This window comes from Chinchilla lanigera, unplaced genomic scaffold (genome assembly GCF_000276665.1).
Source record: "Chinchilla lanigera isolate Chin_1 unplaced genomic scaffold, ChiLan1.0 scaffold00014, whole genome shotgun sequence".
NCBI classification, from domain to species: domain Eukaryota; kingdom Metazoa; phylum Chordata; class Mammalia; order Rodentia; family Chinchillidae; genus Chinchilla; species Chinchilla lanigera.
In genome coordinates, this window is record NW_004955415.1 from 11,633,975 (window position 1) to 11,692,831 (window position 58,857).

Consider the following 58,857-nt stretch of genomic DNA (forward strand, 5'->3'; position numbering starts at 1 on the left):
CTAATGACAGCCCTGAGGAAGAAGGAATGAAGACAGGCGGGGTTTAAGAAAGCTACGCGGTCCTGAGAAGGAAATGAATGCCCTGGGTTTGAATGACTGGTTCAGGCTTTTAACGTCCTACCCTTGGATTAATGCTGTAGCTGGCTGGGGAGCTGCAAAACTATCCTCTATATGCCAGGGATTTTTACCTACATCACCCGAATAAGAACTACAAACAGCCCCATGAGAAAATATTCTGGCACACAAACTGGAAAACTAAAGCCTGGACGCGGCAGTGAATGCTCCAAGATGCCACCCCTAGGAAGTTAAGAGGTGAAGGGTCAAGGCCTCGCAGGTTCCTGTTTACATCTTCCCTTGGCAGCTGGCTGTCAGGTCTCAGCCTCATTTCCCTGAGATGTTCCCTTTCTGTCCCTCTAGCCCTTTCAGGGTGGCAGTAATCTGTCTGTCTCTCTGTCTCTGTCTCTCTCGGCAGTGCTGGGGATTGAACCCAGGGCCTTTGTACTCAGCCACATTTCCAAACCCTTATTACAATTTTTTGAGACAGCGTCTCACCAAGTGGCTACTTTGCCCAGGCTTGACTCAAAACTTCTGATCCAATTTGTGGTCTTCCGCCACAGCACCCCAGTCTTATAATTACAAGTGCATACTACCACACCAGCTAACCTCCCCCACTTTTGAGAGTGTAAGTAAGATTTTATGAAGCTCTTTAGGCAAAAGCTAAATTAACAGCAGGTAATCATAGCTTGAAAAGTGTTAAAAACTTCTATTACTATGCAAATAAGGCAGAGAAACACACATTAGGCATTAAGATTCCCAGACAGGAAACTACCTTACGTTCCGCCCAACGCCCTCCCCAGACTAGACCCTCCGGCAGCCTGTGGCTGTCTTGTACCAACCTTTGTGCACGCTGTATTATCCCTCATAGGTCACTCATATCCTAATCAGCTAATCAAATGGAGGCCCCGAGTAACGATATTTAAGAAGCCAGAGCACAATTATTTATGATACAGAAGTCTGTTTTTCAAGAGTAGAGCACAATCACTGCTAATGCAAGTGACAATCCAAGGTTCGCCTAAAATTCTGTCTGAGGGGAACAAGACAGCACAGACAGAGGTGAAGCCACCGCCACGTGGATTTGAAAATGTAGGGAACATTTCTTGGCCTCTCTTCAGCAGTCTGATGTCACCAAAGGAGTTTCCTAGAGGGCCAGCTTGAGTAAACGCATGACCTCTGGTTAGCCCTGGGTTCCTAAAAATTTTTATGGGAAGGTCACCAATAAACCTAGTGTGTAAATGCTCCATCATCTAGTTAAAAAAATAGTAATTGCTACTGGTGGCTTACACTACATATTTTCTGCAAAACACATTTATTTATCTTTCCTTCTAATAAAACACACCCAGCAATAAATAAAAAGCAGTAAAAATATCCACGGCTTGCTATTAAACTTGAAATATTTTTAATGCAAGTTTTAGAATACCATTTTTGGACGGATCAGGTACTATCTGGAAACAAGCACCTAACATGGACATGACTGAGATTAGCACCAAGGTACAAACACAATGATTAGTCCCAAATGCAGTGTCTACACTGAGAATTTAAATGTTTCCTCCTGAAAGATCAGACTGCACATTAAAATGGCCAATATACTTCCAGCAATGAGTCACTTGTATAAAAATGCCACCATAAAACACATTAATCTTTTGGACCTTGTTTTGGTTTTTAAGTTTAAACTGCAGTCTGGTAAATTTAGTTCATCATGCTTTCACGTAAGAGCTGCAGTGGCAGAGAAACAGTCTTTGGAATTTCAAAGACACCTTTTTTCCTTCTTTTTTTGTAAAGAAAACTGCTCAACCACTGCTCAAGAACTGGATATCCAAACACTTGTTGGAAACATACGCATATACTTAAAAACGTGACCTGAATAAAGAATTTTTTAAAAATCCTTAGTCACTCGCCAATTGATGCTGATTCTCTTTATAGAGGGCCCAGTCAGCCGGCTGGCAATCTCAGCCTGGGAGTCTGAAGGATTAAAGCAGGAACACAGAAGAAACCACAGTGCTGCCCTCCCCATCAGCCCTTGCGACCTCCTCTTCCCCACCCCTCCAATCTCTTAGGGAAAGGATTTTGGGGGAGGGGGGAGTGGTCTTTTTGAGACAGGGTCTCACTATGCAGTTCAGGCTGACCTCGAACTCATTTTGTAGCCCAGGCTGGCCTCAAAGTCTCAGCAATCCTCCTGCCTCAGCCTCCTGAGTGCTGGGATTACAGGCATGCACTACCATGTCCAGCGGGAAAAGAGTCTAAAGATAACACTGGGGAAAGCAAAATTGCTGAAATCTCTTCAGAATCAACAAAGGTTTGAAAATGGCTTCAGAAATTAGAGTGGTTGTTGATGTATATTTCTTCACAGAATTCTAGGTTCAGCACAACTCTTGGATTACTGTATCTTTAAAAATAAAGCAGCAGTAGGTAATAAGCCGCCCAAACTGGGTTTACCAGAATCTTAGATCTACTTTTTTCCCTCTTGCAGACAATTTGGGACAATGCTCGCAGAAGGTCACCATAGTAAAGGAAGCACGGCCTGGGAACAGCAATGACATCTGCTGACCTTACTGTTCTATCTGTCACTGACATGCGCCACATACAAACCTCTAGAGCTCTTAGGGAACTTTAAGGGGCCTGTTAACCCATTCCTTCTCCTTTCCTCTTAAAACATTCCACACACACGTGATCTGAGATTGACCCTGTTCTTAAAGACCTCCAAGGAAGAGTCCACAATTGCTTTTCGCCAAATATTTAGAAATTATTTCTCCATGGCTTTCCCCATTGCTCTGGATACACATTCCTTCCCATAGTCCAGCCATAAGAGGGGAAAAATATTGTGACCAGAAGCTTGGCAAGACCTATATAAAGACAATGGTTTTTTTGAAAGACAAAATTTATTTTTAAATTGTTTTTTTTTTTTGGTGGTGGTGCTGGGGATTAAACCCGGAGCCTGAGCTTTGCCCACAGCCTCCAAACAAAATAATGCTTAACTTTACCCAACAATCAATGCCATAAAAATATCCTAATGAAAAATTAACTCACAAGGGTAGGTATACATGTTCTCAGGCTTGTTCTATTCAGCATTCTCCTGAGGGGAGTGAAGATTAAAGATGAGTGCTGACCTATCATCCTTATCCTTATTTGGAGGTGCCATGGACCTACTGATGAACCAGTGTCTGACCATCTGCAATTCAATGGGATGCACGCCGAAAAAACAATTTTTTTTTTTTTTTGGTCTTTTTGACACAAGGTCTTGCTATGCAGTTCAGGCTGGCCTTGAGCTCACTTTGTAGTCCAGGCCAGTCTCAAACTCACAATGATCCTCCTGCCTCAGCCTCCCAAGTGCTGGGATTACAGGCACACACCACCACACCTGGTTGGAAAAACAAATTTAATCTGAATACCTAAATATAGGAAATGCCAAATTACACAAAAAACTTTAGACCTATAGTCTCAAGAGATGAAATATAATGACTAATACAAACAATGAATAAGATTTCTGTGACATACTTTACCAGGGGTACACAGATGTAGGGCTTGAGAGTGCAAGTCAAACCTAGAAAAGAATGCACTGCTAATTTTGCATCTTTAGGCCACCAGTGCTACCAGTAACTAAGCACACATATTCCATTATACACAGCACATTCTAAACCATACAGCACCAAGTCATATAGCTAGTAATAAAAGGTTTGGTGAAAATGCAGACCTTTCTGTAATTTGTCTGCAATTCCAGTTAAAATATAAACTGGAAATAAGTCCTATATGTAAAAATCCTTAATGTGGGTAATCAGAGAAAAAACCCAACATACTAAAATGACCACAGTGACATCTAAACACAGTGCCTACCAAATATGGACTGTAAAATGTTCTGTGAAAATAAAGATGTGCAGTCAGGAAGCAGATGGGAAAATTCTTGCTAAAACCCCGCTTAAAGAACATTTCAGGCACGGCTGACTGTTCCGCAAATGTAGAACAAGGGTAACACTAGCTGATTTATGTTAATAGGTTGCTTCAACCCTCTGTGCTTGGCTTGGAAAGTAAAAGACTTACAAGGGGGAAGTAGCTCTCAGCAGGGAACACGAATGCAAACCCTAACTATGCAAGGTGAAAATCGTGGCAGCTCCCCTGCATTCTGGATCAATTTCACAAGGGCCATGCAGGGTTTCACTGTTAGAAGGCAGTGCACACCCTTGGTTCTACCTTTATAATAAAGCTCTGTCAAGGAATCGCTGTCTGTCACTCTCATTCCCGAGACGAAATACCCAGCACTTGCAACTTACAAGAGGTTTATTTTGGCTCCCAGGTTCAGCCCATGGTTGGCAGCGCCAAGGGAGAAACGGATGGCAGATGGACACGGCAGCCTGTACACAGATAGAAGGGAGCGGCCCGGGACGAGAATACAGCCTTCCAGGCCATGCCCTGGGGAACGCACCTATCAGACCCTCCCGACTGCACACTCAGCTATGGAACTCACCAGGGGACGAATCCACTGATGAGTACCGTGCCCCATCATCCAATCACCTTCCCCAGGAGGATTCTAGGGGAACATTTTTGATCGAAACCGTAACACCATCCGTGGAGATTTCTTGTTTCCTACGCTGTATATACCACTTTTAAACCTTGAAGGCAACTGAAGTATAACAATGTATCCTGCTTTCTTCCCAGACCTCTGGCACTAATCTTTTTACCATTTTCCTTAGTTTTGGCATCTGTAAACCTGCTGTAGATGGGAAAAGGTTGTGAAACATTTCATTTCCCACATAAATGATTGGTGTTTGTTGACGTTTCTGTGGTGCTGGAGGTGGATTCCACCCAGGCCTTATACAGGCTAGGCCAGTGCTCTACCACTGAGCTACACAGTACTCCAGCCCTGTTATCATTTTTGCTGTGTTGAGGACTGAACTTGGGGCCTTGTGTCTTCTACACCAAGCTACATCCCTACTCCATATATTACTTCATGCTTTTAGAGCAGGATGAACAGGGTACGCAGTAGGTCAGGTGGTGTGTATCTCACACATCTGCAGTCTCAATTTCTGACCTGGGTAAAATTCTGCATGAATGCAAAAGAATCCTCTACAATTTATAAATTCTGTTGTCAATTCTAAGAGCTATGCATTTAAATCTGAATTTTACTAATCTGTCACTTAAGGAATTTACAGTTAAAACCAAAAGACTGCTTTTTGGTAAAGAAAAAAAAATTGGATTTTTAAGTAAAAAGTATCAACTTAAACCAAAATGTACTCTGAGTAATACAGACATTCTACAAGTGGCAAATTCTGAGGACAACTGCATGTGTGAGGGGACTAAAACACTGTGCAGTAAATGGACTATTTCAGACTTTATAGACAGGGAAACTGGACGTGGGACAACAGCTCTCCAGTCACGCATTTTTCATAAAAGCTGTTCATTCTATAGGCCGTAAAGCTGTAGGCGATACAATGACTGGGCTATAAAATAGCTTCTTCTGGGCTGGGGATGTAGCTCAGCGGCATAAAATAGCTTCTTCTTAGAATGTGACTGATATAAAACCAATTTCTGTGAGGCAGGAGGATCATTGCAAGTTCAAGACCAGCCTGAGCTACAAAGTGAGCTCAAGGCCAGCTTAAACTGCATAGTGACACCCTGTCTCAAAAAGAACAAAAAATAAGTAAATTTTAAAAACCAATTTCTGTAGCCACCTTTTCATCATAAGAACCACTTTTACTCTCAATTTACACTTAACTCTCCCCCTTTGGAACCTCCTGGTGTATTTATTTGTGATGTCTTCCACGTAAGAGTACACATAACCAATATTCATAGGCCACTTGTTGAAGGGCACTTTTTGTGGGTGATATAAAGGTGTATGATTATACATATACGCAGAAGTATACAGGTCTATGCCACCAAAGGCAAAGTTAAACCAAGAGTACTTTAATATTGACTTAATAAATGCTCTCATTCAATTCACCTCATCTACCTTATAAACTACAAATACTATTTAGGCTTAAGAATATGCAAAACAGGTTTTTAAAAATATGCAAACCGTCTATGCAACTATTTTTGCATCATTATACCCCCATTTCCTCAAATCTTCACAAAGTCTGAAAGGTGAAAGTCTTTCAACTAGATGAAAAATAAGGACCTCCAAACATTGATAGACCCTACAAATTATTAAACTACATTTTGCAGCTGACTTATCTAGAGTCACCTCTAACATTTAACCAAGAATCACAGTGGGTAAACAGTAGTGGCCAAATTACTTTTTTGGTAAAATATACTCTGCTAATTTATGTAAATGTACAGTTCTATGCCAATTTCTGGAGTGCTTTAAGATTTGATTACTGGTGTTTTTTAAGAATCAGGGCAAGTATTTTTCCATTTTCTGTCAACATCTACTGTGCCAGCCCTCGAAAAGGTCAGGTCAGTGGGAAGAGAATGGAGTGCTGGAGCTGAGGCGAGGGCTGCATTCCTGGGTCTGTTTTTGCTGATTCCCACCCCAGAACCTTCGCACATCAAGCAACCACTCAAACTGAGTTGTCACTTCTGTTGGCCCTGATATTCCACGTCAGTAGTTATTTCTTCACTCATTTCAGTCACAAATGTAAACAACGTCTAACCAAGTGTATTTTCAGTTAAGACTACAGTGAAGACGAAAGAAATTTCATTTGTGCAGCTGACTCGTGATGAGCCAGAGCTCAAATCATATACTTATTCTTAACAAGAAGGTGAAGGAAGGAGGGAAGGAAGGAATGAAGGTAATATTTATTTCACTAAAAATTCTGTTTATAAACAAAATTTCTGGGTTGGGATGTAGCTCAGTGGTAAAGCGGTTGCCTAGCATATGCAAGGCCCCTAGGTCTAATCCCCAGCACTCAAAAGAAAGTAAGTATCTTGCCATTTCTTTTGCTAAACTCCAAATAACATAGTAAAGATATTTATTCTTATTTTTTTCTTGTTCCCCAGTGTCAACTATTGAACTCTGGGTTTTGCACATGCTAGGCAAGTGTTCTACTCCCAGCCTTATTCTAAGTTGTTTTTTTTTGCTTTTTGAGACAGGGTCTTGCTGTGTAGCCCAGGCTGGCTTCCAATTTGTGGCACTTCTCCTGCCTCAGCCTCTCAAGTGCTAGGATCACAGGTGTGTACCATACCATGCCTGCTTCTTACTAGTTTTTAATAAGCAACCCCCCACCCCAGATTGAATCCAAGGCCTTCACACTGAGCTACATCTCCAGTCCTTAAAAAAATTTTTTTTGAGACAGGGTCTTACTAAAATGTCCAGGCTATGCTTGAACTTTCCATCCTCTTATCTCAGCCTCCCAGAGGGCTGATGTGGGCCACCACACTCAGCAATAAGTAAACTTTAATAATAATGCCTTTTATTTCTACACAAACCAATCTCGAGCTTTCTAGATGGAAGGGGTGTGTGTGGCTACATAAAACCCTTTAAACACAATATAAATGACAAGAGACACAGTGACTTCTTTCATCGTGGGTAAATCCTAACTATCCTGTAGCTCAGCATTCAACCCAGTTTATTCCAAAATGTTAGGCAAGTAAGAGAAGTTCCTTTGTATCTTCTTCCAAAGTAATTTATAATAAAGACCCACCTTTCATTTGAAAGGGTGCGCTATGAACTATTCCAAATGCAGTGTGCACCCACAGTCCCAGGTACTCAGAAGACTTGAGCCCAGGACTTCAAGACCAGCCTAAGCAACACAGTGAAACCCCCATCTCAATAATAACAAGAAGAACCTATCAAGGAAAGAAAGAAAATGAAGAGAAAAATGAGAACTAACAGTGCAGCATATTCTCACTCTGAATAGCGAACCGTCTAGGTAATATACAGTACCAACTTTACATACCTCGTAAGACTTGAAACCATCTTATCGATCGCTTGCGCAGGCCCTCTCCTTCTCCTGCTTCTCTTGTCTATTTTTGGAGACAGTATTTTGCTATCTAGTTCAGGCTAGCCTTGAGCTCATTATGTAGTTCAGGCTGGCTTGGATCTCACGCAGATCTTCCTGCCTCAGCCAGCTGAGTGCTGGGATTATAGCATGTGCCATCTCTGTCTCTCTGTCTCTGTCTCTGTCTCTCTCTCTTTCTTTCTTTCTTTCTTTTTCTGGTACTGGGTATTGAACTCACGACCTTGCGCTTGCCGGGCAGGTGCTGTGCTGCTGACCTAAATCCCCAGCTCATGATCGCTTTAAAAGTATATCATACTATAGGTTCATGTTTAATAGATCTTATGGATCACCAAATGTGTACAAATAGTAATTCCACACATTTCAGTTCACTGATTATACAAAACCAAATAAGGGACAAGGATCAAAAGAATAAGCAAAGTGATGGTTTACAATGTTAGAATGAATTTGGGACCCTTCTTCTATTTTGTTCTGCAAGATAACTTATTATTATTATTTTTGTTTCTTTGAGACAGGGTCTTGCTATGCAGTTCAGGCCAGCCTTGAGCTCACTTGCAGCCCAGGCTGGTCTCGAACTCACAACGATCCTCTTGCCTCAGCCTCTGGAGTGCTGGGATTACAGGCGTGCGGCCACCACGCTCAGACCTCTGCAAGATAATTTAAGTAGTTCTCTCTGCTCTATGCATGCACATTTTTCAGATTGCTAGAGATCTTTCCATTCTGGAACTTGACATTATAAGCTATGAAAACTTCCAAACTCTACAGTAGGTATAATCTAATTCAAAATTTAAAGAAAAATCTTCAGAGGCTTTCAGAAAACCCCATCCTGCCTTGTGCAGTGGTGCATACCTGTAATCCTACCTGCTTGGGAAATTAAGGCACAAGTATCACAAGTTCAAGCCCAGCCTGGGCAATTTAGCAAGATCCTGTCTCAACATCTGAAAGTAAGAGAAAAAGGGCTGGGAATGTGGCCTACTCTGATGGTTCTAGGGTCACCCTTTGGGGGATTTTCTATTACAAATAACATTTAAACGAGAATATACTACGTTATTACTTCTAACAATCAACTAGTCGAACTGGTCACTGAAGTATCAGTCCAGGGGGTTTTGATTTCCCTGTCTGGCTTTCAAACAGCCTTTTCTGTGCATCCCATACTAATACCCCAAAATACTTTCTTTGCTGACTCTGGGTGGTCATGTGATTCCAGATACTCATGGGCAGCAGGTTAATGAACATCTACAGCTATCATACCAAGCTAGTGTTGGTTAGTATACGCAGTTTGATTATCTTGCTCCATTTTTTTCTTTATATATAATTTAAATGGAATATGGTCCACATTTTAAGAACTACTGGTCTCTACATTTAATACAAACAAGAATAGAGATCAAAGTGAAGAGAATCTTTAGCCTCAATTGGGTACACACGGGACTCAAACCACAAGCTACTTGCTCACTTTCTTCTTTTTTGTTTTGTTTTGTTCTTTGAGACAGGGTCTTACTATGTAGTCCAGGTTGGCCTCAAACTCATGGTGATCCTGTTGCTTTAGCCACCCAAGTGCTGGGATCATAGGTGTACACTGCCACCACTGCTGGCCCACGGGCTACTTTCAACAGAGAAAAGGGATAAATGTAGAGTACATGTGGAAAACACTGCAAATTAGGATCATGTCTACAGAGTAAAGCACTATCAAGAATTCCAGAATGATTTAAAGTCTGTACAATTCCTCCCTATTTTCCTCCCTATCTTTGGCAGAACCAGTGTTCACATACATTTTTAGGAATCTATGGCGTAGGACATGCAAGAAGAGAAAATAAAGGAAAAACTGACCCAAGATCAGTTTTTTTAATATTCACCAAATGATTCTGTAAGATTAGGAAGACTGTTTCAGCAATCAATAAATGCAAACCAAAAAAAATTAAACACTAATCTACAGTAAAAGGTGCTACACAAGAGACATTTATTAATGTTCTGTTGTATTTACAGTTTTAATATAGCAAACCAAGGTGAACTGCTACTTGGGCAGAAAGCACATCATTCTACACTTCTAATTCATCGGCTTCTGCTAACACATTGTAAAAGCAAGTAGTACAGTATGTTAGGGATCATCTCAAAAGTTCCAACCTAATTCTTTCTTTGCTCCTAGTTACCTCATCTTTTGGGACTCTAATTATACAGAGTATCAAGAATTATACACTGTCAAGAATTACATTTTAGTAATGAAGCTGTATTTGTCTTTGTTCCTTCTGTTTATGCAGTAACAACACTTTCTGAATTCCTTAGGTACACACCACAGAACAATAAGGTACTGTAAAATTTTCAATATAGACTATAAAAAATTAACGCTTATTTACCAATTAAGAATGTATGTTTTGACCACACTTTTAATGTATTTCATACCATGATTTTGCTTCTAGGTGTTCACACATAGTACAACAGAATTAATTTCTAGATTAATTTTAACAGCAAGTATGGATTATGAGCAGAACTGCAATCATAACGAAAGTATTAACTTTTGAGAAAACCCCTTTAAAATAACCAGCTTTATATCTTATACTAAAGTCTTTAATTCCAAATTCATTTTTTTTGAGATGGAGGATGAATAAAGCAAGGTTGCCCCCTACTGACTACAGGGACATGGCTCATGCTATTTAAAATGACTACAAACAATACATAAAGCATTATTACTACATCACAGACTTGACTGCAAGTGTTTTCAAACATTAACCACTAATGATTCAATGATTACAGAATTCTGCATTAACTATTAAAATTTTACACCTAGGAACAAATAGAGAGAAATGATCTTTTTCCACAGTACTTTATTTTTTAAAGCAGGTGATTACTTCTCTGTTCTGCATCTTGATTCATTTCCTGCAGGTGTTCTCTTGCTTCTTGAGAGGGAATTCATAAATGCAGGAAGGCGTCTGCCAGAAAACATCTGCCAGAGAAGGATATTGAATAGTGAAATCCTAGTTAGCTTGTTATTTTGGCTAAGAGAAGGATGTAGTCACAAAAGAAGGCAGGATGTTTGGAGACATGAGAGGTGCATTTTAGCATAGTTTTAAGATTACTATATACCGACATCAAAGTATTCAATAAACATTAACAGTTTAGTTCTTTACAGTACCAAGGCCTCCAGAATTAGAAAGAACTGGTATTCTTTTTCTAAAAATCTATGAGGTCAGCAGTTTCTCCCCACTCTCTTTTCTGTTTTAGCAAAAGAACAAAATGGAAGCAGCAATTTTTCATTCTACATTTAACCCTAACGGCAATAACTAAAAATTGGGACAGAATTCAAGTGCACAGGTAATTTCCCTAACACAACTCAAACTATGGTTTCCCCTGACAACTCTGCCAGGTCTCACACAGGGAGCTTTCCATTGAGGATGTCAATGATGTCATGCTACCAGCAAAATTTTAAAAACTATAAAATCACAGACTCCACAAAATACTTTAAAAATAAATTTTCTTTTAAAAGCCAGTGTATTTGGGGGCATGCTTCTCTGAAAACAGTAAATAATGTACTCCCAATTTTAAGAAAGGAATCTACATGACATACATATATATGGTCTCAAAGTAATTATTTTTTCATGGTGCTGGGATTGTGCTGATAGCCTTGTGGATGTTAGCCAAAATTGTCTGCCACTGAGCCACATCCCTAGCTTTGTCCATACCCTTTATTAAATTTAGTTTTCTTTGAGGTATTTTGGGACTGGCATAGTAAGTTGTTTTGGTGGGTTTTTTCTTTTGGTTTTTTTTTTTTTGTCTTTTTGAGATAGAGTTTCACTGCAATTCAGGTTGGCCTTGATCTCACTTTGTAGCCCAGGCCGGCTTTGAACTCACCAACAATCCTCCTGCCTTAGCCTCTTGAGTGCTGGGATTATACGCGTGTGCCACCACACCTGGCTGCTTTGGTTCTTAGGAAATAATATGGGAGAAAACTACAAGTATCGTTAGAAGAGGAAACGTAGGGGGGCTGGGGATTTAGCTCAGAGGCACAGTGCCTGCCTGGCAAGTGCAATGCTGTGAGTTCGATTCCCGGTACCAGAAAAAAAAAAAAAATTGTTAACTTTAATAAATATTTATGGGGAACTATTTTGTGGTACCCAGCACTGAGTGACAATTGGAATACTTCCGTATCACTCCAGATTGCTGTAAAAGCCACAAGAAACATTTTTATATCTTTTTTGATTAGACTAAAAGCATAAATCTTTAAAAAGTTGACAAAATGCAGGGGAAGGACAATACTGCAGGAAACAAACATTCTTTAAGAACTGTGAACAATTTTTCAAACTCAAAATTCAGTTGTGTTTAGTAACCAATGATACTGAAACAAGGGCAACTTTTATTCAGATTCAGAGACATTTTAAAAGGTAGGAAGAGCTGGGCATGGTGGTGCATGCCTGTAATCGCAGCACTTGGGAGACTGAGGCAGGATCATTCAGAGTTTGAGGTCAGCCTGGGCTACCAAGTGAGCTCAAGGCCAGAATGAACTGCGTATCCAGACCCTGTCTCAAAAAAAAAAAAAAGAAAAAAAAAAAAAACCAGAGCTAGGCGTGGTGGTGCACACCTGTAATACCAATACTTGGGAGGCTGAGGCAGGAGGACCCTTGCCTCAATTCTTAGTTGCAGCAAGAGTTTACAGCAAGTCCCTGTCTCAAAAAAGCACCCCTGCAAAAAAAAGCACCAAGAAAGGTATCAGATTAGAAGGAACTATAAAAACTAAGAAACAGGAAAACAGAAAACTAGAAGACTGCTATCAAATGAAAGATTATGAGGCCAGAGTCATTATAAACCCAAGTAATCTCTGTTTTATCACTTGTGATTAGCAGGTGAAAAGTGATAAACAATGTCAACACACTGGAGTTTAGAAGAGCACTGATAACCACCCTAGCATTTCCTTCGCTGATACTATTTCATAAATAGCTTTAACAGATCCCTGAAAATTATTTAAATCTCCTAAGAAGACCTAGATAGGTTACCACAGGCAATCTCTAGCATCACACGAACTCCAGAGGAAAAAGACTGCTACAGAAGCACTGCTGCCAGGCCAGGGGGTGGGGCGTGGGTGGCTGTTCTGAAAGGCAGCATCACAGAGACACTAGAGCTGGAAGACAAACAGATCTCAGGGGCTTGGAATCCTACAGCTTCCCTCTGAGGATCCCCTATACCAGGGACGGTGGACCTTTCAGAGTTTTCAATGACACACACAGCACTGAGAACCGTATCATTTAACCAATAGCCTACAGATCATTTCAAGGGAGGAAGGCAACTGAACCAGTTCTCCATGGACATTATGTGCTTTTTTTTTTTTTTCTTTCTGAAAGCAGAGTCCAAGGGAAACATCATTTCTAAAACATAGTTTTCTAAATCAAACTTTACCTTGAGATGAATTTCCTTTAGTGAGAGAGGTACTGGGAACTGGAGGAAAATTACAGAAAGGGAAAAATGAAGTACTGCTGCCATACGGAAAAAAAATGAAAATACCTGACCCCTAAAAGGGTTAGGATTAGGAGATAGGAATCACTTTTTAATTATGAACAGCCCTCATTCATTAATGCCAGGGCTTAAGAACATTTTCCCTTCTATTTTGCATGTAACAGAGTTTAAAAAATATTATGCTGCACATATGAAGGTGCTTTTGGCATAACACAAGCAGCACAGCAATAATCAGTTAAATGTTACCACCTCATAGTTACTGGCACAACCTTCCTTTCACCTGGCAGCACCAAAGCGAGTATCCCATAAAGGTGTGCTTTTTTTTTTTTCCTTCTGCAACTAAGAATTGAACCCATCTATAATAGCAGGCAAACACTCTACCACTGAATACATCCCCAGCCCTTTTGATTTTGAGACAGAGTTGCCCAGGCTGGCTTACAGATTTCAATCTGCCTTCTTGGCTGAGCTTGCTGAGTAGCTGGGCTTACAGATGTGCACCACCATACCCAGCAAAAGTACACTTTTCAGTGAACTACTAATTAAGAAAAAGTATGAACACTTCCCATTTTTTAACCATTTGCTTCAGGTAAAGGTGTTTGTAAAAAAGTTATTTCTTTGTGAACAATACATAAGGAACAATCTGTTTCTTCTGCTTCCTCACAGTCACATACACTTGGTGCCACTGTTTCCCCTTTTAGCAGTTCTTTCTGGCTTTTGTTGTGAAGTGGGAAACAAGTTAACTGAGAAAATTAATGTACCCCACCAGCTACTTGGGGCCTAAGGCAACTCTGAAAGGGACCAGACTGCTTCCCGATAGTAATAACACAAGCTCAGCAGCCTTCTTAGGCTTTATACCACCTGCTTTAGCTGGTTAGAGAGGGCAGTCTTTTGTGATCATTTTAAGATTGGTTTATTTGTGTTGTATCTTGGGTAGCCAAAACAGTCATTATTTTTAGATCCTCTTCTAGCAAAATGCCAACTCTTAGTAGAGCATGGAAGAAATATTATTTTTTCTGCTGAAAGTGAAGTTATTCTTGATATTCCCTACCTGTGGGCTTTCCGGCACAAAGTAAGCCTATACTTACTTGGCTTTGTAACTAGTGACACTGCCATCAAAGAAAGTAGAGTCAAAAGAAAATAAAACCTTCACACTTCACACGGTGGTTTTCCTGCGCATCATTTAACTAAGGTAAACTAAATTTATTCGGAACTAGAGAAGGTTGGATCTTTCTACATTTGGATCTGGGTAGAGAGTTCTGACCCCTTTCAATGAACAAAGGACACTCAGTCCCATAGGATATTATGGATTTTCAGATTCCCTCTGTGGTTCCTCTAAAAATGAGTAAGGAGCCATTAGAAGCCTGAATGCTGTAAGTCCTCCCAATGCTTAATCCGGAGCTCTGAATGCTGGGGCTCCTTACTCATTTTTTCTAAGCCAGTGGTTCATGTACAGATGTGTCCAGACTCTGTGAGTGAGTTCAAATTCATGATATCCATACCCTTTAAAATATGCAGTGTAAGATTTCTTTCCCCTTAAAAAAATCATAAACACACAGAACATATTCCCTTAAAGAAAACTATAATGCAAGCTAAAGCCATGTGTTACTTACCTAAGTACTTTAATTATACATGTAAGATGTTCAATACAGTGTCTAATAAATGGAGAACTTCATAAATATTGGTGTAGTTATTTTGATTACATTATGCTTGGAAAACCTTTTGTTACATTAAAGAAGGTGTCATCGTATTTTGTCAATGCTGTCCCACTACCAGGAGAATTAAATACAGGGGATACATTTTCTTGATGCATACAATCACAATCGGTCTTCAAAACTAGAACTCCACTCTTAGTAAGTGATTAGCTACACAAATTATGAAGCCCAACAGTGACTAGAGAACAGTATGATGTTCTCATGGGCTTCTCCTTGCACTACACCAACCTGTCACTGGGTTAAGGGCAGCTCTATGAACTTGACAGTTACACTGCAAATGGGTTTAATACTTAAGATATTTAAGAACACTGATCCAATCTGGCTTTCTAGCCTCGAGCCTCAACAGTCCTTTATGCTCCAATTGAGCTGATGTCCTTATACTTCTCTGGCTCGACTCTCACTCTGCCTAATATGATTCAGAAATCCCAACTATTCAATTTCCACTAGTTGAAATTCTACTTATCATTCAAGGTTTGTCACAACTGCTACACGCATGCTGCAAACCCTTGCCTGAGGCCTTCAGCTGACACTGAAGTGTTCACTCCTTCATCCACATAGTTCCCAGAAGCCCTAAAAACAAACAGCCAGGTCCAAGAAGACCTAGAAGGTCTTACTAGAGAGCTCTCTCTGGTACACTCTTTTTCAAAGTTCCCTACCTCTTCCTTTAGGTAGTGGCTGATGTAGAATGAAGTCAGACTCTGCAAAAGCCAGGTGTCAATCAAAGAACCTTGGCAGGGTTTAGTCCTGTTACAGACAAGGGGAAAGGTCCTCTCTCTCCTTCTTTGCCTTGAGACTGAACCTTCCTCACCAGAGTGAAAATATCTGGGTGTGAACCTGAAAAAGACACTAGGAAAGGCTCAATGACTAATTTTAAAAGACAGAAGCCTTGGTGGGCTTGACAGCAGCCCAAGCTTACGTTCTCTCCACTCTGGGTTAAGGGGCCCTGTGTGCTTACTAGTTAGGCCTGCAGGATACTTCTGAATGACGTCCTCTGGAACTGGTACAAAAGTAAGCGGTGGCTTCAGGACGCTGGCTTTAATCACACAGTCACTATCCTGGCTCCCTTCCCTGATAGCTACCTGTCTCTTCTGCATCATCAAAACGTGAAATAACATTTTCTCCTACGGCAGTTTTTCTCATTTGCCCTTACAACAGCTTTTTGTTCACTTCTCCACCCCAAACTAGAAACTGCAAAAGAGGCAGGCACTGTACCTTCTACACCTCCTCTGTATCCCCTACCATCTACCTTTACTCTAAAACAGAATGGAAATCTGAAATGCATCACATGATTACAGTGAGCTAGAACACATTTAAAAAATACCTTTAATAAATAAAGAGAACTCTGGTCCTGGGGAGACTTGAGAAAGATTCCGGCATCTTCCGAACTTTTGCATAATTGATAAATCCTCTGAGAAACAGGAGAAAGCCTATTAAAAAAAAAAAGTCAACAATGAATTTACACTTTCCATGTTAAGTTTCCTCTCCAGAAATATTCTTCCTGATAGCAATACCCTGTCATTTTTCTGCTAAAGGCTTTAATAGAAAGCTAAAGGCTTTAACAAGAAACATTTCCTTCAGCACTTCGAAAAGATTTTCATACCAAATTATAAATTCCTCAATGAGAAAACATAACCTTAAGAGTAAAAACATCAACTTTCTTTTGTACATTCAGAATTTAATTGGTCTAAAAAGGAAATAAAACTAAAATGGGGTCAAATATTTATATTTGGAAATCTCATGGAGAAGCACATCAAAACCTACTGTATTCTAAAAACATCACTACAAGATAATTAACTCAAAAAATGAGAGGTTAGAACTGTTTTTCTCAAATTAAGGGCGCAGTGGGAGAGATTTATGTACCCTTTCAGTGGTTTTTTTTTTTGTTTTGTTTTTTTTCTGTTGACAGTACATAATGTTGTCCACTAGATGTCAGGATCCTCCTACCTATTACAATAGTTCTCATATTCTCAATTTTGAGCTATCTCCACTTTTATTAAGGTTGAATTTATGTGTCTGTCTGGTCACTCACATATAAGTCAGTCTGTCTACCCACCTACCTATCTTTGCAAGTGCACTACCACTGATCTTCATTTTTGCCTAAGGCTAATTTTGTACAACTGCACCAGAATCTACTAATCCACAGAAGTTTAAACCTCTTCAAAGGGACCCACGGGGGCTGGGACAGGGGTGATGGTGCCCTATTCAATGGAAATGTACACACTCCTGACCTTCCTTCAGAGATGATTCCTGAGTCTTTTTTTTTTGAGACAGGGTCTCACTATGAAGTCCAGGCTGATCTTCAATTCACTACGTAGCCCAGGCTGGCCTCAAACTCCTAGAAATCCTCCTGCTTCAGCCTCCCAAGTGCTGGGATCACAGGCATGCACAGCACACCTGGCTGATCCCTGGGTCTTAGGAACATTTTAAAACACCCTTACTGAGATACAATTCATATATCATAGAGTTCACTTTGTATCATAACTGGGTTTAGTATACTTATAGACTTGTATAACCCTCTAGCTATAATATAATTCTGAAACATGGGCTGGGGATTTAGCTCAGCAGCAAAGCGCCTGCCTGGCAAGTGCAAGGTCGTGAGTTCGGTTACCGGTACCGGAGAAAAACCAAAAAAAAAAAAAAAAAAAATTCTAAAACATACTCATCACTCCCTGAAAGCCTTAGGACTGCTAGTCCTAATTCGCCTAGTCCCTCTTCCCCTTTGCCTAGCCCCAGGCAATTGTTCAACTTTCTTTAGGACACATTTTAAATTATATTCAGTGGTGGAAACTTTTTTTTGTCACTTTGAGACTGGGTTTCACTATGCACTTCAGGCTGGTCTTGAACTCACTTTGTAGCCCAGGTTGGCCTCAAACTCACAGCGATCCTCCTGCCTCAGCTCCCAAGTGCTGAGATTATAGGCGTGCACCACCACACCCAGTGGTGGACACTCTATACTCAGCACAGGAGAAATGGTTTCTGGCAATAACCAAACATTGTCAGTGCTGAGTTTGGTGAATACCATTCTGTTTGATACCAAAAGCACAAAACTACAGAACAAGGGTCTGAGTCAAAGGGGAGCCTTCTAAAATGGAGAGCACAAAGCCTCACTTTTTTTTAAGGCGGGGGTGGGGTGGGGTGGGGTGGTCAGCTACTCCCACCTCAGCTCCAGCCAAAAAGTACAATGGATAAATATAGACCAGTTCTGCTAGCTATTCCAACTTCTAAGAAAAATTTAAAAATTCAGATCTCTTATGTGAAAAATCTTGAGTTTTAAGTACTGACAATTAATTTTAAAAACTTTAAATGACCATGGAACAAACAAACCCAGCTGAAGGTGAGAGGCAAGTCAGAGTTGCCAGCTTGAGAGCTCTGCCCCAGCAGGAGAAACTCCTACAGCTGGTTCTGTGTAAAGAGAAGCCCCTACACTGAGCCAACACCGCGGCAAGTAAATAGGTGTATCTGAAGCCCCAGCACTTTCTGCTTATAAGTAAACAGTACGTGGAAGAATGATCAGTGATAAAGTATATACGTTCATCCCCCATAAGGCTCTAAATACAGAAAGAAAATCAACATTAATTTATTTAAATAATTTATGCTACAAACAATTAACCTGAAAATATGCTTAATGACTCTTTGCTCTACTCAGGATTTTATTTAACTTCAGCTCAAGTGAAGAGAGGTGGTGAGGGTCTCCCTTAAAAGTACAGTTTAAAGCATAACCAAGCCAATGAGTTATTCCTCATAAGTTACTCTCCTTGTCAATCATTTTTATCATTAAACTTAATAATCAAGGGAAGATTAAAAAATCACTCTTTCTTTCTCTTCCTGGAATTACTGGAATTCCAATGACCAATAGTATAGCAGACAACGCTATCGGGGGAGGGTGATGTGATGGATGACTTGCATTTTCTAAGTAAAATTTAGAGTCAGTGATGCATGGTTCTTTCAGCTTAAGTGAATCTTTTAAGCACCTGGTGGGCACTAGTCAAAGGAGACAAGAAGGCCCAAACTAGGGGTCAGGAGGAAGTGATGTAACAGATGTACAGTAAGTCAACCACATGATCATTCAGCTACAAGATGGCCCTACTATTGCTCTGTAGAGATGACAGCAGTGATGGTAGATTGTTATTGTATAATATATAATTTCTTCATAAATACTGAAGAATCATATTAAAATAGTTCATCCATTTTTTTTGCTTTAATTTTTAGGAAAAGATTTAAAATAATTAGAGCAAAAAACATAATATGAAGACTAACAGCTTGAATTAGACATATTTTTAAAAATCCTCCTACACACTCAAAAATAATTCTTATTCTCCCCAATGGTAAACTGAAAAATTCTGGAAACTCAATAATGGTTCTTTGAGAAGTTACATTTAGTGAGACTACACATTTTCTGCTGTTTACTGTCAGATCTAACCAAAGATAAGCTACATATGGCCATGAGTTAGTCCAACTCGTTATATGTCTATAAGCAAACTGAAGTTTAGTTTGTGAACCTTTTGTGGCGATAATTAACAGTGGAAAAAAAAAATCTACAGACCACAGAATCACCTTACTAGTATGCCCTGCTGATCAGAGGTGAGAAATATAGATAAATGGATTAGGAAAAACCTAACCCTAAAAAGCTTTCATGAATGTGCATGTTACTTTGATGGTGACAACTGCTTCATCTTTATGAAAGAAACATTTTTAAAAAATTATACTTGTAACTGATGATTCATATATACAATAAATGAGACAGTTTACTAAAAGCAATTTTAATTATGGAATTTAACTTAACCTTTTCTCACCTTACATTAAAAATACTTACCTAAAACCAGAAACACCCACCACAGCCAATACTGACCATCGAAGTATCCAGGGAAATAGGTAGAAAACTGGAAAAATGAGGCAAACACTTTACAGCACATTAACAGACACAATTTCCTATATTAATTTAAGGACACACAAAATACAGGCTTTTATTTGTTATACCACTGCTATCATCTCATCCTTACAGTAATTTCAAAAAATGTTTGTTTCTTTTTCTGAGACAGGGTCTCAACTATGTAATTCAGGCCAGGCTAGAATTCCCTATGTAGCCCAGGCTGACCTTGAAATCCTGACAATCTTCGGCTTCAGCCTCACTGCAGGGATTACAAGTGTGCACCACCATGCCCAGCTCAAAAAATGTTTTATGTATTACTGATATGAAAGTTGTGACAAATGCAAATGTTTCCTTTCGCTACCAGCTTTAAAGTTTTTGAAAGGATACGAATTTTTTCTTTTGTCTTTTTGAGACAGGGTCTCACTATGCAGTACAGGCTCGTCTTGAGCTCACTCTGTAGCCCAGGCTTGTCTCGAACTCCCGAAGATCTTCCTGCGTCAGCCTCCTGAGTGCTGGAATTACAGGTATGTGCCACCATGCCTGGCCAAAATTTGTTTTTTAAGAAAGTTTTACTCACACAGTATTTGCCCTTCTAGAACTATGTCTCCATGATAATTTCACTTTGCTCACCCAATTAAAGCCAGTTGTTTGGCTGGTATGCCAATTTATGAGGAATACATTGGTTTTGTCTGTAAGGCTGGCACTTGCAATAAACATAACTGAATTCAGAGAATACTTCAAATTTTGTTTGTCTTTTTGGGACAGGGTCTCACTATATAATCCAGGCTGGTTTTAACCTTACTATGTAGCCCAGGCTGGCTTCACACTCAGAACCCTCTTGCCTCAGGCTCCTGGGGACGAAGATTACAGTGTACAACAGCATATCCAGCTAGAAAATACTTTTAAAGCTAAGATCTCTGGGAAGTTTAAGTTATTTCATGCGACTTTAACAGGTAACTCCCAAATCAATGAAGACATCCATCTCTTTATTTTACAGGCTGACCCCTAACAGAGTAAGAGTTGAACACTTTTGGATCCCCAAATATTTTGGCGTAATTCTGGAAAGCAGGGAGGAAGGATGGAGGGTGGCAGGGTGAGGAAGGAGAAAGGTAATTATAATTCCAGAAGAATGCATGAGAGTGCCTACTTTTGATAACACACAGACGTGATAACCTTTTCATTGCAAAAACAACTTCTGAGTGTATGTACACATTGTTATAAGCACTAAAAACAAAGCCAGGAGTTGGTGAACAACCTATAAAACAGACCAATATCCACTATACTTCTTTATAAAATTTGAAAGCAGTAAACCACTTGCAACTGACTTTGGTTCAATTTCATCATGAAACCAAATGTAATTTTAAATGTTGATGTAAGCTGGGCACGGTAACACATGCCTGTAATCCCAGCACTCTGGAAGGCTGAGTCAGGAGGATCACAAGTTTGAGTGTAGCCTGAGCAGTTCAGTGACTTAGGGAGACCCTGGCTCAAAGGGGAGCAGGGTACTGTTCAGTGCAAGGGCTGCAGAAAGAAAAAAGAAGTTGAGATAATTTTTAAAGAACAAAATTCTTGCATTCTTACATCTGATAATCTGAGCAACTTCATTGAAGATAACAAAATGTAATATAACAACCACTGTTAATTTCCTATCATCTTGTTTTGAAATTCTGTATTGTTTTTATTTTTATGTTGTTTTGTTTTTATCTTTGTTGTTGTTTTTTTCTCTCAAAAAAACAAAACAAGAGTCAAAGTCATTTTAATTATTGTCTCTTGGCAGACTTTATCTTTTCTGTTGTAACTTACCCTGACGATCAGGATCCACTTAATTAGAGACAGACCAAATCCTGAGATGGCCCCATACCTTCCTGCAGCTGAGGTGGTCAGGCAAAAAGACAGGAAAAATCCAATCCAATTGAAGAGGAATGCCACTAGAAAAGCAGAGTGGGAAAAGATTCAGGCATGTCTTGTTAGCCAAGGAACAAAAGCGCTCTTTACATCTGCCTCAGCTTGAATGACTTTCCCAAGGATAAAAGACAACTTGCCCTTCACAGCCCTTACCCACCTCCACCCAAACACCCAGCTTTCTGTCTTCCCCTCTAAACAAGAGAAGAAAATGCTTTCTCTGACAAGCATGTTTTACACGATTATGTTTATTGCTATTCACTTAAGGAAAAAAAAGGCTTAAATTCACTAAACTGTGTACTCAGGATCTATGCTCTTTGCAGTGTATTAAATAAATAAATAATAAATAAATGTCTTGGACATCAAAGTGCTAATGCTCTCAAATCATCTGATTCAAGTGATTCATCTTCCTGCCCTGTGAATTCTTAAGTTTACATAAAATCACCTCTAAAATTATTGCATTTTGTTTTTAATAAAGCAAATGAAGTAACTGCTGATATCTAAGTGAAGCTCATGAAAAAAGAAATACAAAAAAAGGGAGAAAAATCAGCCTGACTTTGATCTATCACACAATAGAACCTTTCAGAAAAATTCCATCAAAAGGGCATTTGAGCATGAATAGGAGCAATGCTAAGAAGCCCTGCAGACCTAAAAGATGAAGACTAGCTCATGTAAAAATGCAGCACCACTACTGCCTTATATTTTTCATAGGCTAATCCAAAGCACTCTGGTTTGAAGGAAGTGACTCTGCTGTGTGTACATACTTACTGAAAAAAGTTAACATGAAAATCCCATCATTTCCTATTCTCAGCTGGTCAGCATCATCAAAATCCTCCCGACCCACAAAATCCTCATCCTAAATAAAAAGAGTAAGGTAAATTAATAATAAATTATTTTTAGGCAAAGGAAAGACAGCAAGAAAAATAATAGGGCAGGTATGAGCAACAAGGACAAAATTTATTGCTCTGATTCAATTCATAGCTATAAGCATTAGAGGCTCAGTATATGTTAAAATTTTTATTTTGCATTATATGTAAGAAATAATTACAGCTGAAACAAATCTTTTCTCTATCTCTGTAGTTTTCTAAATGAATGTTTCCTCTTTCATTTTACAATCCAAATTATTTTTGGTGCTTGGGATTGAACCAAAAGCCCTCACGCATGCTAAGCATGAGGTCTAAGATACACAGCTAGTCCCAATCCGAATTCTTATAGCAATGCACTTCAAGCATTAAAAGTTCACGTTATTTTCTTTTTCTTTTTAAAAATATATTTCCACAAATGAAAAAAAAAATTACCTATATATTTGGCTAAGATGCTACAATCTCCGTAGTCTAGGGTATGTTTAGGACTTACAGCCGTGATGGTGAAGTTTTTAGAGCTTTCAATGAAACAAACAGCCTACCACCACTGGCCCACAGTACTAGTAATCAGGGTCTACTATGGAGATAAAATTGACCAGCTTTGGAGGGGGCGAGGAACACAGAAAATGTAAGCATACCTAAGAGTCCATATAGAGTTGTCTTGGAATCAACTACATTAGCTTGTTTGTATTGGTACACAGATCCAAAATATACTCTCCTAGCACTCAGGAGGCTGAGGCAGGAGGATTGCCACTAGAGGTCAGCCTGGGCTACATAGTGACTTCAAGGCCTGACTGAACTACATGCTAAGCCTCTGTCTCAAAAAAACCAAAAACCAAAAACCAAATCAAACCAAACCCTATCTCTAATATTATTGGCAGATAAGATCCTTTCAATCCTATCTTGAAGATAGTATTGTAGTTCTAGAAGACCATGATCCTGACCAGTATCAACATAGGTGGACTATCTTTCCAACTGACACAGGTATGTACTGAGATATTTAAAAGTAACACAATATAATTTAAAAGTGTAAGAGTGCTACCTACTTCAAACATGGTTCTTCAAATGAAAAATAAAATGTTCTAAGGACAATCAAAACTTTTCCTACACAGAAAATGGACCAGGAGAGTCCATACCAAACTGTACCTAGCAGTTCTCCTGTGAGTGTACACTACAGTAAAGGAAGTGTCAGTGACAGCATCTTTTTATAACTGCACCCACCAGGTTTGCAATTTTTACAAGAATGCATTCATTTTATAAACCTTTAAAATATTAAATATCATTGCTCTGACTTAGCAGAAAGAGTTTTGTGATAAGTACTCAGAGATATACTCTTAAAATACATGGATAAAGCTGCAAATACTATAAATGTCTTCTATTCTTCCTGTCCTTCATATCTCTTCTATTAACAATTTCTCTCCACAAATTCTTGCCAGATTTATGTTTCTAAAACACAATAATCCCTCCATATTCCTAATCAAAAACTTTTCAGTTATACATTGCAAAATATATAGCATCTTCTAGGGAAATAAGTGCCACATATGTCTGCTGATTAATAGAGCCTTTAATAAGCTTCTACTTGTCAAAAGAATTCTGAAGAGTTGTGTAAGCAATCATAATTAATCTCTACATTTCTATATTCACCATATCCCAACAGTTCTGCAGAATACAGCAAAACATATAAGGAAGCCCTTCGGAGTCTAGTTTTCCTGAAGTTGACTCACTTCTGCTACTTATTAACCAGATGACTTTGGGCAAATTACTTCATCGCTCTGGCCCTAAATTTTTGCATCTGGTGGAAACAATATACAAAATATATAAGAGCATCCAGCATAGTACTTAGCATGTTTGCTTCCAATATACAGCTGTTACATTATGACTGTTTTGTCCTCAGACAATAATTTCCATGAGGTTTAATGTTTTTTCCCTGGCATGTACAAGATCTGAATGCAGATTACATGTAAGTTCAGCCTAGACCAGGCTCATAAACTATTTCTTCCAAGCTGGGGTTTTCAGACCACTACTCCTTATAATAGGTACAGTTTATAAATAAAGGTATTGCCCTAAAGCCAGAGGAACCTCTAGGGCCTATTCCAGTGCACTGTCAGACTAGGCTTTTGCTGTTGTTTATCTCTCCAATTTCCCGCCAAGGTTCCAAGTTAGTGCCTTAATCACCTCCACATTCCTGGGGACTGTATCCTGCCTTCATTCACCCATTATCTGGCCCAAGGCCCTAATCACGTCCATCTGCACAAATATTTATGAAACCACATCTGTACCAGTTACAAACGAGTCTAATGTCAAGAGCCAAGAGTACCCAAAAGCATTACAGGCTCACATCACATCCTACCCTAACTTCCACAAATCAACAACATGCTAGGTGGATCTCATCTCACTGTATCCCTATAAACGGTATGACCTGAACTGCTGGAGCACAAAGTTCATCTATATGACCGTTAAAATCCCTTTTATGAGTACCTTTCTCTAGAGATCTCCCTATCTACCCATAACACCACAGTTTTCAGTAGGCAGACTCAGGAAAGTCAATGTACTTCCTCAGTCAGCTCCCACTCGAAGGTGTTTCAGCTACCCCAGCAGATCTAAGAAAGCAGAGAGACATATAGTAGTCTTAGAAACAGGGAAAACCAGCTAGTGTAATGTCATTTTCTGCTTACTTATACCTCTGTGTCTCATCATTTTCAGAAAGAGATGTTTATTATCTGAAAAGAAAATGTATTTGTTTAAAATTAACTGAACTCAGGCCGGAGATATAGTTCAGTGGCACAAATGCGCTTGCCTGGCAAGCACAAGGTCTTAAGTTTTGTCAAAACAAAACAAAACAAAACAAAACAAACAAAAAAACTGAATTCTCTCTAATCAACCCTAGTAACTCAAAACTGGGTAACAAAAACAAATTAACTCCCATAAAGCTGCCCATCAAGCACTCAGCATAGCAAATTATACTTACTCTTCCAGGAACCAAGGGAATGGCAGCTTCAGCCTTGGATCTCTCAGCTTCATCGTAACTAGGCAGTGTTGTAGCCACATTGTAAGACGGAGGCTTTGGAAACCCAGTCTCATCTTTGTAGTCAAAATATGCTGAAGAAAAAAAGGAAGTCACAATATCTGATGATTAATTAGCTTATGTAAAGAGAAAAAAAAAAGGATTTTCACCAATTGAGGCTAACTAAACCCAGGCATTTCCCTAAGAGTACATGTACAATAACTGAACCAAAAGATATTTATAGTTGAATATAAGAACCTGGGGGTGATTTTTAAAATGTATCCACTTCTCAGTTACTTAAAGGCCAGGCTCACTTTGTAGCCTTCTAAATGCTTTTGAAACACTACTTTAGACCACCATGTGGGTTCTCAAAAGGCATGTAATCTTAATACATAAATAAAGAAAACATTTGTTTTAAATGTGTGTGTAAATCTGTATTCTGATTTCTTTCTATTGTCAAACAGGAAAATTAACTTCAAGGGGAAAAAAAGCTTAATATTAATTCCTTACAGGTTTGTTTTGGCACTTTGACTCTCTTACATTATTTCTTAGCATATACTGTTCTCTCTGATACGCTTAAAAGTAATTCAGCTACAGAACAATTATTTATCTTTATGAAATCTTTCATTTTCTTTACACCACATCTGCATTTTCACTGACTCTATTATAGAAGATTCAATATAATCAACAAAAATGCATTTGTAAGTGGATTAAATGTATACACAATTTTTAAATTTAAATTTTTGAAGAATTCCTATAGTGCATCAACATTAGTATTTCTTTAATTATAATTAATGCCTAGTTTTTGCTACATTATTGAAATTGTCAATCAATATAATGTATCTTATTAACACAAAAAAGAGAAAAATATTTTACCTTGATATAGAAAAGGTGGATAAAATTCAATACCCACTAAAATACTTAGCAAAATAGGAATAAAACTTCAACTTGATCACAAATATCTACCAAATAAAAAGCAGCAAATGTCATAGTGCTAAATTACTAAATACTTTCTTCCCTAATGTTAGAGAATGAGATAATGCCTACTACCGCTCTCACCACTACTAACCAAAGTGTAAGTCCTACCTAGATGGTACAAAATGGCAAGAAAATGAAAGACGTAAGAGCTGGGAAAGAGGCTGTGGTGTTACTCTGTGACAGCACGTTTGCCTAACACACATGCATCCCTGGGTTCAATCTCTAGTACCACTAAAGTCAAAAAGAAAAAAAAAATGAATAGGAAGGAAGAAATAACCGTCAATTACAGATGACATTACTGCATATGGAGAAAACAAAAAATAAGCTATTAAAATATATGAATTTAGTTCTAGGCACATTAATAAAACATCAACTGTTCTTGCTCAGGCCAACAACACACACAACAGTATTTTTTCAAGGCCTCTGAGTATTAAGATGAAATATCACAAAACTCAGACTGCAGTTAAGAAAGTGTTCTCTAGGCTTGTATTCCAGAAACAGCTTATCTTTACCTTATATCAGGCTCAAGAAGCTTTGTTATTTACTGTTCAGGCCCCAAGACAAACACAAACACAAAGAAGGGATCTCATGCTGGCTGCATTAGGTTGGGCCACCTGACAATAAAGTGGGGGCAGGATACATAGCACCTACTCTTCAATCATAAATTTCTACACTCTCAATGAATAGAGAATGTTTCTTGTTATAATCCCTAATTTTTTTTTTTTTTTTTTTGCCTTTTTGAGACAGGGTCTTGCTACACAGTTCAGGTTGGCCTTGACTTTGTAGCCCAGACTGGTCTTGAACTCACAATGATCCTCCTGCCTCAGCCTCCCGAGTGGGGGGATTATAGGCGATTACAGGCATGAGCCACCACGTACAGTTGTAATCCCTAAATTATAAAGATAATTTAAAAGAATATAAAGACATTAAGTGAATAAGAAAGTGAACCAACTAAGAAAAGAGTTCTATCTAAAATGGTCAGAAGTTTTTTATTTTTGATATTGGGAATCGAACTCAGGGCCTCATGCTTGCCAGGCAGGTGCTATGCCACTGAGCTATATTCCCCCTGGCCCTGGTCAGAAGTTTTATAACTAAAGAAGGTAGGAACTCAGACACTATTCAGGTAAAAAATTACAGTATGATTCTGAATAGCTAAATGGGAAGGACTTTTCATCATTAATAAAACAACCCAAATTCTTATTAATGCATTAGGGTTTTCACCAGGTACATTTAATGGAGGACCAGTATTTATGGTCTGGACAGAAAAGAGTGAACAGGAGACGACACTGTGATTTCTTTCCAAGTATTGATGTTGACTTGGTTATATGAGATAATCTAGAATTTCTCCAAAATCTTAAATTTAGCAGGGTTAGTTTCAGTTGTTTACAAATAAAAAAAACGTAACTATACAATGAAACAGAAATACAACAGAACTAATCTAAGAGTTCACAAACTGAAGTGAAACACTATCTGAGCTATGTCCTACATAACTAGTGGCAGCCTCAGAATCAGAGACCACCAACAGATTTAATCTCACATTAATTGATGGTATAACTACTGCAAGCGCTCTACTGCAAAGGATTCCAGGGCTGTGTCTACAGAGATGCATGGTATCTTCAATTTGCCTACGTATCCTGGTAGCAGGGAGGGTTCAGCAGCAGTGTAGGGGTCAGGCATTTGCCTGTTTTAGAGATTATGAAAGAGGTTCTATCAAAACTGGTGAGAAATTATAGTAGAACTGGTTAGGTTCTCAACTACTGACATTTCTTCTTCCCCCATATCCCTTTCACTCATACACATGAACATCAAAGGCTAATCTAGCATAAAAATGTGAAGAGTAAAGGCTAAACAAGAAGTTTAAACTATCAGAACAGTATGAAAGAGCTGGCAAACTTCGTTTTTTTCATTAAGAATTTACTAGCATTAGCCAGGCATGGTGGCACATGCCTGTAATCTCAGCACTCTAAGAAGCCAAGGCAGGAGGATTCTAAATTCAAGTCCTACCTGGATAACAGTAAGACCGTCTCAAAATAAAAAAATAGAAAGGGATGAGAATGTAGCTCAGTGCAAAGGACCTGAGTTCAATCTCAACAGTCTAAAAAGAAACAAAATCTACTAGCATACTTGGACATGGTGGTACGCACCTACAATATCAGCTTCCTGGGAGGCTGAGGCAGGCGGACTGCAGATTTGAGGCCAGTCTGGGCAACTTAACAAAACTCTGTCTGCAAATTAAAAAAGAAAAAGTGGGGAGGGACTGGAGATGTTGCTGCAAGGAATGTACCTCAAAGGTAGAGTGCTGCTAGCTTTGATTCCCAGGACTGGATAAACAAAAACAAGAACTGACTAGCATGAAAGACACAGTATATTCCTGGCTATAGATACTAGAATCACTCAGGGCAAAACAGACCATGTGGAGACAGGAAGGGATCCAGAGAGGACGGAAAAAGGAAGCGACAGGAAGGAACGCAGAAGGACCAAGGAGCGATCTGTAAGTGCACCAATTCCCCACAATGCATGTATTTATTATGAATCAAAAACATATACTAATTTTAAAAATAGGTTAAAAGGGGAAAAAATCGCTAATAAAAAATGATCAAAAAACAAAAACTAGATGATCACTCAGTTCCTGAATTTCTACTTCCTTTACCTGAAGAGTCAGTCAGATTGAAATTAAGCTCTATTTAAAAGCCAAAATCTCTGCTGGGCATGGTGGCGGATGCCTGTAATCCCAGCCTGAAGGACACCACAAGTCTGGCGCCATCCCGGGCTACATGGTGAGCTCAAGGCCAGTCTGAAGGATACAGTGAGACCCTGTCTCAAAATAACAACAACAAAAGCCAAAATCTATTTAAAATGAGGTTTCATTTGTTTCTCAGAACAACAATGTGAATTTCTTTTACATTAGGCTTCAAAATAAAAATAAAGCCAAAGACAGTTTAAGAATGCAAAAGCAAATACAAACAAACACACACTCGGCATGGTGTAGAGGTCAGTGTTATTTCAGGAGTCCACGCAGCACCTTGTTGTGTCGCCTACCTGCGCTCTCTGCAGAGATGCTGCTGTAAGGTGGAGGAGCATCACCTGCCACCTGCTCCGGGTCCCCAGGCTCTTCTTCATTCTGCAACTGAATAAAAAGTGCAGATCTTAATGGACATATAAAGCTGACTAGATAGGTGTCAACCTAAAAACTGGAACAGCTAAAAGAAATGAAAAATTGAAAATAAGCTCTCACAAAGTCAATTATGAAAAGTAAAATGAGGGCCTGGGGATTTAGCTCAGTGGCACAGCACCTGCCTGGCAAGCGCAAGGTCGTGAGTTCAATTCCCAGTACTGGAAATAAAAAAAAGAAAAAGAAAATGAAAAAACGATGACCTCCATACTCATGGTAAACTGTTATATGAAAAAAATCAACTTACCAAGCAGCACACATCATAAAATTTTGCTTTTAAAAAAGGTATAAGTCGGGCATGGTGGCACACGCCTGTAAATCCCAGCACTCAGGAGGCTGAGGCAGGAGGATCATTGCGAGTTCAAGGCCAGCCTGGGCTACAAAGTGAGCTCAAGGCTGGCCTGAACTGCACAGCAAGACCCTGTCTCAAGAAGACATGTCTAGTGAAAAGACGATTTAACAGACACCCACAATCAACACTGTTATTTCCTTTTGGTAGTGGTGGTGAGGTTTAAGACAGAATCTCACTACATGATTCAGACTGGTCTTGAACTCATTATGTAGCCCAGGCTGTCCTCAAACTCAAGGTGATTCTCCTGCCTCAGCCTCCCAGAGTGCTGAGATTACAGGAGTGCACCACCATGCCCATGCGCCATGTTACTTCTAAACCACGGAAATATAAGGAAATTTTTCTGCTTTTGTTATTTATATGTATGTTCTAATTTTCTGTAATGAACATTTATTACTTGCAGCAGGCATCATGGTACAAACCTGTAATCCCAGGACTCAGGAGGCTGAGGCAGAAGGATTGCTATGAGTTCGAGGCCAGCCTGAACTACATAGCAAGACCCTGTCTCAAAAAAATAAAGAGGGGCCGGGGTATAGCTCAGTGGCACAGTGCTTGCCTGACAACTGTGAGGTCATGAGTTTGATTCCCGGTTCCAAAATTAAAAAAAAAAAAAAAAAATTTCCTAAAAAACAAACAAAAACTTATTATTTGCAACATTTTTTTTAAATTAGAAAAATAATGTTAGGATAAATATAAACCATGGGCAAATCAAGGTTTACCATTATATTTGATTTACACATAGAAATTAAATGTTACATAATTGGGACAATTATGAAAACATAACATTCTAACCTCTGCCAATAACATCTCCATCCACCCTACCTCAGCAGTTTTCTTGATGGACAAATCTTCAGCTACGTTATTTTATTTCATTTTAGTGATACAGATCGACCTCTGGGCGTTGGACATGTTAAACCAAGCATTCGACCACGAGATAATACTCAGCCCCCTTTCGGTTATTTTAAATAACCTACACTGAAAATGTATTTGCCTGCTGTTTGTGGTATGAATAATCTATACAAGTCATAAAACAAAGACATCTCTTAAATTCTTTCCTCTGTGACAACAGATTACATTTATTTAAAAGATGAACTGGCTGAGACTGGGGGTCAATCTGCAAAGCAATAACAGAATATTTACTGATACAACCAATTTAGGGATCTGATCCTGGCTTCATTATCATCATGAAATGCAGAGTCAACTGAGGCACTTTTAAAATACACACTCTAAACCATACTGTTAACAAAGTACTCTATCATGAAACGAAACAGACCAACTGAGGGCCTGAGGTGTCATAACCTGAAGCAGAAACCCTAACTTGGGCTGGGGATGTGGCTCAGTGGTAGAGTTCTTGCCTTGCATGACAAGGCCCTGGGTTCAAACACCAGCACCACAAAAACAAAAAAAAAAACAAAACAAACCTCCCTAATCCACTAAATTTTAACCAACCATCTCAGACACTAACAAAACATTTCTGATGAATACTGCAAGAATTCAACTTCAAATGATTCTTTCCTGTGCCATACTCTCATCAGTATCCATCACATGGGCTTGTACTTTGAACTCTTAGTAATCTAATCTTAAATTTAAGGCACTTCCAAAATAAGTTATTTTAACCTAAAGTAATTTCTCTTGTAAATGAAAGAATATGGGCAAAATAGCCACAGTAAAGCCAAGTATCTTGGGACACCAAATCAGTGGATTATTTTAAGAGTTCCTGAGACTATGGTTCACCAGAATCACTGGTTTAACATGATCTGAAGCTCTCGAAAAGGTTTTCCCAACCCCCTCAATCTTATGCCACAAGAAAGCTGCAAAAAAAAAAGTAAGAATCAGCAGCAAGAACAAGGGAAAAATGATTTTTCAAGAATGTTGCCTTACCTATGGCAGCCAGCAATGTCCTTTACTTCAATCTGGTTTGACATTTCTAACCTGTTTCAGGTTTCCTGAGCTTGGTCAAAGTAATCGTGTTTCCTCTGCATAATTTAGGTTTCATAAAGGAAGTAAGGCAATTCTAAGAAATACAGACGTTCAAAGAATAAAGAGGACAAGAGGTCTTCCATGCCACTATCCATAAAATAAGCTTTCTCCTAGCAACCTGGAAATGTGAAATTTGATCATCCCCCACATGACAGTAACAGATATAACAGAGAAAGAAATTCCAACCTTCTCAGAAATCTCACTTTTCTCTTTGGTGAAGAAAAAAAAACATCACCAGGCGGAACTCTTTGCTCCATTAAAATTTACTATTTTAGAATCATATAGTAATATTTCCAACCGAAAAGAGAAAAATAACAACAATTAAAATTCCTATAATGCCTTAGAAGGGTCCACATACTGGGATAAGCCCAAGACTGTATAGCCTTCCGACTCTGGCTTGTTTCTATAATGCCAGTGATCAAACTATGTTCCATCAAGAAAGTGGTTTTTAATTTTATTTATTTTTTGGGATAGAGTCTCACTATGCAGTTCAGATTGGCCTTGAATTCACTATGTAGCCCAGGCTGGCCCCAAACTCACAGTGATCCTCCTGCCTCAGCCTCCTGAGTGCTGCGATTACAGGCATGAGCCACCACACCCAGCCCAATTTTTAATTTTTTTTTTAAAAGACAGCTGCTTTAAAATAAAACAAAATTGAGGGAAAAGAGGCAGCTAATTTTATTTTTTTTGGTACCGGGGATTGAACTCAGGACCTTATGCTTGGTAGGCAAGGGTTTGTGCCACTGAGCTATATCCTCGGCCCTGAGGCAGCTACTTTCAAAAAGAGATAATTTAGCGATCAGCATCTATGCTGAGTAATAATCTGCTGGACAACAGAATCTTAAACTACATATATTTTTAGATATATGTTTCTATTTTAGATATATCACAATCTGATGTGGTGCCTCTTGGCCTTGATCATATTTAATTTTAAAAATATTCGTCTATAAACAGTGCTTCTGTTGTGTTCTTAAGATTAATTCAACTACAGCCTATCTAAGGGTTTCTCCCCTTTTCTTGTTAATTTCCTCTGAATCCAAGTACTATTAGAAATAAATATGCCATGGGGGGTAATCGTGATTGAATGCAGGGCCTTGCACATGCTAGACAGGTGCTCCACTGCTGAGTTACAACCCAAGCCCTTCTAGTATCTATTTTAATTCTGAGACAGGGTCTTCTTACATTACCTAGGCTGGCCTGGACTTGTCACCCTCCTGCTTGAGGCTCCCAAATACATATTTTAAAGAATTTCCAAATACGTATGTTAAAGAATCTCCAGGAACAGCAGCATCCTGTGCCCATAATCCTAGCTACTCAGGAGGCTGAGGGCAGGAGGTCAAGGCCCACCTAGGTAACACGGTAAGACCACATTAAAAAAACAAAAACAAAACCCTTCAATATAGAAATCATATATAATTCTAGTTCTAACAGAAGCAAACTTTTAAGTTTACAGCTAGTTTTACCCTGGAGGTTTACATCTATATTTAAATTCTACCCCACCAAGAAAACTTCATCACTACTCTCCCCTAAGTAGTCCTAAAGATGATCCTTAGTTGGAACTGACGTTTTTTTTTTTGAGACAGGGTCTCACTCTGTAGTCCAGCCTGGCCTTGAACTCAACATACATAGCCCAGGCTGCCCCAAATTCAAGGTGATCCTCCTGCCTCAGCCTCCTGAGTGCTGGAATTACAGGCATATGACACCGTGCACGGCTGAAACTGAGCTATTTTTGAATAACGGCACAGGAAGGGCTAGCACTGGGGCTCGTAAGGGGCAACATTTACAACTGCATCAGTTGGGAGTACCAAAAAACTTAAAAAGTCATTCTTACAGTCTCTTATATTTACTGAGAATGGACAAACAATAAAGAATCCTACCAAGTAAAATATATTGATCCTTGTACTTCAGAAGTATTAATATATACTTCTTAACTCATACAAAAACAAAAAGCATAAGAAAAATGTGAAAGCATTCAATAAAATCCATAAAGTTCCTAGTATTTGCACCACTTAATCCTTGTAAATTTTAAGTACATTCTTTACGTTATTAACAACCAAACAGAAAATTCTTCCCAGCACTCAGGAGGCTGAGGCAGGAGGACTGCTGAGAGTTTGAGGCCAGCCTGGGCTATATAGTGAGTTCTAGGCCATCCTGAATTACATAGTGAGACCCAATCTCAAAAAAAAAAAAAAAAGGAAAAATAAAATTCTGTGTCAGGGCCTAACCTCTAGCTGTAAATGTTATTTACCATTTTTAATTCTAGAATCAACTTCTAAAACTTTTACTGCATAATGCAATTTTTAAACCTCTCATTACCAACCCACTATTTCTGCATACTCTAAATCCTACCAGACCAGACAGTATAATTACCAGAAAGTAAACAACCATATCTCTTTCAGTAAACAACTGATTATGCTATTTCTTTGTTATTCAGAAATAGAAAGTTTAGGCTGGGGAATGTAGCTCAGCAGCAGAGCACCCGCCTGGCAAGCGTGAGGTCCTCAGTTCAATTCCTGGTATTAAAAAAAAAAAAAAGAAAGAAATAGAAAGTTTTGGAGGACTACAGAAAGTTTTATCATATGTAACTGGAACTGTAAATTGTTTCAGTGTAACATCAGGAAATTCTTTATATTTGAGAACAGTTCTCTATTAAACTGCTATTAATTAGGGGATGACACTTTAAAGTAACTTGGACAGGGTAACAGACAATAAAACAACAACCCTAGCTAAAAAGGGCACGGGATTTAGACAGGCATGGGTGGCCTGTGATCCCAGCTACTGGGGACGTGAAGGCAGGAGGATCACGAAGTTTGAGGTCAGCTGAAACAATTTACCAAAATATCATCCTAAAATAAAACGTTTTAAAAGGCCTAGGGATGTAGAGCACCCCTGGGTTCCTTCCTCAGTGCTGCCAAAATAATAACAGTAATAAGTAGAAACAGGCAAAGGGTTTAAACAGACACCTCTCCAAAGACAATATACAGATGGCCAATAAGTGCAAAACACTCAATAGCAGAGGTCATCAGAGAAACACAGGACACAATTACACTCCTGCTAAAACAGCTAAGAAAAAAGACAAAGTGGGAATACAAACAGTGTAGCTACTATAGAAAATTGTGGTTTCTCAGAAAAGTTAAAGAATTGAGATAGCAGATTAGGGCATGGCAAAAGCTGGCTGGGGAAGTAAGTGTGACATGTTAACTACAAGATCCTGGACACATGCGCAAAACAGTTCCCAAAGCCCCGCAACGGACTTCACTAGAGAACTCGGCAGGTTTTCAACAGGACAGCCTGGACCTGAGGTCAGCCTGAGGTGTGGGACAGAACCCTTATGTAGAAGGCTTTGCAGGCTTCCTTGAGATTTAGACAGCATGGAAGGTCACATCAAGGCATGGCTATTGTAACTTTCTATGACAGCCCACCCTGTTTCCCAGACGCAGTGTGTGCTTTATCTTCACTGTCACCCTCTTTTTCTACTTACTTGGCCCAAGATCACTCTGCAGTCAGTTTCTCTCCCATTCTTCACTTTTACTTTCTTGAATAAGCTTTGCCACTACTTTTTGCTCATTTTGTTCAATTCTTTGTTCAAGGCGAGAAGAACCCATAATCCAACTTCAGAAGAAGAGGTGAGCAATCCAGAACCCAGTAACGTTTAGCTGGCAAGCCAGTTTTTAAAAACAAGCTACCCAATAACAGAATTATATATAAAGATTCACAGACCAATTCCACTTCTAGGTATGTATCTGTTTTAGTTACTTTTCTCGCTGCTGAGACAAAATACCTGACACCCAAAGTTAAAGGAATAGTTTACTTCGGCTCAGTTTTTTTTTGGGGGGTGGGGTGTTTGTTTGTTTGTTGTTACTGAGAATCGAACTCAAGACCTTGTGCTTGCCAGACAGGTGCTTGTGCTGCTGAGCTGTATCTCCCACTACTTCGGCTCAATCTGTAGAGGTTTCAGTCAATAATTAGCTGGCTCCAAGGCAGGATGGCATGGCAGAAAGCATTACAGAAGAGAAACAGTTCACGGCAGGCAGAAGACGGCAAAACCAAGCAAGCGACTGACGAAACAAGCGTCTTTCTGTCCCTTGTATCTTTATCCAAGCTACCCCACCCTAGGGTGGGTAGCACTAGTGCCCTTAATCCTAGCATTGCACTGTAAATCAATCCCAGCATTATACACTTGAAATCCAGCCACCTCTGAAAAGCCTCACCTATGACTGCATGAGGCTTGGGGGTACATCTAGACACAAGACATGACTGGAAGAAAACTGAGAACACGTTCACACAAAAACTTGCTCATGAATGCTCATAGCTACATTATTTATAACAGCCAAGTGTTCATCAATTTACAATATGAGGTATATCCATACAATGAAATATTACTCAGCCAGAAAATAGGATACATGCTACCACACAGGTAAACTTTGAAAGTACATCTACAGACAGAGATTTCTAGGGGTTGGGAAACGGAGAAAGAGATAGCTGCTAAAGAATGCTGAGTTTCTTTTTGGGGTGATTAAAAATGTTCTGGTGCTACGTATGGTGGTACACGCCTATATTCCTACAGCTTGGGAGGCTGAAGCAGGAGGATCACCACAAGTTCAAGGGCAGCCTGGGTTACATAGAAAAATCCTATCTCAGAAAGAAGGAAGGAAAGGAGGTGGGTGGGAGAGAGAGAAGGAGGGAGGCAGGCAGGTAGGCAGGCAGGCACAGACAGGAGGAGGGAGGGAGGGAAGGGAAGGAGAAAAAAGAAAAATCTGAAATTAGAAAAGTGGTAATCCATGTGGATACAATAAAAAAAAATCACTGTAAATTTTATGGTATATGAGTTTCACCTCAAAAGAAAGTTAAGAGTATTCTCCAATTTTCAGAAAGTAAACCTATATTATGTAATTATATTTAAAACAAAATCCAAAAATTACCCCAAATATTATTCTCGTTAGATCAGTGTCTACTTATGCATCTCAACCAAAAGGAAGGGATTAAATCCCCATCAATATCCCCTAAACATTTATTTGTGAAAAGATGAAAATAAACATACTGAATTGTAAAGTAATCATGGCTGAAGAAAAATTTCTCCTTTAATATTCTCCTTTCTGGAAGAGAAAACTATTAGCATCAAGAGATCAGGAAGTTTGGCTAACATCTATTTTAAGAGCTGAGGATATGATTCCAAAATCAGGCAAGGACATACACAAAAAAGACAGAGAACTACAGAATAATGTCTTTGATGAACACAGATGCAAAAATCCTTAATAAAATACCCCCAGACCAAACTCAACAATATATTAAAAAGATCATACACCATGATCAAGCTGGTTTCATTCCAGCAATGCAAGGACAGTTTAACATAATCAAATCAATAAATGTAATACACCACATATAAAGTCAAGGTTAAAAAAAAAATAACATGATCACCTCAACTGACACAAAAAAGTCCCTAAAAAATGTAACATCCCATGATAAAAGCCCTGAAGAAAGCAGGTTTTTTGTTTGGTTCATTTTTTTTTTTTTTTTTTTTCTGTCTTTTTGAGATAAAGTCTCACTATGCAGTTCAGGCTGGCCTTGAGCTCACTTTGTAGCCCAGGCTGGCCTCGAACTTGCAATGATCCTCCTACCTCAGCCCCCTGAGTGCTGAGATTACAGGCGTGCACCACCATGCCCGGCTAACCCAGGTATTTTTTTAGCCGTTTTTTTTTAAATTTTTTTTTTTTTTAATTTTTGGTACCAGGAACCAAACTCAGGACCTTGTGCTTACCAGGCAGGCACTATACCACTGAGCTATACCCCTGGCCCAGAAACTACATATTGACAGATCATTCCTCTATACAGTAAAGGCCATATACAACAAAACAACAGCTGACATCATTCTACACAGGGAAAAATTGAAATATTTCCTCTAAAATCAAGAACAAGGTAAAGATGTCCACTCTCACCACTCCTATTCAGTGTCATACTTGAAATTTTTGTCGCAGCAATTAGGCAAGAGAAAGAAATAAAAGCAATATAAATAGGAAAGGAAGAAGAAAAATTATCCTTGTTCGTACACAATATGATCCTGTACTTAGAAGATCCTAAAGACTCCACCAGAAGACTTTCAGAGCTGCTGAACAAATTCAGCAAAGTAGCAGGACATAAAAATCAACACTGAAAAATTAATAGCCTTTCTATACACTAATATTGGGCTAGCTGAGAAAGAAATCAGGAAAATAGTTCCGTTCACAACACCTGTAAAAAAAACTTAAAAGATCACTCTAATCAAGGAGGTAGTGGAAATCCAGATCAAAGCTACACTGAAATACCATCTCACTCCACTCAGGAGGGCTATCACCAGGAATATGAAAAAACAATAAATGGTGGTAAGCCTGGGGCAATGGAGGAGAAACCACTCCACATTGCTGGTAGGACTGGAAATTAGAACAGCCATTATGGAAATCAGTATGGAGGGTCCTCAAAAAACTAAAAAGAATTACCATTCGACCCAGTTATACCACTCCTTGGTACATACCCAAAACAGTTAAAGTCAGCATACTATAGGGTAGTAGTGGCAAAGCTCCTAGAGCTTTCAATAATACTAACAGCCCACTGCTGCATGTGTGTCTTAGATTTGATCTCTGCTACAGGGGCACCTGTATACTCATGTTTATTGTGGTGCAATTCCCACTAGCCAAGAAATGAAACCAGTCTAGGTGTCCATCAACAGATAACTGGAAAAAGAATTTGTATTTATACACAATGAAGTATTATTCAGCTGTAAAGAACAACAAAGCTTTGGTTTTGTTTTTTGAGACTAGGATACTGCTATGTAGTCCTGGCCGGGCTTGAACTCATTATGTAGCCCAGGATGGCCTCGAACCTGCAGTAATCTTCCTGCCTCAGCCTCCTGGATATGATTACAGGCATGCACCACCATGCCCGATTTACAAGAAAATGGATGAATCTGGAGGTGGTAATGTTGAGTGAAATAAGCCAGACTCAGAAAGCAAGTACTGCATGTTTTCTCTAATACACACAATCTTAAGAGAATAAGGGGGCATGGGGTATAAATGGAGAGTAATGGATGGATATAATCAAAACATACACATTGAAAACCAGTATTTTGTAAAATTAATAGGGACATAATGAAAGAGAAAAAGGGGCTGAGGATGAAAATCACTTTTTTTTTCCTATTTCAAGAGTTGCAATAAAGATAATTTTGAAAACAGTGGCTGGCAATTTAACTCAGTAGTATAGCACTTACCCAGCATGCACGAGCACTATAAGGCCCTGGGTTTGATCTCTGACACCACCGGGGTAGGAGAGGGGAGAGCAGGCTGAACAGAGAGATGGATCGGAGAAACAGAGAGCGAGTTATCAAAACCAAAACACTAACCACTGGATTTAGACTAGCCCTAACAATATCTCTCATGTTATAAAGAAAGGATAAATGCAAATCCTCTTAATACCAAAATGAAAACACAATTAGAACCTCAAATTCACTAAAGCAAAGGAAAAGCAAGTAATTAGGATAATGATTTTAAAAGTCAATGCAGTAACAGATGAAGAGAATACTGCACTAAATCTCCTTAGAAAGGCCATCAGTTTGTGATGCTTTCTATTTAAAGATTTTTGTGGCTGTCATTGTTAATACAAATACAGCTGACAAATACTTGGTTTGGTAGAAGAGAAAGTACTCTAAGTCAGTATTTATAATTTGAAGGGTTTTCTCAACTTTCTAACGTTCATGTTAGGTCCAAGAAAGAAAAGCAGGCAGCAACAAGCTGGGCACTCACCTTCAACTTTCCTAAGAAGCCAAGGCACTCTGAGAAATCATCCCTCATGCACAAATGCATTTAAATGAGTCAACTATGGCTATAGTACTAATGCTATGAGACTTGTGAGTGGCACCACAAATCTGCCAGTGTCATCTGCCAACCCATGCCATAAATATGCCCGAGCAGTTCTTAGCACTGGGGCTCCACCAAGATAGTCAAGCAAACACTCCCGTGTTTCTGGCAACCAGCCTCAGTAAACCTGCAGTCAGGAGCCTCCCCAATTAATGGCTCACATTCAATGGGTCATGATTTTATAATGATTTGGGAATAAAGAGAACAATCACTTGGTATTTTCAAATTGATATTAACTAGCTTCTCTGCCCCCACATACAGTATCTTTTTAAGGAACAACATCCAAACTATTGAAAACCAGGCCATATCCTCTTCTCCACTTGGTTCCATAAGAAAACTCAGACTCAGCTCAGAGCTCCAGGGATACTCTGAGAAAAAATGTTAACCTGGTTTGTTACCCTTGAATTTGACAGGGTAGTAGCAACTATTCAACTTTTGTTTAGAATAAATAAAATTTAAAACAGTAGCTAGACTAGATTCAGTTTTAAATCATTTGTATTAAAATCTAGTTCACGCAATTTGAAGGCAACAGACAGTGCCCTACCCCCACTCCCGGTTTCTTTCTTTTTTGCAGTACTTGGAACTGAACCCAAACAGGGCTCTACTAACCAAGCAATATTCCAACTCCTTTTTATTTTCTGAGACCAAGTCTTGCTAAACTGCCCAGGCTGGCCTCAAACTTGCAGTCTTCCTGCCTTATCTCTGGCTAGCTGGTATTACAAGCATGCATCGTTGTGCTTGGCTAATAAACTTCAGTTTTCCAAAAGCCCTGTATAAAAATCTGAGTACAGTGGCATGTGCCTGTAATCCTGTGAGACTCTACCTCTATTAAAAAATAACAAGAGGGTATAACTCAGTGGCAGAGTAGCCCTGGGTTCCATCCCTAGTACCAAAAAACAAACACAAAACCTATATAGAGTTTTAAACTAAAATATGTTAAAGTTCTAAAATAGAAATACAGAAGCAAAAACAAACTCTTATTTACTATTTAAATAGATATACGAGTAGCCCTTTTTAGAAAAAAAAAAAAAAAGAAATTATTACAAACAAAAAATGAATTACAACTACCATCTGTTCAAGAATTCTTTCAGACTTCAAGAACAATTTTATTTTATTTCAGTTTTAGTTTTTGAGACAGAATCTCGTTGTGTAGCCCAAGCTGGTCTTGAACTCACTACATGGCCCAGGCTAGCCTCAAACTCTTGGCAATCCTCCCCTCTCAGTCTTCCAAATCCTGGGATTACAGGCACTCGCCACCACACCCAGCTTTCAAGAATAACTCTAAAAATCACCCATAACCTAAAATTCATAACAGAGTTAAAAGGATTCTGGACTTATTAGCATACAGGGCATTTCTAGCCTCTATTAAAATCTTATATAGAGCCAGGTGTGGTGGCGCACACCTATAATCCCAGCACTCGGGTGGCTATGGCAGGAGGATCACTGCTGAGTTTGAGGCCAGCCTCAACTGCAAAATGAGTTCAAGGCCAGCCTGAAGTGCATAGTGAAACCCTGTCTCAAAAAGACCAAAAAAAAAAAAAAAAAAACACAAATACATTAAAAACATACATATATATTAATATACCCACATGTATATATGTATTAAAAGTTCTACATATTTAGGATTCATGTAACATTTTTATAGACTTATCCTTAAATTTAAACTCTAAAGCAAATTATAAAATATAAATTTACGAAAGAAATTACAAAAGAGCTGAGGACATAGCTCAGCGGCACAGCACCTGCCCGGTAAATACAAGGTCAAGTTCAATCCCTGGCACCAAAAGAAATTAGAAAAGAAATCAGTTATAAAAGTCCAATGAAAAGTTTTTTAAAATTACATACCGATTAATACAAATTAATTAATTAATTAATTAATTTATTTATTTATTTATTTTGGTTTTTCTCCGGTACCGGGAACCGAACTCATGACCTTGCGCTTGCCAGGCAGGCGCTTTTGCCACTGAGCTAAATCCCCAGCCCCAATACAAATTTAATTTTGTTTTATTTGTATGAGTTTTCTGAGAAACAGCCATACTATACATATTAAAATATGGAAATACTGTTAATATAGGTATCTAACCTACAGGACTGGGATCAAATGTGAATATATTGCTGGGCATGGTGGCACAGGCCTGTAATCCCAACACCTGGGAAGCTGATGCAGGAGGATAGCCGGCCTTGGCTCCAGAGTTCAAGGCCAGCCTACACTATACAGCAAGACCCTGTCTCAAAAAAGGAAGGAAGGAAGGAAGGAAGGGAGGGAGGGAGGGAGGACAAAAGAAAAGAAAAATGTAAATATACTGCCATTTTAGGCACTGCCTTTTCTGTCACAGCCTACAGCAACCATCTTTGTAGATATTCACAAGTTTCAGTGAACTGTACTAGCTATCACTACACACCAGCATCACATATGAAACAGAGGTACGGGCTCAGCAACACAGGCTTATTTCAGAACAAGCCTGAAAGGAAAAAAAAAAATCTGAAAGGACCATTCGGGCACTAGAGACCAGACCAGCAACTCTCCTCCAGGCGATGGGGTCTTTTATAGGCTCACTGGGGCTGGGGCTCAGTGAGAGGGGGTTGTAGCCACCTGCCAAGAACAAGGCTAGAGACAGCACAAGCAGGCATGGTTACCAAGAATGAGGTCTGGGAAAGCGCAGGGACAGTGGCCACTACTGACAGCAGGGCTGAGAGCATTCTGAGTCCCCAGTGCAGCTGTGCTGGGAAGGGGCGGTTTAGAAGGGTCTCTGATCAGGATGGCAGCAGTCAGATTCCTTCATTCTACATAACTTTTTACTATTTAGTCATGTTCCCTTAATGCCCTTGAAAGAACACATCTCCTTTTTCATTAATTTACTAAATGTGGATGTTACTTTAAGCCATAATAATACTATTTAGGTTAATAATTTCGGAGGCTAGAAGTTAATTCAATGAGAATTTTGTTGAATGATGCTTTTTGTTGAATGATGCTTTGTGTACAATAATTAGGATCAACATCTGCCAACAAGATCAAGAGTTTTTTCATGAAACCTATTGACAAAACACTATCCTTGTATGTCACTATACTAAAACACCAACAGCAGTCCTTAGGTATGGTAACTGGTTCCAGCAGGACACTACTTATTATACGTGAACATTCTCTACCATGTGCTCCGCTAAGTTTCTAGGTCACCACAGGGGATGTCCTGTTTTTATCTGTGATTTCCAGCATCTTTACTATTCTTCAGAGGGGAATTATCTTCTTTTATGGTTATTAGCTTTCTTATATCCAAGGACATGAAGAGGTTCATGCACATCTGCTTCCCAAATTAAGAACTTCAATTTGTTCAAAAGATACCACCAGGAGAACAAAAAGACAACATAAACACTGGCAGAAAATACATTTTTCAAAGGCCCCATATTGAGACATGTAAAGAACTAAAAACTGCTTAAAACGAAGCCACTCAATGAAAAAAGACACAGAAGATTTAAATAGACACTGAACAAAAGAAGATACCTAAATTGGGGGTGTAGCTCAGGACACTTAGCATGAGAAGGATCAAGGTTTGATCCTTCAGCACTGTAAAGAAAAAAAAAAAAGGCAAAAAAGAAAAAGATAGCCAAATGTCCAATAAATTTACAAAAAGATGCTCCATTTCATTAGTAATTACCAAAATGTAAACTAAAACCATGATGGTTAAAATAAAGGAGAAAATAACAATTGTTGAGGATATATAACAACCAGCTCATATACAACTATCCTAAAAAACTACTTAGCAGGAGATGAACTTACATACATTTTATGACCCAACATTGTATGCAGTCAATAGAGACATTCACACAAATACATTAAAAACCATACAAGAAGTGGGCATGGTGGTGCATGCCTATAATCCCAGCACTCGGGAGGCTGAGGAAGGAGGATCATTGAGTTCAAGGCCAGCCTTGGCTACAAAGTGAGCGGACACCAGTCATAAAATTGGAAACTGCCCAAGTGACTATAGTAAAATGGCTAACTAATTGTATTAACTTCATGCAACTGAATTCTGTACAGTGATGTGAATGAACTATAGCAACAAACATGATATTAAGCAAATAAGCCAGACACATGAGTATTTACCATGATTATATTTATATAAAGATGTTTTAGCCAGGTATGGTGTCACACATCTGTAATCTCAGCCCCTCAGGAAGCTGAGGTGGAAGAATCACAAGTTCGAGGTCATTCTGGGCAATTCAGTGAGAACTTGTCTCAAAATAAAAAGGGCTGGGGGTGTAGCTCTTCACTTCCTGGGTTTAAATCCAATATTGAAGAAAAAAAAAAGATCACAAAAACAAACCTAACACACTAACCGTACTACAGGATTACCCAAAAGAAGAGGATAACCAAAAGGGTACTCAAAGGAGCTTTGGAGTACTAGTAATGCTGCTTCTTTATCTGAGTCTAGCTAAATATGCATGTCAATTTGTCAAAAATCATTGAGTTGCATATTTATCATTTGTGTGTGTTTCTGAACGTAAATCATACTTCATTAACAACTCAGGGCATAAAAGGAAACTGTCAGGACTAGTAACGAAGACTGTATGCCTTCTGTGAATGGGGACCCTTATTAGTGTATTCACCCCAGCACTTAACAGTGAGCAGTTAAACAGGTATAATGGTGTACTTCTAACACAATTCTATCTGAAGAAATGGCACCTAATCTTAATGCATCTGAATTTATTAGTTCACATTTATCTAAAGTAGAGTCAAGTACCACACAATGTTTTAGACAACCACATACACAAAGTATACAGTATTATAGTGCATCAGTGGGGGCAAACCTACGGTACGTGTGCTGCTGAGGTCTGTGTCACTGAAAGCTCTAAAAGGTTCACCATCACTGGCCTAGGTGTTGAGGAAGATACAACATGTAAGTTTAAGTTTATGTAAGTATTCTCTAAAAATAGGTGTGTCCAAACTGTAGCCTGCAGGCTGTTTGCCCTTTTCCTTTAATTAACAAATATTAAAAGAATAAAGAGAATTCTGTTACTTATATATATTAACTGTAATATGGATTTTATGTTTTATATGTGTCCCAAGACAATTTCTCTTCACTCACTGCAGCCCAGGCAAGCCAAAAGGTTGGACAAATCTGATCTACAATGTTCATCTATAAAATTACCTACACAATGCATCTGTCAGAATACTTCCCCACTATTAAGCAACACTTGACTATATATTACTTTACAAATCACCAAATACATTTACACTCTAGGGCTGGTGACACAGTTCTGTGGTAGTGTTGTCTGTCATGCGCAAGGGTCTGGGTTTGATCTCCAGCACTGCAAAAATTAATAAAACAAGTATCTAAATAAATGCACTTACAGAGTTGGCACATAGTTAAGCACAGACGACTATCATAACCACGAAAGACAATGGCAATGGCTCCTGGAGTGACTGTATCTCAGCAGGTACAATCTCTACCACTACTTAGAAAAGGGGGCCGTGAAATATAGAAAACAGAGGGAAAGGGCCTTTAAAAAGCAACTAAGGTTCTCTGCTACTACCTAGTCTAAAAGCAAAGATGAGGGCAGGGTGTGCTTTCAAAAAAGACTGCTATGACCTGGGCAGTAGTCACATATTATTTATTTTCTCCTATCCAAGTACTAACCAGGCCCGAGCCTGCTTAGTTTCCAAGATCAGTCGAGATTAGGAGTGTTCAGGGTGGCATGGCCACAGACTTAATTTACTTTCATTCCTTATAAGGATATATGCCCTTTGTAGGTATCCAATAATAACAGTTTATAGTTCTACAGTTAATTTTAAAATATCAACAAAAGAACTAAAAACAAAGAGGAGCAACAGCTCCAATCTTTATTTCTTTATAAATAAGAACCATTTAGCCCGGTATGGTGACACATGCCAGTTAATACCAGCACTCTGGGAGGCTGAGACAGGAGGATTCCAAGTTGAGCTCAGCATGGGCTCACTGATCAACATAGTATGACCCTGTCTCAACATTTTAAAAAATGAAAAGGGTGAGGATGTAGCTCAGTATGAACACCCTGGGATCAACCCTCACTACTGTCCCTCTCAAAAGAATTAGAATTAGTACTTAACTTCCTACAATACCTAGCATACCATATTAGGTACAAACAGGTATTTGATAAATGTTTGTGGCATGTATAAAGAAAAATTGGTATTCTGAGCACATTAATTCCTGGAATGTTTTTCCTTCTATATACACTTTTTTTTGTACTGAAAATTGAACTCGGGACCTTCCAGGCAGGTGCATGTACCACTGAGCTATACCCTGGCCCTTGTTTTTCCTTCTGAAACAACCAATTAGCATATTCAATAAATGGAATATTCCACACTAAAAAAGTGAAATCAAACACACAGACACTGAAAGTCAATGACAGAGCCACATCTACAACCCAAGTATATATTCTGACTACGACCTACTCGGGTCTGACAGCCCAATGCACTACAGAGCTTGTTCTCAGGCTGAGAAGTTTCAATAGGTACACATGTCTATTAGCCTGGAGCCTCATATACTCAGGCAGAGATTATGGGGAAGAAAAGGTATTCAAGATGGCTCACCCTGACTCAAGCCTGGTCATGAGGCCCCCTTTTCTGGTGAGAACAGTTAAGAGTCAAGAAGTAGATGCAAAAAAAAGAAAACAGATCATATGTACAGTATAAGTTCTCCATGATGAATGTGATCGTTATGTATATCTAAAATGTACCAATAAAATCTAATTTTAAAAAAAGAAGTGGATTCATCAAACATCTAATAATACCTTTCCCACCACCCTATTCTCGCCGAATATTTCATTCTGCAAGTGCCTATCTGCTACATTAACAATGCTACTCGATAAATGTGTGAGGCCATGAGTGCTGTGGGGCCTGAGGACATACGGGTGAATGCAGCTGGTGTCTCTGACCTCACTAACTCTGTAGTTTAGCAAATAAAAGATAATCAAGTGCCAGGCGGTGGCGCATACCTGTAATCCCAGCACGCATGCCTGCAAATCTCAGCACTCAGGAGACTGAGGTAGAAGGATCATTGCGAGTCTAAGGCCAGCCTGAGCTGCAAAGTGAGCTCAAGACCAGCCTGAACTGCCTAACAAGGCACTGTCTCAAAAAAAGACAAAAAAAAAATAAAAAATAAAATAAAAAAAAGATAATCAAGTAGTTACAATTATAATGTTCCAGTTAAAAGCTAAACACACATTTGCCTCTAATCCCTTCCAAAATCTTCTTAAATGTAAACATTATTAAAATGTTGACTCTTTTAAAGGCAAAAACCTTTAGGAAGACAAGCAACAGGAGAAGCAGCAGCAATAAAATCCTGAACACTAGAAGCAGGATACCAAAGGGTAACTATTTCACAAACCCAAGAAAGCTGAGTTCTAAACCAAAAAGCAGAAAAGCAACTTGTTTTGCACCCCCAAAACCTCAGAAATTAGTGATCCCAGGTACCTGCAAGTAAGAGTGAAAACAGCTTGGGGCACAAGAGCCAGCCGGGGAAGCACAAGGTCCTTGAACAAGGAGTTCAATTCCTTATACAAAAAACAAAAACAAAAACAAAAAAGGGAAGCTGGAGAAACAGCCACAACACAACTCCAAGGACCCTCATTAGAAGATCAAAGGTTTATTCTCAGGAGAAAAAAAGCAGAGCTCTGGAATGGAGGCAACAGAGTTTAAGACAAAGTGTAACACACAGAGAATGACTGAAAGATTTACATACTAAATGCTGAGATGGCCCAGCATTCTTCCTCTAAATTACCTCTCAGGATACCAGTAGCTAAGCCTATTTTGTGCAGAAATTGATTAGAGAATGAGAAAAGACCCAAAAACAATTTCTCTTAAAGAAATATCCTAGCCAGATCCTGCTACAGTGTGGCCACCGTGAGAAGCTCTATCAAATATACTGAGCTTTCCTGATGCCAAACTAGGGTGCATTGAATAGGCAGTCAAAGACTACAAGAGAAACCTAACATCAAAGGTCATAAAAGGAAAAGAAGTAATGTGAAGCAAACAATTATGTAGGAAAATAAAAATCTTCCATGGGGTGTGTGTATGTGTGTATGTTTTGTGACAAGGTCTGTGTAGTTTAGGGCTGGCCTTGAACTCATGATATAGCCCAGGCAGGCCTTGAACTCACAGTGGTCCTCCTATCTCAGTCTCCTGAGTGCTGGGATTACAAGTGCACACCACCATGCCTGGCCAGCAAACAAAAATTTAAAAGGGAAAAAAGGGAGTTGAGGATGTACCTCCAGTGGCAAAGTGCAGATGAATGAGGCTGTGGGGCGGGGGTAGGGGCGGGGAGTACACTCAATCTCAGGGAAATAAGAAAAATTAGAATATTGAAACAAGGACAATGTATCACAGGAAAAACAACAATTAGTTTTTAAAAATTAAAAGATAGCAAAATTTAGGAAAGAATTAGAAAATAAACTTGACAGAATCTCACAGTAGGAAAAAAAAAGAGATTGGATATACAAGAAAACGTAGAAAAATAATTTTAAAAATAAAGAATTAGGAGCCAGGTATGATGGGACATGGGAGTATGAGCTGAAGGATCACAAGTTAGTGTCCAGTCTGGGCAAGACCCTGTCTCAAAATTAAAAATAAAAAAGGCTTGGAATGCAACTTGAATGACCTGGATTCAATTCCCAGTAGGGGGGGAAGGGTAGTGTGAGTCCCAAGATTCAAATAAATCCGAAGAGAACAGAGTAAAAAAGTCAAGACAGAAAAATCAAATAAATCCTTCTTTGAATTTCCAGTAACTGGAGAACACAAGGGTCCAGACTGAAAGGGCCACAAGTACCTGGCACAAGGGATGAAAACAGATCTACATCAAATACAACATGGTGAAATTGCAGAACTAAGGCAAACAGAGATGCAGAGAGAGACATGGGCTGGTGGTGGGGTGGCCCACACGTGAAGAATCAGGCACCTCCAAAGCTCCAGACTTCCTACTAGCAACACTGGTTACTAAAAGACAATGGAGCAAATAACCTCAAAATTTTAAAGGAAAATGTTGATAAACCAGAAGTCTAAGTGTGAAGTGGGAAAAGGAAAAAAAAAAAAAAATTAAGATGCAAAGTCTTTTGGAAGGTGACTGGACCAAGAGGGCACTGGAGACACTGCTAAGTGGAGTAACCCAGGAACCAATGAACTCAAGGCTGACTGTTAGGAGAGGGGACCTGGTAGGAGGGGGTCATTGGGGTGTGACCTGGTAAACAGCTTTCCTCCCCAGACCCTGTCACTGCAGCTTTTCTGCCCTGGAGTCAGTTAACTGGGCTGAACCCAATTAAATGTGAGCCAAAATAAACCTCTCCTTTCTTGCAGGTGTCAGGTATTGTGTCTCAGCAACAGGAAAGCTAATACTTTCCATGTGTTCTTCCTCAGAAAGCTACTAGAGAATGTGCTTCAAGAACATGAGGCGGGCTGCACATGGGGGCGCACATCTAGAATCCTGGCACTCAGGAGGCTGAGGCAGGACAGTCACCATGAGTTCACGGCCAGCCTAGATACACAGTGAGACTTTGTCTCAAACACATACACACACAAAAAAGAAGGAAGGAACAAAGAAAGAAAGAAAAAAGAAAGTGAGATGAGTAAATTAAGAGATAGATGTGAACGGAAGAAGGGATTCAATTAAGAAAAGGAAATTCCCAGGATGACAAATGAGTAGGCCTTGACAGCAACCTTCCAGAACAGGTTAAAGGGCAAGGGAAGATCTGTGGACCACCACTGCCACCCAGAAAGAAATCAATAAAATACCTTATGTGCTTGAGAATATCAAAAAACAATTAAGATATTTAGGAGACGAGTCTCAAAATGAATTAGTGCTACTGGCAAATTTATGTATGAACTGTACTCAAAAAACTTCAACAAAAATTAATAAAATTATGAAAAAATAAAGTCTGGGCAAACAAGGAAAATAAGCACAGTATGTGTTTCAGCTGTGAACAGCATTTATTGCTGTCAATTATTGTAAATGCTAAAGCATTAGTTTAACCACGATATAAGCATATCAGGAAAATGAAGGGACAGAAAGTGAGTATGTGCAGGTGAAGGTGATACAAGAAAGGTAACCCTTATACCCCACAGGGCCAGTTAAATTTTCAAAATGCTGAAAAATCAAGACACAGCACACTATAAATGTTATTTCGCTACAGGTGTAATAGCAAAATGACATGAAGAAACAGCCGAAAGTGCTAAGGGGGTGGATAGGTGAGCAGAAATCTGCTGTTTGGGGTCTGTAATAAGCTTGTAAGATCCATCTGACTTTAGCCCACATACTTTTATGTATACATAAATAAAAATTAAGTAAGGGCTGGAGATCTAGCTCAGTGGTAAAGTGCTGTGTTTAGCATTCACAAGGCCCTGGGTTTGATCCTCAGTACCAAAAACAAAAAACCACTAAATAAAAAGTAAAAGTGAAGGCAATAAAATAAAGGCCAAAGCCGGGTGAGATGGCGCACGCCTGTAATTCCAGCACTCGGGAGGCTGAGGCAGGAGGATCGTTGCGAGTTCCAGGCCAGCCTGGGCTACAAGGTGAGCTCAAGGCCAGCCTGAACAACATAGCGAGACCCTGTCTCAAAAAGACCAAAAAAAAAAGAATAAAATAAAGGCCAGGAGAGGATCACCAGTGGCACACATCTACAATCCCAGCTGCTTGGGAGCTGAGGCAAGGACTGCAACAAGTTCAAGGCCAGCTGAGGCAATTTAGCAAGCTCCTGTTACAAGCTCCAAAACGAAAAGGATCTGGCGTGTAGCTCAGTGGCACAGTGCTTACTTGGCATGCACAAGGCTCTGCCTGGGTTCCAGCTATACCACCAAAAAACAGAACAAACCAAAAAGTGATTACAGAAGGCAAACATCGTGCACAGAGAACATTAACCTAATATTAAGAAAGGTTACTCAAACTCCCCTTAGGGGAACCAACCTAAACTAACACGGGGGCGGGGGGGGGGGATAGGAAAAAAAGGGTATTCCAGGCAGGGAAAATAGAATGTGGAGTGGCCACCAGGTCAGAGAGGATGATGCATAGAAGGAAATGAGATAAGCTCCCCGTGGGGAACAAATTATAAGAGTCCAGTCCTTTTCCCAAATCCTGTCTCCCCATCTATATCATACTTACCCTTTACGACCAGGCTTAAGTTCATCTCAGCTTTCCTAGAAATTTCTACAACGAGGTGATCTCTTCCTTTCAATGTCCATCCCCAAGGGATGTCTTTTATCTAGCGCTAGCACCTCATTCTCGAAATTAATTTAGCACCTGGTTATATCAATACTGTAATTTATTCTGGATTAGAGTCATTCAGCAAGTACTTCTATATGCAACTAAGAAGGAAGGAAGCCAACATTCTGGGAGGCTGAGGCAGGAGAATCACAAGTCTAAGCTCAGTCCGAGCAACTTAGCAAGCCCTTGTCTCAAAATAAAAAAAGGGATTGGGGATGTAGCCTAATGTGAAAGTCCAGGGTTTCCTTTCCAGCAGAGGTTGTCTGGGAGAAGGAAGGAGGGAGGGAAGGATGAAGAGGGAAGGGGAAGCAGAAGGGAGGAAGGAGGCTGGCAGGGGATATAGTTCAGTGCAAAGGCTCTGGGTTCCATCACCAGTACCACAAAAATCAATCGATAAATACCTACCTGAAACACCAAAAATTAAGATATTTTTATCTTCCAAACAACAGTATGTGCCGATAGCCAGTGATTACCTGTTATGCCCAACATAGTATGGTCTTTTCTTTCCTGCTGTAAAGCTCACAAAAAAAAAAGGGGGGGGGGATATATTGTATGTTTGTCAAAACCTACAGAACTCCATAGCACAAAGTAAATCTTACTGTATGACTAAAAATCCAATTAGACAGCTGGGAAATCCCAGAATGATATGTAACAGTACAACTCTATTATATGAAACCACCTCACTCAAGAGGTCAGAGGGGAAGGTACTGATCTAAGTAAGTCTGGAAATAAGTAGCCTGTAATGTACATATGCCCTGTGTCTAGTAATGAGAAGGTTTCCCACAGCAGTATGCAAGGTACCACTACACATATACATTAGAATAAGAACTAAATAAATGCAACCCACATGGATGGAGCAAAATTTCTCACTGTTGGAGTGGGAATTTACAGATACTAAGGGGAATAGGCTACAGTAAGCTATGTGGTAATGAATCATAATCAAAGCTGTTACCATGAACTTATGTTTAGATAGACAGACACACAGCCACCCAGACAGACATATAAACAGACATATTTATAGGGCTGGGTATGTGGCTCAATGGCACGGGCAAGGTGCTGGATTCACTTCTCAAGGGAAGGGAGGGGCAGGCAGACAGGCGGGTGGGCACGCAAAAAGAGAAAGATCTATGGACAAATACACCTACAAGTTTACTACAGACACAGATACTTCCTTGCTTTATTAGAAGGCTTAGAATACCTCATTAGCAAGGAACGCACATCTAGTTTCTAGTATCATTTTCCAATATGAAAAACCAAGTCTCTTTAGAAAAAATGGCTGATTCTAAGTGTAGAAACCACAAGATGAATCTGATACCAAGAAGTAGGGAGGTGTTTTAAAACTCGCCCCCTCTTTCAACACAGCAATGGAGTTTTGTCAAAGGGACACAGCTACCAACTGAAAAGAGTTCCCAACAGCCAAAGCGGGACCAATTTGAGCAAGAACATAAGGTTAGGTATGATGACCCAAAAAAACTATCAAGATTTATGAGTTCATACAGATATAAATGACCGAACAAATAAATTCAGAGAAGAGACATGAATCAAAATTCCAAACAATTTGTGTAAACACTGCACTCTGCCTTCAGTGTTAACTCCTCACTTCTTATGTCTGGGCTGTATACAGTGCCTTCCTCCCACAGTGTACAGTACGGTAAGAGGTGAAAGAACATTTATTTGATAAAAGAGAAACCTGGTAAATACTACTTCAGCCAGGTGACCAAAATCAACATCAATGGGTGGTAGTACGCATTCTTGATATGATGTGAAGAACGGCCCTTCACCTCTGTGGTCTTCTTCCCAAAAACCCACCATCCTGATCAAATATGAGAACAACATCAAGCTGGGCGTGGTGGCGCACACCTATAATCCCTGCACTCAGGAGGCTGAGGCAGGAGGATCGTTGTGAGTGTGAGATCAGCCTGGCTACAAAGTGAGCTCATGGTCAGCCTGAACTGCATAGCGAGACCCTGTCTCAAAAAAAAAAAAAAAAGAAAGAGAATAACATCAGTCAAGTTCCAACTGAGGAACATTCTACAAGTACCTGACAGTACTACCCCAAACTGTCAAGATCATCAAAAACAAGAAAACTATGAGAAACTATCCAAGCCAAGATTCATGATTACTAAATTTAATGTGGTTCCCTAGGTAGAATCTGCAAACAGAAAAGGACATTAGGTAAAAAACTAAGGAGTTAGGGATATAGCTCAGTATATATCCCTATATTATCTAGCGCTTGCCTAGCAATCAGGAACCCCTGGGTTCCATCCCCACCACCAAAAAGAGAAAAAGAGAGAGACGCGACACACAACAAAACAACCCTTAGAAAATCTGTTTTGGGGGCTGGGGATATAGCTCAGTGGTGCAAGCACCTGACTAGCAAGCCCAAGGTCATGAGTTTGATTCCCAGTACCTAATAATAATAATAATAAGCGAAAATCTGTTTGTTTGTTTGTTTTTTTTTGGTACTGGGAATCGAACTCATGGCCTCATGTTTGCCAGGCAGGCGCTGTGCCGCTGAGCTATCTCCCCGGTCCACCTCTTAGAAAACCGGAATATGGAAGGTATGGATTTTAATAATAATTAATTCTGAAAAGTGTACCATATCAATGTAAGATGTTAATAAGGGAAACTAGGTATGGGGCTGTAAAAAAATTCCATGTTGTCATCTCACTGTGTCCATAAATGTAAAAAAATGTTACTAAGCTGGGTCTGGTGGCACACACTTGCAATCTCAGGACTGAGAAGGCCGAGGCAAGAGGACCAAGAATTCCAGGGTAGCCTGGGCTACATAGTTGTTTTGAGGGCAGGCTGACCACAAAGCAAGACCCTATCTTGGAAGAGAAGACCCTATCTTGTGTCTTCCAAAGCAAGACACAAACGCACAGACACAAAAATAAACTGATGACTTTTTATAAAGTGAGTCAAATCAAATAGGACAATTACAGATCTGTGGCTCATGACATTCACAAATCCTGTTTCCATTTCCTAGGAGATTATAAAGGAGCTCTTATGATATATTCCTCATCTAACAGTATCTGCTTAAAAGCTATTTCAGGCAGAAATATATAAATAGTTTTTAGAATTTGCTTCAAAATATGGTGGGGAGTACAAATGAAGTAAGATTAGCTGGAGACCTTGTGTCCAAACAACAAAAACAAAAAATCCACAAAACAGAACAAGTATTGCTGAGAACATGGAAAAACTGAACTCTTGTGCACTTTTTTGCTATGATTATAAAATGTGCAACCATTGTGGAAAACAGTATGGCTGTTTCTCAAAGAACTTTTAAGTAGAATCACTTTATGACCCAGTAATTCCACTTCTGGGTGTATACTCAAGAATCAAAACCAGACTCAAACAGTCACAGCAGTATTATGCATACTGCCAAGATAGAGAGGCAAACCCAGCCTCTACCAATCAACGAATGAAGAAAATGTAATATAAACATTCAACAGAATATTACTGAGCCTTAAAGAAAAAAGAAACTGACACCTGCTACAGTATGCATGAACCTTGAAGACATTCTGATAAATAGTCACAAAAGGAAAAATAATGATTCCACTTACAATAAGTCTTTAGAGTAGAATGGTAGTTAACAGGAGCTGGAGCAGGGAGAATGGGAATTATTTAATGGGTACAGTGTTTCAGTTTTGTATGGTTAAAAAAATGTTCTAGAGACAGACTGTATTTTACCACAATTTTTAAGAATTTTCTTTTTCTTTTTTTGTCTTTTTGAGGCAGGGTTTCACTACGCAGTTCAGGCTGGCCTTGAACTCACTTTGTAGCAGAGGCTGGTCTCAAACTCAGAGCAATCCTGCCTCATGCACCACTAGGCCTGGCCAACAATTTTTAAAGAAATAATTTACTTATCTTCCCAGTATCTTTTGTTTTAAAAAGATCTCTTTGATCATTGACCATATAGGCTACAAAGCAGCAAGTAACGTAAAAAAAATCTTAACATTACAAAGGGCATTCCATGATATAATTATGACTTTTTAAACTGACAAAAAAAGAGATATACATAAAACATACATGCATACTTCACACGGGCACTATTCAGCCCTTCTTCCATGATCAGGACTTCATCTATGGTTTGACCTGCTAGAGATGTGAAATTCTTTCACTGATCAAAATGTTCCTCCACAAGCCTGGGGGAACTGACTCAAATGTTATCCTCTAAGTTGCTCTATATCATCATCAGATTAAGTTCCAAGCTGCAGGTTCTTTTTGTTTTTCAACATATATGAAAAGGTTGTTATTGCCCACTTATACAAAGCCAAGTATCTCAAATCATGTGGTATGAAGTGGCAAAATTCATGACATAGAAAAGATGCACTGCAGTAAAGCAAAGAGGGCCTGGAATAGATGAACAGGAATTCCTAGTCTTAGAGAGCAACACACATCAGGTTTCTGGGCCTACCTAGGCCTTTCTCAAATAACGCTTCCCTAAGTTTCAGTTTCCAAATGCAAAAAGAAAAAAAAAAAAAAAAAAAATCAAGCTACAGGGAACCTATGAGCCCAGCCTTTCTATATATAGTTTGTCACTATGCTCACATCGTGCACATAAAGCACGCCGTGTTTGCATTTATGAATGAATCATACAGCTTCCCATTACATTTATTTGGCTGGAGGACCACTTCAATTTGATTAACCATATCAAATATAAGTCAACCTTTTGTGACAAAGAGAGTATCATGCTTGTATCAAGTTGCCTGGACAATTCACTGACATTCTAGAATTCAAAGGCCTTTAAAATATGTATATTCCCTAACCAAACATTGCCACACCTAGAAATTTATAAAGGAAAGCGAGTTAGATGTAGTGGTCCACACCTGCAATCCTAAAATTTGAGGAGGCCAAGGCAGGGGGATCCAAAGTTTGAGCCCTGTCTAAGCTAGGGAGGGAGACAGCATCTCAAAATAGAAAATGAAAAGCCTTAAGGATGCAGCTCAGGATGAAGGCCCTAGGTTCAACTCTCAGTACAGTAAAAAAAATTTAAAAAAAAAAAAAAACTTAGCAAATGAAACATTATAATAACATTGTTATTGAACACAAATAGGCAAATGATTAAACTGTATGGTTCAGTCATACAATTACATGCTGTAAGGGTATTAAAACATCTGATAAGTGTTCAGCAGGGTGGAAAGTGCCCAGGTAGTCCTAGAACTTGGGAGGCTGAGGCATAGAGGATTATTTTCCAAATCCACGAGTTCAGGACAAGCAGGGGCAACACAGTGAGACTCTACCTCAAAGGCAAAAAAAAAAAAAAAAAAAATGGCCAGGAATGGTGGTGCACGCCTATAATCCCAGCACTCCTAGGCTGAGGCAGGACAATTACCATCAGTTTGAGGCCAACCTGGGCTGACAGTGAGTTCAAGGCTAGCCTGAACTCCACAACAACACCTTCCCTCAAAAGAAACAAAAACAAAAAAAACCCCACTGATACAGGAAGATATTCATGAGACATAATTATGTGAAAAAGCACATTACAACGTAGTATTAAAATATAAACCCACTTTATTACATATGTAGATTGTGTCCCTTCCATGTAAATGCAAACATGGAAATTTGTGAATGCCAGTGTCTGAGAATGTGATACATATGGACACGTACAAAAATGTGTGCAAGTAGGAGCAGGAGCCCATGGAACTGCATACGAACATACAAAAATGTGCTTAAATGTGTATGTATGGGTGCAGGAGAATCCATGTGCACACATACATAGTATTTACTAAGGCACAGGTCTATATCTGAACCGAACCCTTGTGTTCCAAGTAGACAAGTGCATCTTTGTAATGACAACTTAGCAGCTTTGTGACCTTGAGCAAGAAGTTACTAAACCTGACTCTACCATCCTCCCTCAAATCCTCATTCAGTGTAAGGATTCTATGAAAAAACGGAAATAAAGCACCTGTGATTGGTTCACAGTAAACTAATATTAGCTTCCCTTATCTGTACAAATGTAGTACAGTTCTCTAGTTCTGTATATTTGCATAACTATAAGTCCACAAGAATTATACATCAAAATATTAACTCTGGTTATCTATGACTGATAGATCTTTGTTATGGGAGGCTTTCTGACATTTTTACAACTCTTCAAGGAAGATTTTTTTTTCATATTTTTATTGAATATTATTTCTTGAAAATAATAATTTTTTAAAAAATAAAATAAAAGTGACCCATCCTTGACATACCTTAATTACAAGTAAAAGCTACTAAACACCACACCAAGGAATGCATAATGTTGATCAACAAATTTTCTGTATTCTAATAGTATATCAGCATTACCCAATAGCTCAAGAAGATGGCAGTACAAAGAAAAACTAGAGCTTTTACTTGTTTGCCTTATCCAAGCCAGGAGGAAAAGAATTAATCAGATGACACTACAAGGTACAGACGACATACAAACACCTCGGTGACGGTTAAGTGACATCTGTGATTGGAATTTTATTAAAGCAGGAAGAACCCAGAGTTTTGCCCAAGGTCATACAAAAAAGAATGTGTTACCGTGGGCTGTGAAGATATCTAAGGATTAGGCCACAATTTTGAGTGTGTTTATGAAACCCAGAAGCTAAATTCTTAACAAATCATTTCGTGGAGGGTTGAGGACGTGGGGGGGGGTGAGGGGCGGACACGACGGATTACAACACACCAACACACGGCTTAGACAGCAAAACAAACCAGCACTTGATCGCACCACACTTAATCCACATGTTTTAATCGACTGGTTTTCCTTGTTTCTAAAATATAAAAATATTGTTGCTTGTTCAACAAAGGACATTTTATTTCATGAAAGCAGGACTGACATTTGTACGCAAAACCGGAAGCACTTTCAACGCGACAAAACACAAGCCAGTATTTGTGATCCTTACCCAAATCGGTTACTACCTGGCAAAATTTCTGTAATTACGATGTATCAGATTAATACCTCTAGAAACCTGCAAGTATTTCTAAATTTCTAGGGAAAAGCCTGCACAGACGGGGAGTAAAACCAGCAGCTCCTTTCCCTGGGGTCTCAATTTACAAGTCATACCCAAGGTAATAATCCAATCATTGCCTATACGTTGCCTCCGAGCTGTGCTATTATCTCTCTTTAATCGTCACCCTCAAGCGTTTGAAACACACCCAGGCATACGCCCTGCGGCTTCGTTTTAGCTCCAGATTGCAGGGAATCACCCCAGCCAAATCTACTGCGGGCTGTCTGTCTCTCGCTTCATTCCTGACTTCTGTGTTAAAACTGAGGCCAGGGGACAGGTTTCCACAGACAGGGCTCTGAAACCTTGAGTAATCGTATCTCGCTGCGGGGAGCTGCCGGAGGCAGCAGTAGCGATTTTAATCTTCTCTCTCCACCCAGTTTCCCTTTCGTGTTTTCTTCTTTCTCCCTTTCTTTCCGTGACATCAAACCAAGATGGAAAAAGGAAAAATAAAGGCCCCCAGGGCGACGCCTCCGAAGAACCGCGGTTCTGGCTCGGACTCGCCCGCCCCGCGCACTGCGGACAGCGAGGCCCGGCCCGGCGGCGGGTTTTCTCCGCCC

The 58,857-nt window shown here is 39.3% G+C and overlaps 1 protein-coding gene across 1 annotated transcript; it reads right to left on the reverse strand.

The window, feature by feature from the left end:
• Nucleotides 1-9,871: 9,871 nt before the first annotated feature.
• Ndfip1 (Nedd4 family interacting protein 1) lies at nt 9,872-32,157 on the reverse strand. Its single transcript, XM_013512124.1, has 8 exons — nt 32,114-32,157; nt 29,751-29,857; nt 25,698-25,828; nt 22,635-22,722; nt 21,768-21,892; nt 19,908-19,974; nt 16,416-16,521; nt 9,872-10,881 (listed from the first exon to the last, which is right to left on the reverse strand). The coding sequence occupies exons 1-7, from the start codon at nt 32,155-32,157 to the stop codon at nt 16,418-16,420; spliced, it is 666 nt and encodes a 221-aa protein (XP_013367578.1). The 3' UTR covers nt 9,872-10,881; nt 16,416-16,417.
• Between the last annotated feature and the right edge of the window lie 26,700 nt (nt 32,158-58,857).

What these genes read in the sequence shown, in the direction of transcription:
- Ndfip1 (XM_013512124.1), bottom strand. Translation starts at nt 32,157, where the DNA reads ATGTCAAACCAGATTGAAGTAAAGGACATTGCTGGCTGCCATAG. An exon ending in CATCTCTGCAGAGAGCGCAG is followed by an intron (nt 25,829 to 29,750) that starts GTAGGCGACACA and finishes TTTTTTCTTCAG; the next exon opens with CATATTTTGACTACAAAGAT. An exon ending in TTTCATGTTAACTTTTTTCA is followed by an intron (nt 21,893 to 22,634) that starts GTAAGTATGTAC and finishes CTGCTTTTCTAG; the next exon opens with TGGCATTCCTCTTCAATTGG.